This window comes from Dipteris shenzhenensis, chromosome 11 (genome assembly GCF_047967505.1).
Source record: "Dipteris shenzhenensis isolate YYH24624 ecotype China chromosome 11, Dip_SZ_1.0, whole genome shotgun sequence".
Classification (NCBI taxonomy): domain Eukaryota; kingdom Viridiplantae; phylum Streptophyta; class Polypodiopsida; order Gleicheniales; family Dipteridaceae; genus Dipteris; species Dipteris shenzhenensis.
This window is the reverse complement of record NC_141606.1, coordinates 36,601,444-36,673,532: the sequence shown is the minus strand read 5'-3', so window position 1 is coordinate 36,673,532 and position 72,089 is coordinate 36,601,444. Positions and strand designations below refer to the sequence as shown.

The 72,089-nt window shown below is 41.7% G+C and overlaps 1 protein-coding gene across 2 annotated transcripts; it reads right to left on the bottom strand.

The window, feature by feature from the left end:
- Positions 1–44,226: 44,226 nt before the first annotated feature.
- On the bottom strand, positions 44,227–47,944 carry LOC147896970 (pentatricopeptide repeat-containing protein At4g39530-like). Of its 2 annotated transcripts, none has more exons than XM_087381524.1 (3): positions 47,584–47,944; positions 47,410–47,471; positions 44,227–47,317 (listed from the first exon to the last, which is right to left on the bottom strand). In XM_087381524.1, the coding sequence occupies exons 1-3, from the start codon at positions 47,704–47,706 to the stop codon at positions 45,424–45,426; spliced, it is 2,079 nt and encodes a 692-aa protein (XP_087237650.1). In that variant the 5' UTR covers positions 47,707–47,944; the 3' UTR covers positions 44,227–45,423. The 2 variants fall into 2 exon arrangements, with proteins under 2 accessions (XP_087237650.1, XP_087237651.1); XM_087381525.1 differs by having other exon boundaries at positions 44,227–47,309; positions 47,584–47,643.
- Between the last annotated feature and the right edge of the window lie 24,145 nt (positions 47,945–72,089).

Genomic DNA, 72,089 nt, shown 5'->3' with positions numbered 1-72,089 from the left:
TGTCCAAAGAATGAGTTCTCCATGGATTACAATAAGACAAGATCATTCTAGAGCTACCACTGAGTTCTCCATGGATTACAATAAGACAAGATCATTCTAGAGCTACCACCCCCACAAATGCCAAGGAAGTGTAGTGGTTTATAGGCCATATTGGTTATTATCAATAAAGATTCATCCTATTTTACGTAGACATATCCTGGCCATTGTACAAGTTGCTAGTGGTATTTGAGTAGTCTTTGAAGCCCTCAAGCTAGCTCTAGCTACAGCACCAATATTATGGGCCCTAGACTAGAATCTCATATTCCACATCCACATAGATGCCTCAAACTTTGCCATTGGGTGCGTGCTAGCCCAACCAAGGGAGCACAACTTGGACTACCTGATGTACTTTGCCAGCCACCAGTAGTATTTAAATGATGGCATGATTAATTACACTACAATAGAGAGGGAAGGTTTAGCCATGGTTTATGTAGTTAAGAAGTTTAGCATTACTTGTTGGCCAACAAGCTCATCTATTTTGTTGATCACCAAGAAATACTATATCTGGTTAATAAGCCTTGCATGACCAGATGCATAACAAGGTGGATGTTAATCATCCTGGAGTTTGACTTCATAGTAGTGGTGCATAAAGGACAGACCCATGTCCTAACTGACCACCTCTCAAGGATTCCCAATTCAAAATCAACAACAGGAGTCGAGGATGACATCCCAGATGCTCCCTTAATTCTCATTAACATAATTTCAGAATGGGCGAATGAAATAGGCCACTACTTGGCAAACGAGTTACCTATGGATAAAGTCCTCAGGAAGGATAGAGCCCACAAACTCATTAAAGATGCAGTGCTATACGAGCTAATTGCAAGCCAACTCGACCACATGGGAAAAGATGACATTATCCATAGGTACGTGTGCAAACACGAATATGTGGATGTGCTCAAAGAAGCACATTTTGTGATACTAGGCGGTCACTTTGCTTAAGAAAATCCAAGAGGAGACGATGCCACCTAATGAATTTGCAAGTGAGCCAAATAGCATGCCTCTTCAAGAATCACAAGTCACCAACATTGATGACTCCACGACTCTAGAGTTTCAACCCCCAAATATCTCTAGTGGCAACATACAATAGACTGTTGTTCAAGGAATAGATCAAACTTCCACATGGGCACATGGGAGTCAGTTGTATGTCCAATACAAGCAAGGCCATAGCACATTCGAGATCATATAGCATCACAGTCAATAGTTACAACAATGGTCACAATTATTTGCTACCCTGGTGTCAGATGAGCAGGAAAGAGAAATGGAAGGCAAATGCTCCCATCACTCCAAACCAAGTTGCAAAGTGCTGAGACCTAAATTCATAAGCTCGAGGAAAGTATCTTAGAACAAATGCAGCAACATATCCTTGCACAAAATGCTCTAGCAGAAAGTAGGATGACATACAAGCCATGGTTTCTCTCCAAGAAAAACACCAATAGCTATCTGGATGCCTTACCCACAGAAAGGAAGAGGTCGAGTTATCCCTCTTCCAAATGCAAGTCACGTGTGAGGATCTCAACAAGGAAATGGTGCACCTAAATGAAAGATTACTACTTAAAGAGGATCAACTCCATGCCACAATAGACACAAACAATGAGTTGCAGAATAGCCTCAAAGAAGGTAAACATCAAATTCAAGCACTAGAGAAGGAATGCATGGCAATAAGGGAGACACCAAAGCAGAACTGGACACTCAAGAACAAGAGATCTCCAACTGCACATGCTTAATGATCGATTGCCAGGGCATCCAAAAGTAGCTCAACAATTCAATAGTCTAAATCTTGCATACACCTCAGCACTAGGTAAGTATAAAGAAAAGTGCATAGACTAGAAAAATCAAAAGGAAATAATTGCAAATCAAGATGTTACATGTAGTATCTGCTGGTCTTGATTGGACTAGTCCCATAAGCACAAAGACTCTTCGAGATCTATGCCATTAGATGGATGAAGATGAGAAGAATGTGTTCTATCTCTCAGTGCATGCAACTCTCATATGGTTAAAGGTTGATGCAATACTACTATATGAATGCTTGATGGGAAGCCCCCCTCTTTGGGTAGTAGCCAGCAGTCTCCTACCCTTACTGTAAAAATCACCAACAACTTCCATGGGATATAACTCCCAGAAAAATCCTACATTAAAGCTAACAATGCCTACTAGATGTGACAAAGATTTGCTAGAGGAATATGTGGTCTACATTCAATATAATATCCCCTATCTTGCCACAATTCTCTATTCTGATCTTCTCACACCCCTCCCTAACTCTCATACTATTCTCCATACCTTTCTAGAAATCCATGCTAGCCCATATTCCTTGCCATGCCTCTTTGCCCATGCCTCTCAACACTACCACCTAATCCAAGAATCTAACTCCTATCATCCAGTTACACCTAACTTTTTTCCATCCCTTGAGGCCTATCAAGTTGCTAAATCCATTTGCCATGCTCTCCCTCCACTTTCCACCAGGATCCCTACTTCTACCTTCTCAAATTCACTACTTGCTTTGACCTCAATATTTTACCCTATAACCTCTTCCTCTACCCTAAGACCACATATTCCACAGATCTCCCTTGATTATTTTTTTGGGCAAAAAAATGTTTGTATTATACTATATCATCATCATCAATATGCACAGTACATGTTCTTTAGCATAGAACAGCCAGCCCCCATGGGGAGAAGTTTCTTTAACAAAACATTTCTGACAGACACTCATGAGCTTGAGGGATTCTGAGTTTGTCATAGTAGCAGAACTAGGAGAGAGGTACATATGAATCATATGTATCATCCATGCCATCATTATTAAAGTAGTTAGAGTAGTTGAAGTCCTTTGAATCACCAGAACTATCAGAGTCATCTGTGGCAGTAGCCTAGGCTTCACTGGGTGACACTGGTTCCTTCTTTAGAGTTGGAGGAGGAACCTGTTTAAGAAAACCAATAAACTCAGGGGGGGATTTCAAAAGGAGTAGTGTTGTCCATCCCAAAGTAACTTTGAACATGGTCTTGAGGTCATCATTAAAGAGGGAAGCATCAGTTCTGAACTGGTTTATCATTTCTGTAATTTTCCTTTGGTCATATGCAACCAATTGAGAAAAGGTAAGTTAGCATGCAACTCAATTTGATTAAACTGAAAGTTGTTTTTGGTTATCCAAATAAACCACAGTGCATGTGCTCTGATAGGTGTCCATATCTCTTGTTCTATCCTTGAAGAGTCTCGTAGTAGTATAGCCTTCTAATTTTTTGGCTGCCCTATAACCAATTGTACTATTTTCCACACCTTTCTAGCAACAGGACAGGCAACAAAGAGGTGGAAAATATCTTTATTTATAGAGGGGCACCTCATGCATTTGCCATTTCCCTTTCCAATTTTCAATCCTCTATTGTTAGTCCACACAGTTTTATGCATTATTAGCCAAAGCAAGGCAGACAATTTATCAAGGATTGAGCCTGACCAAATGGAGTAGAATCTAAATTTCAATTTGCCCCTAGAGTCTTGCAGTTTCCACCTAGTATTAAGAACAATTCAGAGACCACCTATGTCCCTAGTTGGAGTGAAGATAGGGAAGAAAGAAGTGCTCTCAATTAAACTGAACTCTTTGTTGTAAACCAAGAATGATCCACCTTTCCATTGCTGTTTACCCTGCTAGAGGGTGAATTCTGTTCAAGACTAGTGTCTGCCTTTGGTTGTTTAAATTGAACTCCCTCCTAATCTCAATCTAGGTTTTCCATCTTAGCTCTTAGCTCTGTTCCGAAGCTGTCCCAAAATTGCAGTCCCTTTTTGATGAGTACAACAACCTTATCAAAATCTTCATCGAAGAGAACAACCTTCTTGAAGATAACAGAGTCCCAGATTGAGTCTAATGTCATAAAAGCTCCTTTGCCAAAGAAGACAATGTAGCTTTTCATTCCTTCAAAGGGTGTCTAGAGTGAGAGCCAAAGTTGACTTCCTTTAGCTTTGTAGGGTTCAAGGTTACAAATAGATGGGGACGAGCATTTTTCGAGCGAAATCTTCCCAGCAACTGAGTGAAGGAAAAAAGAAGCTTCCAATGTACAAATATGGCAAAAATAGTTTGGAACAAAACATAGTTTCACTTAGAAATATGCAAAGTATTATAGCAATGCCTATCTTATAGAAAAATTTTTACATGAATATTTGGGAATGGTGAGTAACATAATGGGATGGCTTTTGAAGAAACCCACATGTAGAGTAGACTTCTCTATGAAAATTCCCCTTATGATCCTTCTTATTACAACTTTTACTTAATAGGGGGTGACATTGAAAACCCTCTCTCAACCTAGCCTCATAAAAGGGTTTATCCAAAGAAAACTTAGTGAAGCAAGCCATCAAGGTAGTTTCGCTAGCGAAAACCCTTTGAAGTAGGCCTTCCAAGGTAGTTTTGCTAGTGAAACTACCATGGACAACACTTTTAAAAGTGGCATAATTTTCACATCCAATGTCCAAATATAGTCATTCACCCACTCAAATTGATTGGAAAACCCCATTTGAGCACATCTATGGAGTTATATTTTGGAAAATCTTTCATATATATTATTAAATATTACATGTATTTTATGAGAGTGATATATAAGCCCAAGTTAATACTTATTTATAGTAGTTTAAACTTCTTTAGAAACATATCTATAAATATCTTGTTATTTATGCTATTAAAACACTAGAAAGCTCTTGTCATATTGATGTAAATGTGTTTAATAAGTAATTATAAATGTATAATATTATTACATTCAAAGTGACTATGAAGGATGATTTTTAAACATTAGGGGAGAATTGGGATCTCAAAAGGGCCTCCAATTAGTATTTCCTAATTTCAAGGGATTAGAGAGTGATTTGAGGTGTACTAATGAGAGTGCTAGAAGGTGTGGGGCAATGGTATGTTGAGGTGGAGGGTGGGCAGGCCTGCAGAGAGCCCCTATTGGTTGCTCCCCTTACACTAGGGACCACCTAAACCATCCCCTCCCCTCTTAACCCATGTTTGACCCTCCTACCAGGTGCACCTTCCCCACATGAGCCCAAAACTGCCTTCAATGGGATGGTGGGCCCTTCTGGTAAATTTTTCTTCTCCCCTCCCTCTTTCTAGGGCCTCTGTCCCCCACTATTCTGGTCCATCCTGCCAAATCCCTCATATTTGAACAAAATGCCACACATTTTCCCTCTTCCCCCTCTTTCTCTGCTCCCTCCTGCTCTGGCCTTCTTGTTGCTATAGCTCCTCTGTCTCTCTCTCCCCTCTCCCTCTCCTGTGCCTCTGTTAGAGCTGCTCTATCCCTCTCCTTCTCCCTCTCCTGTGCCTCTATTGCTTTTGCTCTATCTCTCTCCTTCTCCCTCTCATATGCCTCTCTTGCTGCTGCTCTGTTTTCCCTCTCCTTCTCCCTCTTTTGTGCCTCTGTTGGAGCTGCTCTGCTGTTCCTCTCCTTCTCCCTCTCATGTGCCTCTATTACTGCTGCTCTGTCCCTCTCCTTCTCCCTCTTTTGTGCCTTTGTTGGAGCTACATTGCCTTGTGTAGGAGTCTCATTCTTGTTGTTGCAACCTCTGCAAGCATGGTGAGGAGAAAGGCTACAACACCACGCAATGATGTAACCTCTTATGTCTTCCACAACACCAGAAATGCATTGGATGAGTGGATCCCTTGCACCTATAACTTAAATGACTGGATAGTGATGAAAGGATCGGCCAAAGGTCCACATAAGCTTCCCAAGAGCAAGAGAGGTGACATCTTGCATGAGTGGAAGGGGCGCATCTTGAAGTTCAAGTTTGGGAAGAGAGGATGGCTCGCAAAACTGCAACATGTTTACATGGGAAAAGATATGCATCTTCCTCCATCATTCAATCAATCTAGGATACCATCACACTGTAAGCCTTTCTATCTATGTACCTTTTTCACCTATAAGTGTCATGAATCCATTTGGAAATTTTGTGTTTGGTTTCTAAGAGCTCTTATTCATGGTGGTAGATGTTTTCCCTTCGGACCTCGAGGAGTGGGAACTAGTTGAATCATTCATAAGCAAGCTCACTGCGATTCATGAGGATTTAGGTAAGAAAATGCATGCTGGGGAGAAGTTGGCCTCTTGCGAATGAAGAATTCATATTGGTATAATGCAACATACATCACTCCAACGACATCATCAAGTTATGGCCCTCTGCGAACCATTGCACCACCACAACTTCAAGACATGGATTGCAGCAATGTGGACTCGAGGACATTGCAATCGCACAAGGACAAGATTGCAAAGGATGTGGGAATGGCCATGAAGTTTACATTTGGATTCAAATGGGCAAGTTTATCTTGGTTTATGCCTCTACACATTTTTGCTTCTTTATTTCAGAATATACATATGCATAGAACAAAAACTATGTGGTCCTGCAAGTGTGTAGATGAAAATGCTCTTGAATATTTACTTGGGATGAATTGGGGAACCAGGTCAGGTGACCAAAAGGGTGATGTGTTTCAATGTCACGCATGTAAAGACAATGTGGTTATTAGATACCATTTGTCATGCCAAATGTTGTATTTAGCTTTTTAGTACAGGCACTGGAAGAAAACAAATGGCTGATGGCTTCCCCTAGACTCTAATTATGAAGACAATACGAGGGTAAGTTTGTCTATTGATGTTAAAGAAGGAGATGTCAAGAATGTGAATGTCACATCACAATGGACTCTAAGGGATGTGCGAGAACACCTATTGGTCATGGAGGATGGCATGCCAGAGTCCTTCTACTTTACCTTAAATGGTGGTAAGATCAGCTGCCGTGTGGAGAAGTGCATGCATAGTGCCAATTTCATTCCTCCTACAACTTTGAAGATTGCTAACAATGTGTTTGACTAGTGCAACATTTAATTTTTTGTCTGTCAAATCCTTCAAAAGATAATGGACGATTAAATTAAAATGTTATTTCTTTTAATAGTTTCTCCTTTCAGTTCATGGTAAATGTTTTTCAAAAAATTTGGGGATTTTATGATTAATTTTAATTTTTAGGGTTTTGATATATATTAAGGGGTAAGAGCCCTTTTTACATCACATTCTCACTTTCACATTTAGAGAGCCATAGAAACTCCCATCCTCAGAAGTTACTCCCTCCATCAGCTGCTATTTGCCATGGATTTAGCTAGAACTGCGTTCCATGACTTCATCTGACAAACTGCATTTGCAAATCATGAGGAAGAGCTATTTTTAGTGTTTGATAGGACTTTAGATGGCCTAGGCACATATATGCGAGCCAAGGATGACTTCTCAAATATCATCCTTTACATGCAAGATAATTTCTCAAATTTTGCCTATACACTTGACCACTCTTCAAAGACATGGGTTCCCATAGATTACATAGAGTATCTGTTCGTAGAGGAACCCAAGTTTGTAAAGTGCTTGGCCTGCTTTTGTGACAACCTTACAGACGAAGGGTTTAGGACAGTCGAAGTTTAAGACATCCTAGACACGGGGATCATAGAAAATACAAGCACCAAATTCCTTTTATGGGAGGACATTCATCTTCCTTCTCCAAGAAGGAAATTTAGAGGAAGAAGCCTCATCATCTAGCACTCCTTCTAGTAGAACTGCTGATCTGGTCGTCCCTAGACTAGACTTGGATATCTACATGGAAGAGAGTCTTGACGATCCAACAGAGAAGATGGAAGCAACTCAAGCATTGAGCCTACTTCAAGAGCCCCCAGTAGAGCAAGAATCTGCATCGGAGATCGCTGACCCAGACTTTGAATTATGGTCCTTGTCCCCCCTCATCATCGATGGAGAAGAGTACGTATTCCTCCATGACATAGAGATTCTTTTTGGACTATGAGAGGATGAGGCACTCAAAGTCCTATCGGGGTTCGATGTTGACACAAGTGTCAAAGATCCCGGGGTTTTAGGTACCGAAGACCAGACAATGGAAGACTTTCTCTTGATGATGCTGGTTTCAATGAGGGATGTAGAGATGTCCATATACGATGCACAACCCTCTCATGCAGAAGCTTCCACCTCCAACACAGGTCAGGAGAAAGCGTCCACCTCCCAAATGGAACATCACACAGCACCTGGTTGCATCAACATTGCAAATGAGGAAGGGATAGAACCCGACGACGTTGTAGTGGTAAGTTTGAACAATATTTTTTATTTTGATGTTCTTTCAGTATAATTTGTTTTGTTGGTCTTCTAATGTTTGTTGAATTGTTGCAGGATGCGTTTGAGCTTAATGAATTCTCATCTCGATGGGGTAATGTTCACAGCGCATTTGGGCAAGATCATTCTTTGGCCCATTATCTTGGCAAAGTCGCAGAGCATATCATGGTCTTTCACAGCAAATTTTCTCTTCGAGTTCCTTCAAAGCTGCTGAAGTGCAAGGCTTTGTCACGTGCTATCGAATAGTCCAACATTACTCGGAATGTCGACAATGTCATTTTGGTACACCACCTGGCTGCTGCTATCAATGCCTTTGGATCGAACAGTCATGGCAGGGCATTGACGGCAACAGCTATGTCTTTGGCAATAGGAGAGGAGGATGTTAGCGCTCTTGCGGCTAGATTTATATCTAGGAATCCACTAGGGGATTCAAAGACCCATATTCTCGATGTACTCAAACTAGCCAAGAAGAAAGATAGCCTATGAGGCCTTTTGTATATATAAACATATATTTAAATGGACATTTCAATGGATACATGACTACTTGTCTTTATTATTTGTTTCAAGTTATCATTGCTTGTCATGAATTCCATTGTATTTTGTTTAAGTCTTTGATGATATATTTTCTCCATCATTTTAATTGTGTTAATTTAATACATTTCTAGCTAATTTAGTATCATTTTCACGAATCAAAAGTTCATTTCTATCAAATCCTGAATGAATTTCACCATCGCGCAGAAGGGAAAAGTGTCCTGCACATTGCCAAGACCTCGGAAAGCCCAAAACTTGCCATGACACGAATTTGAGCATTTTGGAAAATTCACGTCGTGGCAGGTTTTGGGCTTTCTGGGGTCCTGGCGATGTGCCGGACACTTTTTCCTTCTACGCAACGGTGCAATTCCTTCAGGATTTGACAGAATTCAAAACTTACATTAAAATGATTAGTTAATGCAGTCATAAAAATGGAAAATACACAACAATGTGATAGTATAGAGAATGTCAATATATTTTATTAAAAACGATCGGCCCTTGGGCCTTAGATACAAGATAGTGCCTTCAAGGGCAGGGGGTGGTCTAAGTCCTAAGAGTGGGCTGCAAGAGAATCTAGGGCTTCAAACTTGGGTCACTATATAGCCGCTTTGCCAGATCCATGTCCCTATCCATGACGGTGACGTGCTTTGCATGGATGGCACACAAGTTGGCATCCTCAAACAGAGCGGTGGTCACTTGCTCCGTAGCCTCTTGGAGCACCCCCATAGCTCAGGTGCTAAATCGCACATCGTGTTTGTATCCCTATGCTATCTCCTATACCACACGTTGGAAGGGAGAATGCGAAATAGGTTGTCGGTGGTTTTCTGCATTTGCCTGATCTCCCTTAAGGCCCGTGCTCCTGGCTTTGCTCTATATGGCTTCCTGATTCTTGGTGGAGGCTGTACAGGTACCCGAACACGATCCAACGACCTCCTATCCTGCCTTGAATTTCTTTTGCTGCTCTTGTCTGTGTTGATCCTCCTGCCAACTCCTCCTCTCGCAAACGTCTTGAGCTTTGTCCTTATTTGGGATGACGCTTCCTCGATGTCTACTTTAAGCTCTTCATGGGCACAGGGATCATCTCTACGTTTGGTTGTATCACTGGGAGAGGGAAGATGGTGCTCTTACTAGCAGTCTGTTGGCCCTCAAGAAGCCTCTTTATGTTCGGGAGGTTATCTAACACATTTGTTCGATCAAGAGAGGCCTCTCATGGGGAGGGGAAGGTTGAGGGGAAGGCTGAGGGGAAGGCTAAGGGTCAGGCTGAGGCTAAGGCTGAGGGAAAGGTTGAGGGGAAGGTTGAGGGTCAGGCTGAGGCTAAGGGGAAGGTTGAGGGTCAGGCTAAGGCTGAGGCTAAGGGGAAGGCTGAGGCTAAGGGGAAGGCTGAGGGGAAGGCTGGGGGGAAGGCTAAGGGGAAGTCTCATGCACTTGGGCCTCATGCTGAGGGGAAGGCTGAGGGGAAGACTGGGGGGAAGGCTGAGCGGAAGGCTCATAATTAGGAGAGTTGGGGGAGGGCTCACAAGGGTCAGGGGAGGCACCACCAAACCCAAACGGGTTTGTGTGCGTAGATGCCATGGAGGTGGTGGAGCTAAAGGAGGAAGGGTGGAGGTGGTGTCCAGTGGATCTAGCAATGTTCTTCACTCTTGCCATTGAATAATGAGAGTTAGGGTTTTTTTTAACGTTTTATATGGGCCCATTATGTTTTGACATCCCTTTTGATTACGTTTAGGGTTTCATCATGCTCCCTGTCCCCGCTAACCCCTTTAAACCCCCACCCTCATCGCCCTCCCCCCCCATTGCCCTCCCCCTACTTGCCCCACCCACACCCGTCGCCCCCCCCCATACCCCCCATCCCCCCCTCCCCCCACGTCATGTGAGTACAAAAATTATGGTCAACATAAGCAAGATATTAAAGAGTGAGTACACAAATTGTGGTTAAAATAAGCAATATATTTATTTCATATTTGTATACAATTACACCATAGCTTCTATTGGTGGTTGGACCCATTTGCTCCCTTCTCTCACTCTAGCTTGCAACCAACATGCGACTCCTTGATTCCCTATGGATGCTTTCCAAGCACTATGCCTTCTATCCTTTGATACAATTTGACCTGCTTTTGCAAATTCTGATGCCTTTGCCTTTTCATACTTCAAAGTCCTTCCTAGTACACATCTAAAAAACTAGTCGAACATCTCATGCAATGCATTGCTGTGAGTGACACCACCACCATGCCTTGAGTTCTTGAAGTAGGATGCCTTGGCTCTATAGTGCGACTTCTTCATGCCTTGTGTATTCCAAATGGACAAAGGAACCCAATTTTGTATAAACCATGGTCCATGTGCATAGAGAATATGCTGGAAATATGATGAGAATCATTTCAGCAACAAAAACTGGTTATAAAGCAAGTGCTAAATATTACGATGGTGCTAAGATTACCATGTAATGCATAATGTGCGACTCTCCCCATGCTTTCACCATTAATTGCATAAACTCTCTCACAACCATCCTGAACCTTTCATAAAACATCTCATCAATTTGAACCTGGCGAAAAAATTTTACCAATGCATCTACCTTTGTCCATACTTAGCTCTCAAAGTTGCTACTTGAGGATGAGAAGCCTTATTGGTCATGCATTCACACAATGCTTTCCAATATTCCCAACCCAAACTACTTTGAGACAATATATGTTTGTCTTTGTCAAGATTGTGGTTCGACAGGAATCTCCTTGCCTTCCCTCCACCCATGGACACTTTTGCAGGAAGATTCTATGTTGCTCCAGACATTTTCTTATCCTCCTTAAGTTTGACATGTCCTCCATGGAATACCATCTCTGACAGCAACTTCTCAGCTTCTACAATGCACCATGCAGATACTTCTTGCGGAATTAAATTCCAAGCATAAACAAGATGCAAATACAACAACTTATCAAGTACGCACAGTTTTGCGTGTAAAGTACATACGTGTACTCTCTCAAGTGGGATGGGCAAGATGGGATCCCACTTTGGATCCTTCTTGTTGTGATTGGTGGGAGCTTGTGTTTGGCTGCAAGATAGAATGTCATTCTCCCATTGTAAGCCAGCCTTTTGCTTACATTGTGAACACATGCAATAAAGGCATGTGTTCATTGCATTTGCCCCTGTATCACAACCATGTAAGATGCCATTCAACTTGAAAGGTTCCATGGCCATCGACTGTCAATGTTTGCCCTTCCTCTTGTCTTTGGATCATTGATGGGATTCCTGTTCTATCTAGAACCCACTTCAATGTCTCATGGCACTCTTTCGGATCTCAAATGTTGCAAGCCACCATATATCTTTCTCTGATTGCACTGAGAAATCTTGCTCTACTTCTTCGTCCCCTTGAACAAAGGCTAAGGCTTTATTCATAATGCAAATGCTGACTCTCTCTCTAACTTGTGTTCTTTCACCAATTGAGCTTCATCCATTTTGATGTGACAAATATGAGCTTTCCATTGCAATTTGTACAAAAAAAGAGAAAAATCGTTAGGATAAACATGATATAGGAAATGAACTAAGTAAAGTGCAATGCTATAATGGATTTCCTCTTACCATCTTCTCTCATGCCATAGAATTTGACTGTTGCTTGTTGCAGTTTCTCAACATCTAAGTAGACATTGCTGAAAGCATTCATCTCAAAGGTTTGCAAGCTAGATTTCTTTTTACTCTTCCAAGTCATTGTGCCCCTTATGCAATGGTACCCTCCAAGCATTTCTCTTGCACATTGGTTTGTTTCTCGCCATGCACGTCTCAGAACAAGGTGTGGGTAGGGGCACTATAGACTTCTTATACTTTTCCAAAATAGCAGACGTGATTATTTTGAAAATAGATGTATAAGCTTCACGACTTACACCGGCAGTATCACAAGCTACAAGCATCTCCTTTGCATCCACAATATCCTTGAAGTCCTTCATCACCTCTTCAGCAACTTGCACACGTAGGCACTTGTGTCTTGGGTCCCATAGTATCCCAATGACATTGCTTGACTTCAATAAACTAGCTAGAGCATATGGGAAGTCAATATCATCCCCGTCTGTTCTTCCCATCACATCTTCCATGAAGTTCCTAAAGAAGAACACAATAAAAACTTAGTCAAAAACAGTGTAGCACAAAAGAGTGTAATCTCATTGGAACATTTGATAACCAACCTTGTTGCTCGGACTCTCCTCTTTCTAGCACCACCAGTGGGTGTCAATGCATCCATGTTATGTAAGTACCTTCTTTTTCTCTTCTTCAATCCCAAAGGTGTTTCTTTCATGTTTTGCACCTGTTCTTCTGCCTTCTCTCATTCCTTCTCTACAGCTTGTCAAACTTGATTGTATATAGATCTTTCCAAGCCTTTTTTGGACTCAGCTAGCTTACAGAGTGACTCTTCTAATTTATGTCACTCCAAGTCCAATGCTTTGGCTTTATCATGAAGATCCTGCATAGAGTTATGCATTGCAACAATGGTGCTATATCCTAAATGTGCTAGCATCTCTGCTTGGGCTCTACACATCTTGCTTGTTTACATAGCCATTGACAGAGCATTGCCCAATTGCAATAACCAAGCAACCCCGCATGTCCATTTCCAACAAACCAAACTAGCTCATGCATTGTATGGAAAGGAGGGCTCTTTTGGTTGGCAGGATCTAAAGGATACAAGGATCCTTCTACCCAAAGGTTGAGATGCTTCTTTCCTTGTGAATGAAGACTATGGATTTTGGAAGCTCCCCTCAATCCTAGACTACGTGTGCTTGCATATTCAGCCTCCAACTCTAAGTGAACCTGATACTTATTCGAGATGTCCTCGAATGGTGCCATGACTAAAGGAGTGTAGAGAAGGAGAAGGTGTGGAGATGCAAGCTTGAAGGAGCAGCACGCAAGAAGAGGGAGGGCGAGAAGGAGCAGGGATGGGGGAGGGAGGACCAATAGTTAAAGAGGAGGAAAGCAGAGCAGACCAACAGGTGGGGAGGGTGAGGAGAAGTAGGCATGGAGGAGTAGGGAGGGAGGAGGGAGGAGCAAGAGGGAGGGGGGAGGAGGAGCAGTGGTGGAGGAGGAGGGAGGGGGAGGGGGAGGGGGAGGGGAGGAGGAGCAGGCATGGAGGAGGGAGGGAGGGGGAGGGCAAGAGGAGCAGGCGTGGAGGAGGGAGGGAGGGAGGGGGAGGAGGAGGAAGGGGGAGGAGGGAGTGAGGAGGGGGAGGGGGAGGGGAGGAGAGGGGAGAGGGAGGAGGAGGGAGGGGGAGGAGGGAGTGAGGAGGGGGAGTGAGGGAGGGGGAGGGAGGGAGGGAGGAGAGAGGAGGGAGGGAATTCAAAATTCAAATTTTGAATTTTGAATTTTTTGGTTCCCACCTAGGAGTAAGAGTTGTGTAAGAGGTGTAAGAGGTGGGGTCACTTTTGGGCTTAACCCACCTAGATGAGGGGGGGTTAGGACTTTTTGGGACCTACCTTGGCCCTTTCATTAGGACTAATCCATTTCTTAATCCATTCCTTATGAGGCCCTTTTGAGACCCCAATTCTTCCCTAATGGGAATTATTTTTCAACACTTTTTTAAGGTAATAATAGGGGTACAAAGGATATCTATGAATAAGAAATTTTATGTTATGTAAAATTGAATGATTGACAATTCTGTATATTTTTATGATAAAGGGATCTAGTTCTAAGCAAAATAAAAGTGTCAAAACCATGTTTCCTAAAGAAATATAATTTTTTAAATCTCTTCAAAAACATGCTCGGATAAACATTCTCATAGGTTTCTACTCATAAAATTGATGCATCCCAAATAGATGATAGCATAGGGTACTTTCTCCACTTGGGAGCTCTCAAAGGTCTTAGGGAGTTGACATTCCTTAGAAGGATTTGGGCCCAATATTCAAGAGGATGGAGGATTGCTTTAATTATCCAAGTTGATAGTTTCAGAGAAGCCTGTTCTATATCTATCACACCTTATCCTACTTCTTGATGGGGTTTGATACAAAACTCCCACTTGACCTTGGCTATCTTGCCTGCCCAAAGAAAGGATCTGCAAATTCTAATGAACCTGTCAATTCCAGTTCTAGAAGGGGACCAAGAAGTGAGGTAGTGTGATGCCAAAAATTGATATTTTTTATTTGGCATTGGTATTGTTTTCTTCTATGTTTGATAAGAGTTTAAGTATCAAGTGATAGCCTAGCGGCTCTCATTTATTTCTATTTTCTAAGATATTGTATGGGATTGAGAGGATGAGTGGAATGGATAATTGTGAATACCATAGGTATGAATTATAAATACCTTGGTATGGGGTGAGAGTTAATTGTGTATAGGATATTATGGGGTTTTTAGAAAATAGGAAGAGTGAGTCATATAAAGAGGTGGGCTCATGTCCATGTGTTCCAATAATATAAGAGAGGACACATGCCAAGCATGTGGAAGGCATATGGAGGAGTGTGGAGTCAAGAGGAATCCTTCTAGAATTTCTATGTGGAATAAGGAGGATGTAGACATATGGAAAAGAGAGGGTCCCTAGGGGCTCCATGTGGGGAGACTCTTGACTTTGTTAATATTTTAAGCATCTTTTGATAGGACACATGGCAAGAGTAGCCAAAAAGGACATGGATGGTGACATACGGGCTTATGTGATTGATGGGGAAAGGAATCTACAGGCAGCAGTTGTAAATGGGTGAAGGAGGGTGACAAAATCTCTATAAAAGGAGCCCTTCTCTCCTTTGTTCATCATCTCTTCCACCATTAGGCCTCATGTTTCTATAGCTCTAGTCTCCCCAAGCCTCTGTCATAAGCCTTCTCTCCCTCTTGTAGATATTCTCTTATGTAGACTCTTGAGTCCATCTCTCTCTAGTTTATTCTTACTCTATGAGTAGTCTTGGAGCCTCCTTGGAGCTTCCGCTCCCTCTTATATGTATGAAACCTCTTCTTCTCCCTTGTGTTTGTAGTCTTTTGAGTTTATTTGAGTGGAGTCTTACTTTCATGGCAATGAAAGTCACTTCTTATCATTTTCCTTGAGTCTCCATTCCTATGTTCTTTTCTCTCTCTATTCAAGTCTCTAAAGTAGTTCTTGTTCGGCTGCTCACTGTGCACACATGGTCCACCCGTTTCCCGAGCCACCATGCAAGATTCTGTAAAGAGAGTGGGAGAGAAGGAAGGAGTCTCACTTGCAGCTTTCTCACATACACAATGGGGGAATATACACAAAGGTGGAGGCTAAAAACAGTTTTCCTCTTCTTAGTTGTGAAAGCCAAAAGAACTCTAAGTATAAAAGAATAGGTGAACCCTGTATGTGGGTCTCAAACCAAACTCAGCTAACTAAGGTGGCATACTAACTAAGCCACTAACTAGAGTACATAAAGATAGCTGTCATCCAGCTATTATTCATGGGCGGTGTACCAACCGCATCTGCAACTAACAAGTCGGTGACATAAATGCACAACAGTCACCTTGGCATATCACGAGTGGAGCTCAATATCTCAACACTCCCCCTCGACCTCAATCCCAATTCTTGCACACCAAGCAGGTCTTTGAACTTGCACAGCTTCTCTGCACCCAATGCCTTCGTGAATATGTCAGCTACCTGATCCTCTGTGCTAACATAAACTAGATCAATAAAACCTACTAGAACCTTCTCCTGCACATATTGATAATGCACCTCAATGTGCTTTGTTCTAGCATGATAGACTGGGTTATTTGCCAACTATAAACTGCTCATGTTGTCACAATAAATGACAACTGGCCCATTTGTAGACTGATGCATATAATAAAGTAGCTTATGTAACCAAGCTACCTCACATGCAGCCATTGCTGCACCCCTATACTCAACCTCTGTGCTTGACAAGGCAACTGTAGGCTATTTCTTGCTGCTCCAAGTGATTGCAGCACTCCCAAAAGAGAACATATATCCACTTGTAGATCGTCTATCATAAATACTATGAAGAGAGTGGGAGAGAAGTAAGGAGTCTCACTTGCAGCTTTCTCACATACACAATGGGGGAATACACACAAAGGTGGAGGCTAAAAATAGTTTTCCTCTTCTTAGTTGTAAAAGCCAAAAGAATCTCTCTTTTAGTACAAAAGGAATAGGTGAACCCTATATGTGGGTCTCAAACCAAACTCAGCTAACCTAGGTGGCATACTAATTGAGCCACTAATTATAGTACATAAAGATAGCTATCATCCAGCTATTATTCATGGGCGGTGTACCAACCACATCTGCAGCTAACAAGTCAATGACATAAAGCACAACGGTCACCCTAGCATATCACGAGTGGAGCTCGATATCTCAACACTCCCCCTCGATCTCAATCCCAATTCCTACACACCAAGCAGGTCTCTGAACTTGCGCAGCTTCTCTACACCCAATGCTTTCGTGAATATGTCAGCTACCTGATCCTTTGTGCTAACATAAACTAGATCAATAAAACCTACTAGAACCTTCTCCCACACATAGTGATAATGCACCTCAATGTGCTTTGTCCTAGCATGATAGACTGCGTTATTTGACAAGTGTATACTGCTCATGTTGTCACAATAAATGACAACTAGCCCATCTATAGACTGATGCATATCATAAAGTAGCTTATGCAACCAAGCTGCCTCAAATGCAACCATTGCCGCACCCCTGTATTCAACATCTGTGCTCGACAAGGCAACTGTAGGATGTTTCTTGCTGCTCCAAGTGACTGCAGCACTCCCAAAAGAAAACACATATCCACTGGTAGATCGTCTATCAAAAATACAACCAGCCCAATTAGCATAAGTATATCCATGCAAGGGAAGTAGCAAGCTAAGGGTGTCCACTTTTTGTTCACTCCCCAATCCTTAGGATCATGGATGATTTTTTCAAGTTAGTTTCGTTAAGAAGCTAAACTTTTATATTGCCATCAAAAGTTTGTATGCCCTAATAAAAATAAAAGTGTGAAACATTTGCCAAGATTTGAAACTTTTATGCAAAAAAAATTAAAGTTTCGCCAAGGTTTACATTTTTGCCTTTAAAATTCAAAAGAAAATATTAAAAAACATACTAATTCTACCAATATTGTGAAAGTAAAAAAATGAGCTTGAAAACTTTCGCCAATATTTTATATTAATATATAAGCATAGCTTCGATAAAAACATCCCTGCTTAGGAGGTGGAAAAACAAGCATTTTAGCACACAAAATTGCAAATCTCACCTACTTCCCTATGGATCTAGTCTTTGAAGTCTTCAGACACAACATCATACTTCCTATTATGCACACAATCATATAGTCTCATCGAAAATTCGATGTACACACAAAAAATTTCTTTGTGTCACATGGCATGGTTCCAAGGTGGTCACACCTTTGTCACGAACAGAGAGTGTCATATTAAATTCTAAATTTCTCACTCATTTTAGATTAAATGTTATTGAAACTTTGTAACTAGTCTCTTTACATTATGTAGAGCTTAATTTGATTTATTGGTAATTTTTTGAATGATTTATGTAATTATAAATAATTATTTATAATAAATAAAGTCATAAAATACATGCATTTTAGTAGCACACCACATTTTTTTAGTATTTTGAATAATTAAGCAAGTCCAATTCGGTGGAAGGTTAGTAGGCAGATAAGGGTGTGTGGTTGAATTATCAAATCCCAAATCCCAACGGTTAGATTTAGGAAGATTGAAGTTTAATTTTTACTTTTACTCCTTTGAGGATCAACAAAGAATATTAAAAATAAATCTAGTAATTCTCAAACATGACCAAACATTTCAAAAATGTCAATATTTTTATTCCTCCGCATGATGAATAAGGGGAAAAAATTTTGGTTGAATTCGAGTAAGGGAAACATACGATATGGCCTCCAAGAGTGTAATCTCCCTTTTGTGGGGGAAAAAGGGCCACACAAGCCTAATACCAAGACAAGGTAGGCTTGGTATTAGGCTTGGTGAGGTAGGCTAGGAGCATCACCGACCCTAGTGGCAATCCTTTGGAGTGTTCATGCTACCCATGTGGAAGGTTGAGTCATCTATTTTTGCCTTGCAACCATGCCATGTTGTTAGACTGCGTGGTGCCATGTCATCAAGGAGATGTGACATCACTCCTTGCCATGTCACCTTACATTTCCACACATGCTGCCACATCAGCCACATGTGCCATCTCATCATTCCACATCATAGGAACTCTTGGAGCCATGTCATCACACCTTGCCACCTTGGCATACCTCGTCAACCGTGCCACATCACCAATCCCTCCACCTCAATTTGCCATGTCAATCTACCACCTCATGAATGCCAACTCATCATGCCACATCACATTTCCACGTCATGAAAGAGACTCATATATTCCACACCATATTGCCACATCATGACCATGCATGGTGCCACATTAGCCACATGTATACACATCACGATGTGCGCAAGGCATAGAATACCTCGATCGAGGTTTATGACCGTGATGTGCAAGGCATAGCATACCTCGATCGAGGTTTATGACCTATGTGAGGCATAGAACACCTCGATCGAGGTATATGACCGTGAGGTATGTACCTCAATCGAGGTTTATACCTGCGTGATGCATTGACTACCTCGATCGAGGTATATGACCTAGGCAGAGCATACCTCGATCCAGGTATTTGTAGGTACAAAACTGGAATAAAATCAAACGATGCAAATATTCAAAATTAACGTTGGATTGTAGCCAATTAGTTCCAATCTTAGCACCTTCTCCACCAATAATAATGAAGAGCAATCTAAGAGCAATCTAGTGGATGAGTTGAGGCTCTCTATAAGACACCACATTTTGGTTCATTTCACCCATTCTTAGCCATTCTTTTCTTAGCCATTCTTTCCTCCTCATCACTTTGTCACACCTTCCATCCTACTTTCATTGAGAATGGGTTCTCAAAGCCATAGAGCTAGTAGACGTGAAAGATGTAGGAACCCCCCCCCAAATCTCATTGATGAGGGCCTCCGCCCTTCCCCTAGCCACCTACATTTTGGCCTCCACCTCTACCTCTTCCCCCTCCACCCTCCCCCCTCCCCCTCCCCCTCCCCCTCCCCCTGTTCCCCTTGGTGCCTCCCTTCCCCCCTCCACCCTACCATCTCCCTTTGATCCCCTTGCCCCACCTTGCAGCAGCAGTGTTGCTTCACGATGTGACTTGCCGAAGTCCACTATCCGTCGTCGTACAAGCAAGATTGTGCAGTCTTTTTTTTGTGACCTCACGCCAGCTTCGCAGTCTTCTCTTCTCTCATCCCTGATTGATCACCCTGACTTGGTAGAGTGTAGGAGGCTTGCTGGTCTTGGTGCACGCAGAGATAGGGTTGTATGTAGCAAGGTCCTTAGCGACGTTCCTATGCTTCTATTAAGCATAGGAACTCCAGTCATAACTTCGCAGCACATCGTGCTATTGTGGCTGCCATTAGTAGACCTCATATGATAGGCCATGTGCATACCGCTTCATGTCTTCTTCAGATTGCACCGCGCACATTGCGAGCAGGCATGATTAGGAGGCAGAGTCTAGAGGATAGTGAGACTGATGCTCTTTGGGCTTCGAGTGGTCGTGCACCTCTCAGCAATCGATTGTTGGATGATTCCACTAGGTCCTTCATACAACAGTTTTGGGAGGAGCATTGCAGAGCATCCCCGGTGTTCAAGAAGGCATTGCAGAAGAGGGTGTCACGCGGTGTGTACATTGAGCATGGTGCATGTTTTTTGGAGTGTACCTAGACTGAGTTGTACACTCAGTTTGTAGAGGCTTGTGATGTGCAGATGGTCCTTTGGTAGCAGTATGAGTACAATACCTTGACATTAGATGGTGGTGCACAATCGAGGAGGTTGCAGCTTGTGGGGAAGGAGACACCATGTGTTGTATTCATTGACAGTTTTCGAGGGCAGCTGTACTGCTACATACGCCACTCGCACACTGTGAAATGGGAGGATCGTCAGTTCCGTGCATGTTTGAGGACATTTCCTACAGGGGTGGTTGTCTCAGTGGTGGACTTTGTGGAGAATTACACCTTTGCACCACAGCATGAGATCCAATCGGAGTATTATTTCTCCGAATAGGTGACGTGTGATTGAGTATTGATTTTTTTATGGCCTCATTATATTGAATTATTTCAATAGTCATATTTTTTTTCAATGCCATATTGCAGGTTGCTATATTTGTGCACATTAGCTATCATCATGACCAGTGATCTCTGCCTCAGCCTGTGCCTGAAAGCTATCCACAATGTCCTCAACTGTGTCCAATCGGCCCAGAGCCCCAATGACTGAATCTAGACTTGCAACCAAGTGAGGGGGTGCCCTAGCATCCTACAGTGCCCTCATCTTAGCTCTCAGAATCTCTATCTGCATACGAATAGTGGTGCCAGAACCTGTGCGCTGGCTAGCGCATGCACAAAAAAAAAACATGGAAATTAATATTCTATTTGGGTAATGAAAATAATATTCTATTCAATATGGCTTATAATCTATTTACGTAATGAAAACTATTTGTACGTACTCCTTGATGAGGTAGGATGTCGTTGGGATCATCCTATGCACCTACCAGTAGATGGGCCAAATATGTGGCTATGCCTACAATAGTGCTATGTTGCAAATTCAATTTGTATTTACAATTATTTACAAGTTGTTTACTTTAGAAAGTCGGTTTCTTCAAGCTCATTCTCCTTGTCTATACTACCCACCCTTGCTGTAATTAATAGCAAATAGCTTTTGTTCTAGATGTTCCCTCCATTTTTCGAGGCTCTACACTACCATGGGCTCTACTAGCATGTCAACGTATGTAGTAGAGGTGTATTTTTGGAAGAGAGATGTAAAGATACTGAGTGATAGAAAGAAAATGTTATGTATAATACATTATAATAAACTACAAGGAATAGATGCTAACTTGAAAGATATAACCCAAGGCAAGACCTGCATACTAGAATATTCCACATGAAGGTGGACAAATGCATCTCTCAATAATTGCAAGTGGAAGTCAAATTGCACCTCTAAACATATGCCAAACTAATGTAGAATAGCATCTTGAAATGTATAGAATATATAGGAAATGACAATATTTATAGGATAGAGATAGGTTATGGTCATTGAGATAACCCTGGTTATACTGCTTGACTTGGAGCATCTGTTGAATGATTGGTTGGCATGACTTGGAGCATCTGTTGAATGATTGGTTGGCATGACTGGCCTGGTAATAGTCATATAAATGAAACTTCCTACTATGAATTTGTACATAGTAGGGTCTTTCAGAAGCTCACTTGCATCTGTGCTCAACTTCACATTCTGCTCCAACGGAACTGAAATAGGCTTACAGCCTGTCATCCCATATTTGGACAGCATGTCCAATCCATACTGCCTCTGCAAGAGCTATATCCCACTTCTAGATCTAATCACCTCAATGCTCAAGAAATAACACAGCTCTCCCAAATCCTTCATCTCAAACTTCTGCTTCAATAGCATTTTCACATGAAGGATATCTTCATCACTATCACCTGTGATGATCAAATCATCAACATAAATGACAAGCAACATAATGCCTTTCTCTGTTTTTCTCACATAAAGTAAGAAATCTGCCTTGGAAATCTGAAAGCCAATAGTGAAAGATACTGTCCTATCTTGTCAGACCATGAGCCTCTGGGTGCTTGCTTCAAGCCATACAAGGCTTTCTTCAACCTGCAAACAAACTCAAGATGAACATCATAGACATAACCTGGTTGCTGCTCCATATAGACCTCTTCTTGCAAATCACCATGCAAGAAGGCATTCTTTACATCCATCTGATGTAAAGACCATCCCTTTGATGCAGCCATAGCAATGGCTGCCCTTACTATTGCCATCCTTGCAATCGGACTGAATGTTTCTTCAAAATCAATGCCATATGTCTGTGCATACCTCTTGACAACTAATCTTGCCTGTATCTACTCACATAAACATCTGCATTGTGCTTTACCTTATAAATCCACTTGCAGCCAATTGCATTCTTGTCTTTAGGCAAAGGCACTAATTCCCATGTAGCATTTGCTTCCAAGGCATCCATTTCTTCATCCATGGCTTTCTCCCATTTTTCTTTTCCCATGGCTTACTCAAAAGAAGTGGGTTCTTGTTCATGTATCACTTTGACCATATAGGCATAGTGAATGGCTATATATCCATCATATTTCAGTCTATCCACAAGATACAAGTAACTCTAGTAAACCTGCGTAAAATAGGCTCACTATCAGGTGCTCTCAAAACATCCCTCGTCTTCCTTACTCCAGGTGTAACAATAGAAGGAATACCCAACTCATCATCAAGGCTCTGTTCTGAGCCACTGGATTCACCATCCACATAAGAGTGACCTCCATTCACATCAACCATGGGCTGATCTATTTTCTCTTTTCCCTTTCGTGATACTTGCATACCACTATCTGCATTGCTTTGAGGAGATTCTCCTAATCTCATCTGCCTGCCCATGGTGAAGTATGTGAACCACTACTAGAGGACACTATAGGTCCACTAATATTTTGTGATTGCTGCTGTGAATTCTGTGCAGCATTACCATTTTGTGCATCTACATCATCAATCACATTTACTGGTTTATACCAACTGCTCATCTCATAAAAAACATTATCTTTGCTCACTGTAAACTTAGGAGTAGAAGGGTTATAGCATCTATACCTTTCTACTATAGAGAATAACCAATAAGGATGCACTTCTCAGCTTTTGGATCCCGACTTGGGTCTCAACTCATCTGGCACATGAACATAGGCAATGCAACCAAAAACTTTCAAATGAGAAATATCTAGTTTCTTACCAGTATACCTCTCCTCTGCTGTCATGCCATGTATTGTTGCAGTGGGAGTCCTGTTCATTATGTAGACTGTTGTAGTAACTCAGCATTTGAGTAGAAGATAGTTTCTTTTGAAGTTCCTCCTAAAGAAGATGCATTACCATTTTTCTGCTCTTCAAAAATTAGAAGAGCAATCAACTCCTCAAAATCAGGAAATTTTTCACGGACGGCAATGGATGTCCAAAATTGTGCATAATCCTTTCCTAGACCATTCAAGGTCACAGAAACTAAATCATCATCTTCACTGGTGACCCAATGGAAGCAAGTGCATCTACAATCTTCTTCACCTTCATGTGGTAGTCATTGATGCTCATATTTTGTCTTTGCACATTATGCAACTCCTGCTTGAGCTGCATTTTCCTGGCTTGCGTATTTGTGCTGTACATTTTTATCAAAAAATCCCATGCCTCCTTCGGCGTGCTTGCATTCTGAATATGCACAATCATAGAATCTAAAATACTAATAGACAGCCAGTACATAACGTGTCTGGCTCTCTCATGCCATTCTTTAAATGCCTGCAACTCTTGTTGATTGGGAACATTAGGAATATTGGTTCTTGTTCAGCTCTAGTAATGAACTTTCGATAGCCTTTTTCCTTAAGGAAATTCGTCATTCTAAACTTCCATGCTTAGAAGTTGCTCTTGTCAAGATTTTCAGCGACTATCTGTAAAAGAGCATCAGATGTTATTATAGAACACTGCAAAAATATTCGGTCACTGCAAAAATCACAACTTCTGCCTCACAAGGGTAAATCTACAAAACTGACAAAAGTGGTATTTGACCACACAGTCACTTCCTACTGACGATTTTGCATCAACAAGCAATAAAAATGATTCTGGCACTCCTAATATCTCTATGCACAGGCATACGATGCAATTTTTGCGGTAACTTTTTACCGACCTGCGGAATAGTGGTCGCATAGCAAAAATAGGGCACTTTTTTGAGTGCCTGTAGAAAACTTCCGCCACCGAAACGGGCCCCGAAATGGCCTCGAATCAAAAAAATAATGTCGCCAAGCGATTTGGCCTTTCCCACATCATATACCATCCTCTCGCCACACTACGTAAGGCATCCCAATCTGAGACAGTGCACTCTTGCACTTTCCGGTTGTGCTACCTGTAGAGATTTTCTCCCAAACTTGAAACAGGAAAGCAACACTGATCCTCTTACCAAGACACTGCGAAATTGGTTTGCTTTCTTGAGCTCCTTACCACGAACCTGGTTCTGATACCATGTGAAGAGAGTGGGAGAGAAGTAAGGAGTCTCACTTGCAGCTTTCTCACATACACAATGGGGGAATACACACAAAGGTGGAGGCTGAAAACAGTTTTCCTCTTCTTAGTTGTAAAAGCCAAAAGAATCTCTCTTTTAGTACAAAAGGAATAGGTCAACCCTATATGTGGGTCTCAAACCAAACTCAGCTAACCTAGGTGGCATACTAACTGAGCCACTAACTAGAGTACATAAAGATAGCTATCATCCAGCTATTATTCATGGGCGGTGTACCAACTGCATCTGTAGCTAACAAGTCGGTGACATAAATGCACAACGGTCACCCTAGCATATCACAAGTGGATCTCAATATCTCAACAAATACTACCAAGCTAATCAGCATCAGTGTATCCATGCAACTGTATCTGAACCCTAGTCTCACAAAATAGTCCATACTGCAATGTGGACTTCACATACCTCAGTATGCACCTAGCTGCATCCAAATGCGGTTTCCTTGGAGCCTACATAAACTGACTTACCAACCCAATAGCATAGCTCAAATTTGGCCTGGTAATAGTCATATAAATCAAACTTCCTACTATGTGTTTGTACATAGTAGGGTCTTCCAGAAGCTCACCTGCATCTGCACTTAACTTCACATTCTGCTCCAAAGGAACTAAAATAGGCTTACAGCCTGTCATCCCATATTTGGACAGCATGTCCAATCCATACTGCCTCTGCAAGAGCCATATCCCACTTGTGGATCTAATCACCTCAATTCCCAAGAAGTAACGCAACTATCCCAAATCCTTCATCTCAAACTTTTGCTTCAATAACATTTTCACATGAAGGATATCTTCATCACTATCACCTGTGATGATCAAATCATCAACATAAATGACAAGCAGCATAATGCCTTTCTCTGTTTTTCTCAAATAAAGTGAGAAACTTGCCTTGGAAATCTAAATGCCAACAGTGACAAGATACTGTCCTATCTTGTCAGACCATGCTCTAGGTGCTTGCTTCAAGCTATACAAGGCTTTCTTCAACCTGCAAACAAACTCAAGATGAACAGTATGAACATAACCTGGTGGCTGCTCCATATAGACCTCTTCTTGCAAATCACCATGCAAAAAAGCATTCTTTACATCCATTTGATGTAAAGACCATCTCTTTGATGCAGCCATAGTAATGACTACTCTTACGGTTACCATCCTTGCAACTGGATTGAATGTTTCTTCATAATCAATGCCAGATGTCTGTGCATACCCCTTGACAACTAATCTTACGTTGTAACAGAACCATCTGCATTGTGCTTCACCTTATAAACCCACTTGTAGCCAATTGCATTCTTGTCTTTAGGCAAAGGCACCAATTCCCATGTAGTATTTGCTTCCAAGGCATCCATTTCTTCATCCATGGCTTTCTCCGATTTTTCTTTTTCCATGGCTTGCTCAAAAGAAGTGGGTTCTTGTTCATGTATCACTTTGACCATATAAGCATAGTGAATGGCTATAAATCCATCATATTTTAGCCTATCCACAGGATACCTAGCTCTGGTAGACCTGTGCAAAATAAGCTCACTACTAGGTGCTCTCAAAACATCCCTTGTCTTCCTTACTCCAGTGGTAACAGTAGAAGGAATACCCAACTCATCATCAAGGCTCTGTTTTGAGCCACTGGATTTACCATCCACATAAGAGTGACCTGCATTCACATCAACCATGGGCTGATCTACTTTCTCTTTTCCTTTTCGTGATACTTGCATACCACTATCTGCATTACTTTGAGAAGATCCTCCTGATCTCAATCTGCCTATCCATGGTGAAGTATGTGAACCACTGCTAGAGGACACTACATGTCCACTAATATTTTGTGATTGCTGCTGTGAATTCTATGCAGCATTACCATTTGATGTATCTACATCATCAATCACATTTATTGTTTATACTAGCTGCTCATCTCATAAAAAACAACATCTCTGCTCACTGTAAACTTATGAGTAGAAGGCTTATATCATCTATATCCTTTCTACTGCAGAGAATAACCAATAAAGATGCACTTCTCAGCTTTTGGATCCAGCTTGGATCTCAACTGATCTAGCACATGAACATAGGCAATGCAACCAAAAACTTTCAAATGAGAAATATCTGGTTTCCTACCAGTATACCTCTCCTCTGGCATCATGCCATGTATTGTTGCAGTGGGAGTCCTGTTCATTATGTAGACTGTTGTACCAACTACTTCAACCCAATAATAATCTGGCAGGTCTTTTTCGTTGAGCATGGCACGAGATACCTCTCCAATATGCCTGTTTTTTCTTTTTGCGAGTCCATTTTGCTGTGGGGTATGACTGCATGAATATTGTTGCTTTATACCATGCTCCTGCAGGAAACTTGCAAACTCATTTGAGAGGTACTCTTCCCCTTCATCTGACCTTAGGCATTTTATTTGCACGCCTGTTTCTTTTTCAACCATAGCTTAAAAAGCTTTGAAATGCCCGAACACTTCACTTTTCTTTTTCATAAAATACACCCAAACTTTTCCAAATGTAGTCATCAATAAAAGTAACAAAATAATGACAGCCTCCAATAGATGCAACTTTAGTAGTCCACACATTAGAATGGATTAATTCCAATGGCCTCTTACTCTCTTGAACATGTCTAGGAAATGGTTTCCTTGCCTATTTTCCAAATTGACAGGCTTCACATACCTTATGCATTTCTGCAACCTTGAACTTAGGCAATCCTGCAATAATATTTTGGGCCTGCATTGATTTAAGTCATTGTACAATAACGTGACCAATGCGTTTATGCCAGATATCAATATCTACAACTACATCGATCCCATGTGCAAACATTACTGCACTCAATTCAGGCATGTCCGCATCCAACGTAAACATCCTTTCCTTCTTCCCTTTTGCTATCAAGCGACCTTTATTTTCATATCCTCAACAAAGCATCCATGAGGATTAAATCTGACCTACACATCTATGAGGATTAAATCTGACCTGCAAGCCCTACTCAACCATTTGACCAACAAAAACTAGGTTCTTGGTGATATTTGGGACATGAAATGCATCAAACAGGTATTTCTTTTTTCCATCCTACATAGACAAAGAAATTTTACCAATCTGCACAATAGGATGTACAGTATCATCACCAGTCTCCACAAATCCTGGTCTTTCCATTTTCCTTGCACCCTGCATCCATTTTGCATGACCTATCATGTGGTTTGACGCACCTGAGTCAACATACCACACATCATTGCTTTCTTCTGCACTTGTCACAGAATTGGTCACGTGCTGCACCATAAACAGATGCTCATTTTTGTCATCACCGTGTCTACTAGAGGATGCATAATTGCCTCACTGCAATTTTCCAGTCATGATGTCATTTTGTTTTTTATAGCAGTCTTTAACCATATGACCCATTTTACCATAGTAGTAGCATTCAACATTATTGTTTGCATTTTGGCCTCTCTACTATCCACCACAACCTCTTTGGCTCCCCTTGCCTCTAAAGTTACCACGTCCTCCTCCATAGGACTGGTTTTGTTGAATTTGCTGCATATTTTGATTTTTGCCATGGCCTCCAAATCGGCCTGCTCTACCTCTGCCTCTACCTCTTCCAGCATTTAAGTAGAAGACAGCTTCTTTTGAAGTTCCTCCTAAAGAAGATGCTCCACCATTTCTTTGCTCTTTAGAAATTAAAAGAGCAATCAATTTCTCAACATCAGGAAAATTCTCATGGATGGCAATGGATGTCCGGAATTGTGCACATTCCTTTCCTAGACCATTCAAGTTCATAGAAACTAAATCATCATCTTCCACTGGCGACCCAATAGAAGCAAGTGCATCTGCAATCTTCTTCACCTTCATGTGGTAGTCATTGATGCTCATATTTTCTCTCTGCCTCTACCTCTTCCAACATTTGAGTAGAAGACACCTTCTTTTGAAGTTCCTCCTAAAGAAGATGCACCACCATTTCTCTGCTCTTCAGAAATTAGAAGAGCAATCAACTCCTCAAAATCACGAAAATTCTCACGGATGGCAATGGATGTCCAGAATTGTGCATAATCCTTTCCTGGACCATTCAAGGTCACAGAAACTAAATCATCATCTTCCACTGGTGACCTAATAGAAGCAAGTGCATCTGCAATCTTCTTCACCTTCATGTGGTAGTCATTGATGCTCATATTTTCTCTCTGCACATTATGCAACTCCTGCTTGAGTTGCATTTTCCTAGCTTGCGTATTCGGCGTGCTTGCATCCTGAATATGCACAATCATAGAATTTGAAATACTGATAGACAGCTAGTACATAACTTTTCTGGCTCTCCCATGCCAGCCTTTAAATGCTCTGCAACTCCTGTTGATTGGGAACATTAGGAATAACTAGTTCTTGTTCAGCTCCAGTAACGAACTCCCAATAGCCTTTTTCCTTAAGGAAATTCATCATTCTAAACTTCCATGCTTGGAAGTTGTTCTTGTCAAGCTTTTCAGTGACAATCTATAAAAGAGCATCAGATGCCATTACAGAACATTGCAAAATATTTTGTCACTGCAAAAAAACACAACTTCTGCCTCACAAGGGCAAATCTGCAAAATTGACGAGAGTGGTATTTGACCACACAGTCACTTCCTAGTGACGATTATGCATCAACAGGAAATAAGAATGATTCTGTCACTCCCAACATCTCTACGCATAGGCATACAATGTAAACTTTTCACCGACCTGCAGAACAGTGGTCGCACAGCAAAAATAGGGCACTTTTTTGAGTGCTTGCAGCAAACTTCCGCCACCAAAACGGGCCCCAAAATGGCCTCGAATCAAAAAAATAATTTCACCTGGGGCTTTTCCTTCTCCCATAGTATATACTATCCTCTCGTCACACCGCGAAGCACGTCCCAATCTGAGACAGTGCACTCTTGCACTTTTCGGCTGTGCTACCTACAGAGATTTGCTCCCAAACTCAAAAAAGGAAAGCAACACTGATCCTTTTACTAGGACACCGCAAACTTGGTTTGCTTTCTTGAGCTCCTTACCACAGACCGAGCTCTGATACCATGTGAAAAGAGTGGGAGAGAAGGAAGGAGTCTCACTTGCAGCTTTCTCACGTACACAATGGGGAAATATACACAAAGGTGGAGGCTGAAAATAGTTTTCCTCTTCTTAGTTGTGAAACCCAAAAGAACTCTAAGTACAAAATAATAGGTAAACCCTATATGTGGGTCTCAAACCCAACTCAGCTAACTAAGGTGGCATACTAACTGAGCCACTAACTAGAGTATATAAAGATAGCTGTCATCCAGCTCTTATTCATGGGCGGTGTACCAACCGCATTTGCAGCTAACAAGTCAGTGATATAAATGCACAATGGTCACTCTGGCATATCACGAGCGGAGCTCGATATCTCAACAGCTTCTTCCTCTCTTTTAGGTGAATTCTAGGGGTATTGGATCATTGATAAATGTGGAGCCTTGAGGCAGTAGTTTGCTTAGGCGAAATCTACATGGGCAGATGGCAGTTAATATAGCAGTTAGATCTTCTAGCAGTATTTGGCCTATAACTTTCTCCTCGATGGTCCGATTTTAATGAACTCTCTTTAAGGGTCACCCTCCCATATAATTAGTTTCTTTCATTGGGTCTAGGACAAGAAGTTATGAGTCTCTGTGTATGACTGTTTATTTTTATGATAGTTTTTACCCCCTTTCAGTAAACTATCCATATCTCTTCAACCGGTTATCTATTTTCAATGAAGCTTATATCAATACAAAGCTCTCTTTAAGAACCTCCCTCCCATGTATTAGTTTCTTGCATTGGATCTAGGGCAAGAAGTTATGAGTCTCTGTGTATGACTGTTTATTTCTATGGCAGTTTTTACCCCCTTTTAGTAAACTATCCATATCTCTTCAACCAATTATCTGTTTTCAACGACATTTATATCAATACGAATCTCACTTCAAGGCCCATCCTTGTATGTACTTTAATTTATAATATCTTTTTTTGGTGGAAGTTATAGACCTCTGTGTTTTCTAGCAGTTCGTAGAATGATTTTGAGCCATTTCTAGAGGCTTCTGTGAAGGAGGTGCCATGTTTCACCGGAATTACCCATCCAGCCAAATCAACCCCTTCAAGCCCCTAGATATATATCAGTTCATGTCATGTTGAGCCGAAAGATCTTCTTCCAACAACGCATCACTCTTCTCTATGGCACCGACCGGCTTGGTGAGATAATGGCCTCTGCGGATCCTTTTCTTCTCCCGATGCTGAACTACATCACTTAGGATGTTACCATATTCATTCTCCTCTAAGGGAAGTAAGGAGAAAGATATGTTGTGGTTTTCTTTGCATGAAAATATTTTCTTCATCTCTCTTTGCAAGTGATAAGGGTCTCTATTATTAAGATTGTGAAGAGCAAGAAGCTAAGAGGTGCATGAAGTTCCATTACCCCCAACTTCATGTCACATCTTTTTGGTGGAGATGCCGGGTACGTTTGGTATTGGATTCATCCCACCTTACTAAACGTCTCGGGTATACTTGATTGCATGAATCACTAAGAAGCTCTTCATTGCATTGGCATCGTTTAGTATCCTCCACATCCTCCACATGAAGTGTCTCTACAAGATCTTCTTGTACCACCACCTTGTTCCCTCCTGACTCATCCCGATCAGCACCAAGACAAAGACCAAAGGCAACTCCTTCCACCTCACCCTTTGAGCTGGACTCCTCGGAGCTACACCCTATCTCTTCTTCTCTCAGGGGGGTCACTATGTATAAACCCTCTATACCACGTGCGTTCAAGGCCTATTTCTAAAATCCCTTATCTGTAAATTTTTCATTAATAAAATGTACCCCTTTTCTATACAAATCTGTAAATTTTTCCCAAAACTATTTTAAATAGTCCCTTATGTATATTTATTTCTGTAAATTTTAGAAATAAAAAATATCCTTCTGTTGAACTCACGTGATAGGGTTACATATGATGAGTGACCCCCCCGAGCTTCTTCTTCATCGTTAAGTCAGAGCTCGAACTCTCTGATGTTGAAGATTCCTCCTTGACTACTTCCTTTTTACGACTTCTGATGTTGTAGCGCATCTTCTTATCATTTTCCTGCAAAATCAATTCTCAGTATCCCACTTTTGAACAGCCTTCACCTTGCATAGCCAAGGCCTTCCCAAAATCAATGGATAGGCACGTGCATTTGGCTTGATAGGGATCACCTGAAAAGTAGTCGGCACAGAAATTTCACATAGATCCACTTCTAGATTCTTCACAACTCCCAAGGTCTTTGCCCTAGTGTTGTCAGCCAATTTGATGCAATAAGGAGAGATAGTACTAGAGTATTTTAAATCAACATCTATCATGGTCTTCTCACTCATGACATTAATCGATGCACCTCCATCAATGTGCACATTAGAAATCACTTGACCATCAATGATCACATCAACCATAGATACATCATCATCAACATCTATATCTACCTTTTTGATAATAGGAATGGCACTTTTCTTCTTTGACACTCTTGTGCTTGCTAGCTTTCCCCATTCCTTTCGTAGTTTTGGAGACAAAGCAAGTAATTGACCAAAGGTGATATGAGCTTCCTTTTCTTTAAGGTCGGACAACAAGTCACGCCTCCAATGCCTTGTCCTAAAGGAAAGTCTAACTGGCTAATTCTCCTTCTAGATTCCTTTTTTTTCTTACTACAGTGTTCCTCTTCTTGATGTTTCTCATCTACTTCTTCCTTGCTTTCTTCTTCTTCTTTTGCTTTATGATGCCCCCGTTTAGCTATCAGTACCTCTCTTTCCTCATCCCCTGAAGAAGCTTCTCATAAGAAGGATACTTGTTTTTCTTCTTTCTTTCTCAATCTAGGACACTCGGGGTGATATTGACATTTTTCATTACATTCATAGCAAGTGGCCCCACTCTTATCTCGTGGCCTATCTTCACTCTTTGATGCTCTAGGTTGTTGTGCATTAACCAAATGCAATTTCAAATCAGCAAACTCTGCCATCAATTGGGAGATATTATGATCTAACTTAGAGGACTTTGGTACCTGAGGAGTGCCCATTACCTCCACCTTAGAAGTTGAAGCTGTTGCAGACACAAAAGAGGATTCGATCTTTAGAGAAGCTTCTTTCTTAGTCACAATGCGAAGTGCCTCCTATATGTTGTTGGATCTTTGCTCATTACTTTTGAGCAAAGACAAGGCTCTAAAGCCATAACAAATTTGTTCATCTTTAAGTGCTCCATCCCTAAGAGACTTTGAGGGGCCGATGATGCAGATGCCACAACTCGCAAAGCTGCCCTTTCATACTTTGTCCATAAAGTTTCATATCGGATTGCCAACACAGAGACCATGTCACCCTCTCCTTTATAGGAATGGTCCAACTGCAACATCAAAGCATTTGGCGACTCCACTGCCCCAAATCTCTGCTTCATTGCAGCCACCACTTGGTCCCAGTCCTCCTTGGTAGAGTCTGACGAGGTGTCATGCTAACTCAAGGCTACACCTTCAAGAAAATCAGGCAAAATCTTCACCTGATCCTTCATGGACTATCCAGAAGCTAAAGATTACCTTAGCTAGGATTGATGAAGCAAAAGGGTGTCTAAATCCTAGCAAGTGTCATTTGGCTCAAACAAAAGTAGTCTTGTTGGGACATATTATGTCTGAATAAGGCCTACAAATGGATCCTGACAAGGTTCAAGCAATCATGGCATTGCCAAGTCCTGAGAGTGTCACTGGTGTTCGCATAATTCTATGAAAGAGCAAGTATTATCAATGCTTTTGTAATGATTTCATAGAAATAGTGCATCCCATGAACTTGTTGACAAGAAAAGGAGTTTCTTTCCAATGGGGTATGGAGCAACAAGAGTCTTTTTAGCAACATAAGGAGGCCATGAGTAAGGGCCCAATATTGAAGCCCCCTGACTGGTCTCAAGACTTTTATATAAATCCAATTGTATCTTTGCATTCAGTTGGTGCTATATTGCTACAAAAAGAAGAGGCAGGTAGAATGCAACCCATCTATTGTGCCAGCCAATAGCTTACAGAGGTGGAAACAAGGTATGAAGAAATGGATCAGCAAGCCCTCTCTTTGGTGTTTTCAGTCAGAAATTTTCGCTCCTATTTATTACCTCAGCCATTTTTCTTCCTTACCTCTCAATCTATATTAGCATATCTAGTTCACAAGCCTAATCCTGGGGGGAGATTTGCAAAATGGTTGTTAGAGCTTCAAGCGTCCTCTTTCTCTTTTGTTACTGAAAATACCACTAGGTCCACTATGCCAAATTTGCTCATAGGACAGGAGGATCTAAGAGAAGAAAAGAAATATAAGGAGGACATTAATGATGAAAGGGAGAAACCACCAACAGCTTTTGTCTTATATTTTGATGGGGCTTTTAGTCCTTCATGCCAACAAGGAGCCGGGGGGATAGTCTTGATGAATTCTGAAGGTCAAGAGGTGTGGCCAAGAGGACAAGAGCTTCCAGGTATCACAACTAACAATGAAGCTGAGTATAATGCTTTGATTCTTGGTTTGGAGGGTTGTCTTCAAAGTCAAGATAAAGAATTGGAAGTAAGAGGAGTTTCTCAGCTTATTATAAAGCAAATGCAAGGGCATTACAAGACAAGAAGTCCTCATTTGAAGGAGCTTAATCAAAAGGTTATGGCACTAAGTAGTCAAATTGATTTTTGCAAGTTTGTTCCTATAAACAGAAAAGAAAATCAAAGGGCAAATGAGTTAGCTACTCAAGCCATTGTAGTACAAGATCGGGGGTTGGTTTCTTTGTGGATGGCTAGAACTGCAATATGTTCAGTAATATGTGGAAGAAGGCATGTTTCCTCGAGGGTTAAGTCCACAACAGAAGCATAGGTTGGTAAGGAAGGCTTGTCCCTATACTATTGTTGATGACATTCTTTATAAATTGGAAAAAGACAAGGTGCTCCGTTGGGTGGTCCATCCCATGGAGACTAGGAGAATACTAGAAATGTGTCATGAATGCTCTGATCATTTTTCTTCAGCGAGCACAACTAGGAGAATTCTTAATGTAGGGCACTTTTGGCCATGCCTCCATAAGGATGTATATGAATGGTATCGAAGTTGTAAACTATGCCAAAAGTTTGAAGGCAATAGTTGATTCCTGGGCCCGTGAAGCCTATTCCAGCATATGGACCATTTGAGAGGTGGGGGTTGGACTTTGTGGGACCACTCTCTCACTCATCTCAGGGCAAGCATTATTTATTGGTGGCCACAGATTATGCAACTCGGTGGGCAGAGGCCACAAGGCCACAGTCAATATCAAGGCAAGCACAGTTGCAAAATTTCTCTTTGATCAAATTTGTTCACGCTTTGGTTGTCCTTTGGAAATCCTCACTCATGGAGGAATCTCTTTTAGAAATGAACTAATTGAAGATGTGGTGCATAAGCTAAAGATAAATCATAGCATGTCCATGCCATACTATCCCTAATGTAATGGCTTGGCTGAGAAAACAAATGGATTGTTGTGCAATTCAATGGGACAGCTTGTAGACACCAAGAAAAGGCACTCGGGTAGGCACTTGGCTGAAGTTTTATGGGCTTACAGAACCATACACAAGCTAGCTATTGGGTTTACACCATTCCAACTAGTGTATGAAATAGAAGCCATTTTGCCCATTGAATTAGAGATACATAGTCTTCGCACTGTTGTTTCAAGAAAAGAAGGACAGGAGGATGCCTATGCTCAACGCTTGGTACAGCTAGAAGCCTTGGATGAATGCAGATTATAGGCCTTACAAAACTTGGAAGCTTCTCAAAAAAGATGCAAGGCCCGTTTTGACACCAAATTACGGAAGAAGAAAGATATTGTAGAAGGAGATTTGGTAATGAGATTTGATAGCCGTCTGGACAAGCGGCTAGACAAAAAATTTATCGACAGATGGGAGGAACCATATCGAGTCAAAAAGAAGTTCATGAATGGAACCTATCAGCTTGAGGATGTTGATGGCATGGTGATACCCGGACGCACCAATGAGTATCGCCTTAAATTCTTCTATGCTCGACAACCTTGAGGGCCATTAGCCCTCTCTGTCACTAGAGAGGATCTCCTGGGAGGGAATAGATGTGATGCCAAAAATTGATATTTTTTATTTGACATTGGTATTGTTTTATTCTATGTTTGATAAGAGTTTGAGTATCAAGTGATAGCCTAGCGGCTCTCACTATTTCTATTTTCTAAGATATTGTATGGGACTGAGAGGATGAGTGGAATGGATCATTGTAAATACCATAGGTATGAATTATAAATACCTTGGTATGGGGTGAGAGTTACTTGTGTATGGGATATTATGGGGTTTTTAGAAAATAAGAAGAGTGAGTAAATGAAAGAGGTGGGCTCATGTCCATGTGTTCCAATAATATAAGAGAGGCCACATGCCAAGCCTGTGGAAGGCATGTGGAGGAGTGTGGAGTCAAGAGGAATCCTTCTAGAATTCCTATGTGGAATAAGGAGGATGTGGACATATGGAAAAGAGAGGGTCCATATGGGCTCCATATGGAGAGACTCTTGACATTCTCAATATTTTAAGAGTTTTGAGCATCTTTTAATGGGACACATGGCAAGAGTATCAAAAAAGGACATGGATGGTGACATACGGGCTTATGTGATTGATGGGGAAAGGAATCTACAGGCAGCAATTATAAATGGGTGAAGGAGGGTGACAAAATCTCTATAAAAGGAGCCCTCCTCTCCCTTGTTCATCATCTCTTCTACCATTAGGCCTCATGTTGCTATAGCTCTAGTCCCCTCAAGCCTCTTCCATAAACCTTCTCTCCCTCTTATGTAGACTCTTGAGTCCATCTCTCTCTAGTTTATTCTCTCTCTATGAGTAGTCTTGGAGCTTCCGCTCCCTCTTGTATGTATGAAACCTCTTCTTCTCCCTTGTGTTTGTAGTATTTTGTGTATTTGAGTGGAGTCTTACTCTCATGGCAATGAAAGTCACTTCTTATCATTTTCCTTGAGTCTCCATTCCTTTTCTTTATTCCTATGTTCTTTTCTTTCTCTATTCAAGTCTCTAAAGTAGTTCTTGTTCGGCCGCTCACTGTGCACACATGGTCCATCCGTTTCCCGAGCCACCATGCAAGCTTCTTCCTCTCTTTTAAATGAATTCTAAGGGTATCGTTAATAATTATGGAGCCTTGAGAGAGTACTTTGCTTAGGCAAAATCTGCATGGGCAGATGGCAGTTAATATAGCAGTTAGACCCCCTGTCAGTACATGGCCTATAACTTTCTGCTAGATGGTCCAATTTTAATGAAACTTATATCAGTGCAAAGCTCTCTTTAATGGTCTCCCTCCCATGTAATTATTTTCTTGCATTGGGTCTAGGACAAGAAGTTATGAGTTTTTGTGTATGATTGTTTATTTCTATAGTAGTTTTTACCCCCTTTTAGTAAACTGTCCATATCACTTCAATCGGTTATCTGTTTTCAATGAAACTTATATCAATGTGAAGCTCTCTTTAAGGGTCTCCCTTGCATGTAATTAATTTCTTTCATTGCATCTAAGACAAGAAGTTATGAGTCTCTATGTATGACTATTTATTTCTATGGCAGTTTTTATCCCCTTTCAATAAACTATTCATATCTCTTCAACCGGTTATCTGTTTTCAACGAAACTTATATCAGTACGAAGCTCACTTCAAGGCGCATCCTTATATGTACTTTAATTTTTGAAATCAATTTTTTGGTAAAAGTTATAGACCTCTGTGTTTTCTAGCAATTTATAGATTGATTTTGAGCCATTTCTAGAGGCTTCTGTGAAGGAGGTGCCATGTTTTCCGAGAATTTACCCATCCAACCAAATCAGCCACTTCAAGGCCTAGATATATATCAGTTCATGTCATGTTGAGCCGAAAGATCTTCTTCCAACAACACATCGCTCTTCTCTTTGGTGCCGACCGGCTTGGTGAGATAATGGCCTCTGCGGATCCTTTTCTTCTCCCAATGTTGGACTACAACGTCACTTGGGATGTTACCATATTCATTCTCCTCTAAGGGAAGCAAGGAGAAATATATGTTGTGGTTTTCTTTGCATGAAAATATTTTTTTCATCTGTCTCTGCAAGTGATAAGGGTCTCTATTATTAAGATTATGAAGAGTAGGAAGCTAAGAGGTGCATGAAGTTTCAATACCCCCAACTTCATGTTACATTAGAAAATGACAATTGGGTATATGCAGTGGTTGAGAACCATTCTCCTTCCAACTAGACTGACCTAGAACCCTCTCCATTTCTCAATCTTGCTTTGAAGCCTCTGTTCAAGAACTAGTCCCATCTTTATTTGATGAAAATGTCAACCCCATGGGAATACCCAATAATGTAAATATTGTACCATGTTTGATTCTTTGGGAGCCCATCTCTTCCAAGAAAGCGTGCTCATCCCCTTTGAGAGTTGCATATCTAGTTTTGGAGTGGTTGATTTTGGATGCAAAAGCTTTACAAAAGATCTCTAAGGACTCCATAGCCTTTTTTATAACCTGAGTCTCATTCTTGAGGGTTAAATTTGTGTCATTAGCAAATTGTTGGCAGATAAGGTGCTTGCCAGAGGGTAGCTCAATGCCTTTAACATTTCCTTCTTGACTTTGATGTTGAAGTAGCCACCCTAGCGAGTCTGCAGCAATTGCAAAAAGTAAAGGAGCAATAGGACAACCATGTCTTATAGATCTTTTAAGGACAAAGGGTTGCCATTGACACAAATCTTGGCTGAAGCATTGGTGAGAAGCAGTTTGATATATGAGATGAACAGTGGGCCAAGGCCCATATCAGCCAAAGTCTGGATGTGAAGTCCCAGTCAAGTCTATCATATGCTTTATCAAATTCAACCTTTAAAAAACATATATCTTGTTTTGTTTCCTTGATATACTCACATCCCTCCTAGATATTGATGATGGCTTCAGGAAAATGTCTAGCCTTTATGAAGTCTTTCTATTCTGAAAGTATCATTCTATTCTTTACTCTCAGAGTAAGGGCTTTAGCAAATATCTTATAGCTACATCCAAGCATAGTGAGTGGCCTCCAGTGTCTTAGCTCTTCCTTATCCCCCTCCTCAAGAATTAATTTGATAACTCCCCCATTAACATAAGTAGGCAAATTCCCATTATTGACACTCTCTTGCCATAACAGTACGAGATAAGGACCAACAATGGACCAAATTTTTTTGTAGAATTCAATTGGGAATCCATCTTCTCCTAGTGTTTTGCCATCCGCCATTACCTTGACAGCCTCAAAGAGTTCATCAATAAATAGAGGTTTTTCAAGGTATTTGTTATGAAAACTGAGTAGAGTGTTCTTTCTAGCATCCTTGCATAGTTCCTTAGCCTTGGTCACTTCAATATCTACTTGTATAGTGGAGGATAGCAAGTTTTAAAAGTGGAGATGAATGAGATCAATATTCTCCTCAATAGTAAGCAAGGGAGTTGTCATCTTTTCTAAGAAGGGGAATCTCTTCATTAGATCTTTTTCTTCTAATAAGCTTGAAGTATTCTTTGGTAGGTCTCTCAGCTTTACCAACCCACCAATCCCTGAAGTATATTTTGGAATCATTAAGCAGAATTTGTTCTTGAATTCTGAGTTCATTTCTTTTCACAACCAAGTTAGCCTGGGCATGTGGATCCCCCTGTATGGCTAAGTTCTCCAAGGAAACAATCATGTCCTGAATGTTTTCCATTCTCTTAGCCCTTATTTTGGCTCTGTCTTTTCTTACTTTTCTGAGCAGTCTTTGGGTCTATTCAATAGCTTAGTCACTGACTGAGATAGAATCAATGAAGGCCCTTGGCCAAATTGCTTTAACGCCTTCTTGGATACTTTTTAGGTCAAAGAATTTAGGATCAGCCTTAAACCAAGAGGTGGTTTCCTGGGCCAAAGTTACATTTGAGAAGGATTGGCTTGTGATCAAAGAGAAAAAGAGAAGAGAAGACCTGAGTATGAAGAGAGATAGTCTGCCTTACTAGTTCTTAAGAAACATAGATTCTATTCAATCTAGCCGCTCTTCTGTTAGCTTCAACTTGGCTATTGGACCAAGTGAAACAAGGCTTAGGTCTTCTTTCAGATTCTCCCAAAGAGTTAGTTCAGTGCCTCTGATTACTGTTCCTTTACCCAACCATCTGTCAGTGGAGTTTTCCACCATGTTAAAATCCCCCACCACAAAACATTTATTGCATGCAAGCAGTAGTGATTCCTAGCTGATCTTTGTGCCATGTATACTGTTAGGGGCATACAATGAAACCACAGTGAAGGACTGACCCTGTAGAGAGCATTTGAGCATAATCCATCTGTTCAGTGTATCCAATTCAACCCCTAGGATTCCATGGGAATAATCAGAGAGTATCCCAATTGCCACTCCACCCTTTCCCTCCTCATGCTGGGTGAAGAACCATTTTCTTCTATTATCAATAACTATAAGTATGTTCTCTAGAGAGGGTCCAAAGACTTTAACTTCTTGTAGTGTAAGAAAAGTAGGGGAAAGATTATTGGTTCTCAGCCAATAAGCTAGCTCTTCTCCTCTGCCTAGGTCAGTGAGTCCTCTGACATTGAGGGAGAGGATGGCTATTGATTTACTTGACATTCTTTTTGGTTCCCTTTCTGCCCCTGGGATTGGGGTTGTTAACCTGGAGGGAAGCACTTTTTCCTTGAGAGAGCTTTCTCTTACTTTGCACTTGAGTAAAAGTCTTCCCTTGAACCACAGTTTCCTTTCCCATGGTTGTGACCATGTCGTCTTGATCATCTTCTAAGTCTTTCTCATCTCACTGATCTTGGAAGAGGTCATCTCATCCTCTCTATTGATGTCCTCTTCAAAATCCTTTGACCAGCCTGACTCTCTCTGAAAATCCAAATCCTATTCTAATTTTTTTTAATCCATTCTTCAGTCTCACTCTCTGCCAGGAAATCAAATGTATTTTTCAGTGCTAGAGAGCCATCTAGCTTTCTTTTCCTTTGTCGAGAGAGTATGGTTTTGGCAGCGCGGTCCTTCTGAAGAAGGGTTTTTTCAAAAGTAGCTAGGACCTTGGGGATCCATCTTTCAGTCTATTTGTTGTTGTTAGGTGCAAAAGGAACCTTGGGTTTGGTTTGGCTCTCCTCTATGGACAGTTTTTGACTACATGACTTGCTAGTCCACAGAGGAAGTAGGAATTCGAGAGATTTTTATAGAGAAGGGGCTGCTCTCTATACACACTGCCATTCCTATTCACCATTACCAAAGTGTTGGGCAAATCCTCAGCAATGTCCATTTTGATACAAACCTGAGGATTAGCTCATCTGTTTGTTGTTGTTAGGTGTAGAAGAATCCTTGGGTTTGGCTTTGGCTCTCCTCTGTGGGCAGTTTTTGACTGCATGACTTGCTAGTCCACAGAGGAAGTAAGAATTTGGGAGATTTTTATAGAGAAGGGGCTGCTCTCTATACACACTACCATTCCTATTCACCATTACCAAAGTGCTGGGCAAATCCTCAATAATGTCCATTTTGATAGAGGATTAGCTCTAGGATTAATAAAATTTTATTTCTCAACACCCGCAAAGGAATAATCCAAGAGGTGTCCCTCACCATTGATGACCATTTGCCCAATCTCAGCTTCCAAATCAATAGATAGATGCTCAAACTACAAGTCGCCTCTTTCAAACTGAGGACAAGTAATCAAATTGGTCCAAAGGAGTTATTAATGCTGCAGCAACAAGGGCCAAAAGCACAGTCTAGGACAACAATGATGAGAGCATTGTGTGTGTAGAGTATCAGTAAAGCTCTACTTGTAATATCTTGAGCCTAAAATATGGTACGATGAATCTTAAAGGATGAGGATATCCAAAATATTCTCTAGAAAAGATCCAATCATACTTGCAAAATCAAGATCTAGAGAGAGAAATACTAAATCTAGAGAGAGAAATACTAAAAGCTTACACTTTTTGAGATCCCTCCACTTTGTGTAGAGACCCAAAAGGGGCCCCCGAAAAATAGAGGAACTCTTGTTCAAAGGTCTCCTTTAAACGAGGTTCCATCACGGAGGTACCTACGGATTGCGTAGAGACCAACATGTATAAATCTCTCTCAATGGAATGAAGCTCCTACTCTTTAGGGTTCAATGTTCAAGCTCAATATTGTGTTTATGTGATTGATCTCCATTGTGTCCATGCTCTCTTACACTATCATGTTCTAGCATGCCCTTACCCTTGCACTCTCTACCCTTGTACTCCATCCTCCTCCCTCCTCTATCTCCTCCTCCTTCCTACTCTCTCCACCTACTCCCTCCTACTCTCTCCATCTCCTCCTCCCTCCTACTTTCTCCTCCTCCCTCCTCCTCCTCCCTCCACCCTCCTCCCTCCTCCCTCTTCCTCCACCCTCCTCCCTCCTCTTCCTCCCTCCCTCCTCCTCCTAATCCCTCATCCTCCTCCCTCCTCCTCCACTCTTGTCCCTCTTCCTCCTCCTTCTTTGTCCCTTCTCCTCAACCCTTACGCCTCGAATCCGTAAATGAGACTAGCTCTCTACTCCTCAACCTTAAACTCCTCCTAAACCCTGCAATCCCCTATGAACCCTAGAACTCTTAGATAGTGCTCTCAACCTTGTCCCATTTACATGCATGAAATTTGCTTTTCACACTTTAGCCTACACCTCACTGAAATATGACCCGAGGATCTATGCTACACTTGTGAACACCTATGCTACAATCAACGACGACACAACTGTAGGTGGCCAATACCCTCGAAACCTACACTTGAGAGATTTAGGATCAACACTCTCTTCTGAAATTTGCTTGCTCTTCTTATTTGCCTTTGGTATTTGCCACGATGCCCCTTCACCTTCTGCTCCTTCTTTATCCCCTTCTCTTCTTCCCTCCCCCTCCCCTCTCTCTTTCTCACCCCGTTCTCGGTTAAAATCCCATTGTGACGATCCAATAGGCACTCCAGTGTTACAAAATAGAAAATCAAACATGCTCACAAATTCATGATTTACCAAAACCATTGAAAACAAGAACAAGGAAACAAGTGGAAGAGAGAATAGAAAGAGAGAGTGACACTACATGGGATCCAATCTCCCTCCTAGATGATGGCTCTTGCTTCCCATCTAGAGTATTTATAATTGTAATTCCAAAAAGCAAAGAGCCAATAATAGTACATCCAAAACCATCCCTTATCCATAATTAGAGGAATTGATCAACAAAGCTCCACGAGCTTAAAATATCACAAGGCTTAATATACTCTCATCCACAATTAATTAAAATAAAATAGCCCACCACGACTTAAAATTCATTACTTTACAATATGGCCCATGGCCTTTGACATCCAATAGATACTTCGATCAATCCAAATCACCTTCACCATCTTCATTCCTCGTGATCCAACTCATCATCTATACTCAAGCCATCAATTGTGTTAGTTGTTACAATCAATTGATGAATCATCACACCAACTAATCCCAACACAATTATACGCTTGATATACAGACATCAAAATACACACCTTGCGACCAATTGCAATAACACCAGTAACACTAGCGACATTAGTATTAACATGGAATCACCCATAATACTAATCATCTAGCCTGGTAAAACAGAGATAGTTAGTCGTCCCCAACTAAACCCCACAAAGCATCCACTAGAGCCCCCGCCACGTACGATGCGCTCCTATGGAATACTTTGCCATAGTCACACTTGACTAAAATAAAATAATTTCCATAGCAAGAAATATCCGAAATACAATTCTATAACATCGAGTGACACAAGTGAAGGATTTACTATGCAATGCTCCCACAAGGAGTAGCACAGGAGTGACGAGCTCTATCAGCAGACTTCCAACATCCCCACAACACGTGTCTCCGTCGGACAACACACAAATGCACTAAAAATGCACCCACAAGTGCAAAATATGGTCTCTCCTTGCACAATACCACTTGAAACAAGTTCAAAATAGCAAGGAGAATAATATAAAAGCCTAAAAACAGTTGCAACAGTAATGGAAAAGCTAAAGGAGTCCTAAAAAACACCTCAAAATGTATGCCTAGTCCTAGCCCTCCAAAACAAGTGCCAAGTTACAAAACAGTTGTGCTGTGACTAATGTTTTTTGTAGAAACCCACAATAAACATGTCACCCTGCTTATAAACAGCTCAAGGGGTCTAAAAGGTAGGCCACCTTGCTGGAAAAGTACTCCAAAATAGATGCGATTGACTTTGCAGTCAGAAACCAAAAAAAAACATGTCAACCACCTTTGAAACAAGTCAAAATCAATTTAAAAATGATACCCCTTTCCTCCACGAGTTGTTTACTTCCAAATCAAGCTGCTACCATACCAAGCTCACGTAGTTTCAGTATCTTTAGTGCACAGTATTGAAGTGGGCATTTGAATCTGTGGATATACTTCATCTCTGGGTGCAGATTCAGGACTCACCCCTAGCTAAAACGCACACCATGATTTCACTCAATTGCATCCTCTCTCAATATGTTTCACCTTTCTTTCCTTGTTCTAACAGAAAAATCCAGATAAGAGGGACAGTAGGGACTGTAGATACAGAAGCATCCCCACAAGCAGACTTTTCCTTCATTTAAGACATGAAAGCAGTTTGCAATCCTGACAAGAACAACTTAATTGCTCCTTCATATTCGTGTTGTGACAGCATGACAGTCATTACACCCAGAAATTCTTGAGAACTCTATGGGTATCCCCTTGCATAGATTGATAGGGGCACAATAGCCAGCTCTCAATGTTTTGCATCAACTGATGTCTCGTGACATCAATGCAAATCTGGGATATACCCTTGCCATTTTAAGGGAAAGATCTAGCTTGCATATACATTTTGTTCTTTGGGAAATTCTCATATTCCCCACCAACAATGAATTCACAATCTCACTATTGTCAGTCCACCGCTCTGTCCCTGTCGGAGAAATTGGGTCAATGCCCCACCTGTGAGCCCCCAGATGAGGAGAGCTCAGGGGGTTGACACCTCACCATGTATATAGGTAGAATGACTTGTAGGAGGAATGGGTGAGGCTGCCATGTGGGCAGCCACATCTGCCACACGGGCAGCACCTAGATCTATAGGCCAAAGAGGCTGAGGGTACCTGACCTAGGTACACAAGAGCTCGAACAGTGTGCAGCAGGTCGTCGGTGCAGGAGCTGGTGCCAAGGTCCAAGAGCAGTCTGTGCAGGTGCTGGAGGCCCTAGAGACATCTTCAGGATTGCGCAAGTACAACAGCAGGGCTGGAGCAGGAAATACTACAGACTGGTGGGGCCTCCAGCCCATATAAAAGGCCCTGCAAAGGAGGCATTTCAGGCATGGGATGCATCCAAAGCAGCCAGGAGGAGCTTAGAGAGTCTACTCAGCCTGCAGATAAGCTCACATGTGTGTAGAGCAGAGGGAGCGCAGGAGTGCTCAGCCTTGAGCAGCTACTGAAGCCTACACAGAGGTGCGTGGCAGAGAGAAAGAACTCCCTATGGAGGGTGCAGCAAAACCGAACCTGTTTTGGTACCTTACCTTAGAGGTGGTTTCAGAAGGTGTAGGTACATACCAGGTTAGGTTTTTGTAATTAAGATTCTAGATATACCTTTCTTTTTTTGGCTACACATCTGAGTACTCTTTCAGATCTGGATTGTCCTCTTACTTCCAAGTAAAGCATGTGTGTTTGAGTGTTGTTCCACACATTAGTATCTTGTGATCTCGGAGTTCATCTTCCATTGCGGAGTAGTGTTGGCCCTAGGCAAGCAACCTTGCTCTACGTTTTCTAACGCTTCCATGCTTGTTTTCTGACATGCATCGCCTCGACCTTCTTCTCTTCCACCTGCATGTGAGCATGTACATAGATGTTAGACATCAAGACATAAGATGCAGCATCCTTTACATCCAATTGCAATGCGTGTTCAAAGGCCCGTCTTCCAAGCTCCACATTACCCCACTTTCGGCAAGCACCCAACAACGTATGCCACAGCACAAGATCAGGATGGAAAGGCATCTTCTTCACCATTGCTACCGCCTTGTCTAATTGGCCCGCACGGCCAAGGAGATCAACCATGCCAATGTGGTGCTCAATAGTTGGAGTAATGCCATAGTCTCTGCTCATAGCCTCAAAGAATTTCTGTCCCTTATCCACTAGACCCATGTGACTGCATACAGTAAGAACAACAGAAAATGTGACCCAATTTGGCTTTATCCCTTCTCCTCTCATTCTCTCAAGCATATGGAAAACGGTTTCACTTTCTCCTTGCTGGGCATATCCTGAGATCAGTGCAGTCCACGAGACCTCGCTTCGAACTGGCAGATTGTCAAACACTTCCCGCGCTTCTGCAACATACCCACATTTGGCATACATATCCACCAAGGAATTACCAACAACAAGATCTCTTTCTAGCCCCTTTCTGGCTATCTCAGTATGCATTTCTCGGCCCTTGCACATCGCTCCTATGCTGCCACAGGCTTTCAAGCTGCAAAGAAACGTGACAGCATCTGGAGAGAGACCCTCCATTTGCATCTTTTCAAGACAGTTCAGTGCTTCCTCACCAAGCCCTTGCTCAGCATATCCTGCGGTCAGTGCATTCCATGAGACTACATCTCTAACTTTCAGCTTGTCAAACGCTTCCTGTGCTTCAGCGAGCAAGCCACACTTGGCATACATATCTACCAAGGTGTTTCCAACAACTAGATCTATTTCCAGCCCCTTTCTGGCTATTTCAGCGTGCATTTCTCGGCCCTTATCCAAGGCTCCTATGCTGCCACAAGCTTTCAAGCTGCTGAGAAACGTAACAGAATCTGGAGAGAGACCCTCCAGTTGCATCTGTTCAACACAGTTCAGCGCTTCCTCCCCAAGCCCATGCTTGGCATATCCTGCAATTAGTGCATTCCACATGACCTCGTCCCGAACTGGCAGCCTGTCAAACGCTTCCCGTGCTTCCAAAATGGAATCACATTTGGCATACAAATCCACCAAGGTGCTGCCAACAAAAGGATCCCTTTCCAGCCCCTTTCTTGCTATCTCGGTATGGATTTCTCGGCCTCTTTCTGCATCTTTCAGCCTCACACAAGCCTTCAGTACAGCCACGAAGGTGTACTTGCTAGGGTGTACAGAATCCTCTTGCATTTTCTGGTAGAGATTGAGGGCATGCTTTGAATCCCCAAATTCAACATAACCCCAGATGAGGAAATTCCAAGAATACTCATTCCGATTAGCCAACTTGTTAAAAACCTGCTGAGCATCGCACAAACTTCCAACTTGGACCAACATTGGGACGAGGTAGTTCCCAAGAGAACTATGATCTTCCAGCCCATTTTTGCATACATAGGCATACAAGCGCTTGGTATAAGCTAGATTTTTCTTTGTTCTGCACTTTTGCAAGATGCATGTAAGGTTCTGAACTGAAGGCAGCTGGGGCATCCGTTCCATTGACATGAGTGCCTCCTTTAAGCTAAGCGTCTCCCAACCACTCTTCTCGCTCCGTTCTTGTTCTTTAGATGCATTGGCCTTTGCTCCAGCCTTGACACACTCCTCTGCAAAACTACGGTTTTGGGCCTGACCAGTGGATCCTTTGGGGTTTTTCTCAAGCACGTACATAACCCAGCCTGGTTTGTATCGGCCGTCTGTCCATAGCGACTCCTTGGTAATCTTATGCTCGAAATCTACAGATCTAGAGTTTTTTGTGTGTTAAGTTTCATAAAAGCCTCGGCTAATCTATAGATTTAGTTGTGCAGATCATTCAGAGACTCGCCGCACACTTACTCTGCTCTCTGGGTTGTCCCGCCACTGGAAGGGATCGGTGAAGTACTTGGTCCCGGACCTCCCTGCGAAAGATGAAGACAACGAAAACCAATTGACAGAAGACACCCTTAACAAGATGTAATTAGATCACTCACGTAAAGAAGGAGAAAAATATTAACCATTTCGACCCACTACCAGAAGATTGCACAACCAGCGGTCCAATGTCCTCAGGGGGAGCCATCGAAGAGCGAGGGCTTGATTGCCTGAGCGGATGAGCTGCCAAACAGTCGGACTGCGGATCTCCACTACAAAGGCCATGCAACTGAGCGAGAAAGAGCTGCATAACTTGGTTTCGACTGATATTCTTCAAGAGAACATATGCTTACAGCTTGGCGATTTTGGAAAAACCAAGCTGCCAGCTCTTGTTTGAATCGAGCACCCACCCTTTATGGAGTTTTAGCACGGTGAGCTCAAGGCCAAGGCAAGCCCCGCATGCCTGGGTCCCGTCACGGTCTTGGTATCTTCTCCGCTCTCGTTAGTTACCAAGAGCGGGCTTGCCTGGTATCTTCTCCGCTCTTGTTCGTTACCAGGAGCAGCCCGAATAGGAGTTGTCACGTGGGGGAAAGAGTCCTCCATGAGTTGTCTCCTACATGTTTGTGCCTCATAGAAACAAGGTGACTAAGGCCCTGCCTTTTGGAATGTCATTATAAAGTCTAAGTGTAAAGTGGCTTGGGGGTATTGAGAAATGTGGTGTGATTGCTAGAGTGGATTGTGTCAATGGATCGATAACATGTGTACTGGAAAAATATGATGTTGATCTTGTACTCTAGGTAGATGACATGTGTACTAGAAAAAGATGATGTTGATCTTGTACTCTAGGTAGATGAGTGAAAGAGACTAGAGAAAAGAGGTGAAAGAGCTGTGTGTGTGTGGTGGTGATCATTAATAAATAAAAGTGGGACGGAGCATTAATAAAAGTGGGGATGTGGCCATTTTGGCAAGAGTGGTGTATGACCCTTGCAAGGCCAAAAATTGGCACTCAAAACAAAAACTATGTCCCCGTATTAAGTATATGGACGCTCTTGTTGGTAATGTACCAATGTAATAACAATAATTATTTTTATTTTTTAAAAAAGTCCCTATATCATGTTAACACAAATTAAGAGTTCACAAGTGAGCTTAGGCACTCCCTCCTCCTAGTATAGTGTTAAAGCAATCTCTTTTGGATATAAAAGAGATATCAACCGATTGTTAAACGGCATTGGGTTACTAAAAGGCGGATGATTTCTATAAATGGCAATTTGAATTTTGAAACACACATACACGTGGAAATTCACAAAAGAGTTTCAATTCTTCACTATAGCATTGGGAATGCCAACACTGCATCTAAAGAGGCAGTGCTTGCAATGGAATAAAATTTTCCACTAACGTCCAAAAGAAAAGACCACATGATTGAATCGGGAGAGAAAAAAGCAAGTGAAAGTAAAATACATATGGGGGGGGTATTGAGGGAGTGGATGCCTTGTACGGGGTGAGGCAAGGTGGTGCATTGAGTTCTGGTGCTTGCATGCACTCAGTACGAGGTCCCAAATATGAGGTTTAAGCGGAGCCACAGTGAGGAGTCAGTTATTGGGAAAATCAGGAGGATCAGTCTCACTTGGTTAGGGGGGTATAACAGGTGTTGAGTCGGAAGATTGGGATGAGCTCTGTCTAGACAAAGGGTTAATTGATCATGTGGAGATTGATTCCAAAGGCTTGAGTGTCTTAACGTGGTCAAATAGGAGGAGGGGGGTGGGTTTTAGGGCCAATCAAATTGTCACGCACCATTCTTTCACAATCACGATCAAAATTGTAGCAAGATAATAATCACGAATGAACAAGAAGAGAGATTGCGGTATGAATCAAACTAATGAGTCTTTACAATAATTTTGGAGAAGAATCACTCCGTGAAGGAGCTCGATACCACCCGTCCACCCCCGAGCTATCTCACTCTCACTCTCACTCGCATGAAGATGTTCAAATGAGATGATCAAAAGATCAAATCTCAATCATACTCACACTCTCACTCTCACTCTCGAAATATCTTGATCTTATCTTCTTCTTTGCGCTGCCTCGATTCGTGTGCGTTGGATTGTCACTTTTGTAGTGCCTCGATATGCGTGCCTTCTCTTCACTCGCGCCACCTCGAGATGCGTGCCTTCTCTTCTCTTTCGTATAGTCTCAATATGCGTGCCTTCTCTTCACTCGCGCCACCTTGAGATGCGTGCCTTCTCTTCTCTTTCATATAGCCTCGATATGTGTGCGTTGGATTGTGTGTTCTCTTTCTCACGATCTCCTCTTCTTTTATAGCCTTTCACAACTCCCAAAAAGGCGGCCAAAAGCCCCCAAAATTGGCCAAAAATAGCTTTTCTCGAAAAGTGTGCGTGTGCTTTTCACGTTCTTTTAGCGTGTGTTTATGATAGCAAACGCGTACGGAATCTCAATAGCTCATCTCGAAGATCAGACCCTCTTCTTTCCCTTTGCATTTAACTTTTCATGGCTAATTCTTCCATCTCGACCTCCGTCTAATGCCCGCAACTCTTGACACGGAAATCTAGATGCACTTTTAGCTCAAAACCACTTTGTTAGCAACTTCTGACCTTCATACAAGCATGCAAACGAGTGAACCACAAATTTTTCACTAGGACAAAGTTTTTCTACTCAATAAGATCTAAAACTCCCTCACACAGAGTTTCTTCAAATTATTTCTCTAACCAACTCAAAATCAAGCCGCAAAATCCAGCCAACACCATAATGGACAAAAACCAAAATTTTTCGACCAATACCAAACTTTCCCAAAACCTTCAAAACATCAAAACCATCCTTTTTGAACATTATCTGTGATATATATTCCAAAATATTTCATATACAAAATTGGAGCGTCACACAAATCAATAGAATTTACTTATCTAGGGAGTGATGGTGGTTGAATCCTCCAATGGGAGGTACTATTGAATTCTAGTTGTCTGATCATCTTTCAATTGAATGGTATTTTTGCAATCCCAAGGGACTTTGGAAGATCTTTTGATATTCTGTTCAAATTTAACAACAAGGTGTTGGAAAAGGATGGGTTCTATGAAGAGATTCAGAAAGCTTGGGTGCAGGAAGCCAGGTGAATGGAAGATCCATGTGGAAGATGGGACAAGTTGATTAGAGCCATGATGTCGTTGGCCTAGGCCTGTGGCCTAGGCCTGAGATAGAAAATCATGTAAGAAGAAGAATTGAATATAATGAGGTGTTGGTTGAATGTAGGTTTAAAGTCAAGAAAATTTTGGGAGGTAATCCGAAACCAATATTCACCTATAAAATGATTTTGCCACCAAACCTCGTGGCAGCAGTACAGCCACAGTTCTAGTGGGGATTAAGTTTGATAGTTGGTCAGTGTTATGCTGGCGCATGCTATGGTGATTGTTTAAATAGTCGCCACAGTATGCCCCATGTGTATGCTCTCCCATAATGACTTTGGGGGAAGCCTAGAAGGCTTCACTGGGTCCACAAATTGCATCTACTACCAAACCCTCTAGCACTAGGAGCTAGAGATCAAAATGGAACTAGAGTCCCAATTGGACTAATCATCCACTTGCACACTACCACCAAACCTCACAGCAGTATTAGCCAAAGGTTAAGTGGGAGCCAAAGGTCCAGCAAAGCAAAAGCAAAGTCCCTATGCAGATCTCACCCCTTCTAGGAGGTCGGAGGCAATTTTCTAAAGAGACATGCCTGGCTTGGCTTACAACCCTTCAACTCATCCATCCCATGACTCGGATAGCATCATAGACCCAATTGGCTTCTCCATCGATGTATGGAGCAGGAGCGGTTGGGGTCTCAGAAGAAGATTCATCACAAAGGGTTCACAGAGGCATTTCGAGTGCAAATTTTCTACTCCCCCTCTGAGGCCTTTATATAGAGTCAAGGTTTACACCACCCATGCGATTTTGGGTCTACCTTGGGTGTGTAGTCTCGAAGGTGACTCATGTGTCATGGGATATTTAAGGAATGCCGATGGAGCCTCCACTCCTAGCTACTCCTTATGAGAGCAATGCAAAGCACGAGCCATCTGCAAGTGTCACTCAAGCGGCTCCCGGATTTTTACAATGTGCTTCCACAAGAGAAAGAGATAAAGGGGAAATGGGACAAGAGAGGGAGAGGAGGAGGAGAAGAGGAAAATGAATGGGGATGGAGTGGCAAACACAAAGGTAGTACAAAGAAAACAAGAGAACACCCCAAAACACTCTTGGAAGAGAAGAGGGAGCTTATATCCAAAACCTGTGCATCCAACAATGAAGACCAAAGTCAACAACTTGGTCTTTTATACATGTCACCTTTTGAAGGGAGAGTAAACCCTTATCTCTTCTACTAGTGTCTCTCCTCATTCTTTTACCATTTTCTTGGGCCCATCTAGCTCCAAGACACAATCTTGGCTCCACGGACTTGCCACCATCCATCAAGTGATGTTGTTAACCTATTTGGTTAACATGCCCCCTTCCTGTTCTCGATCTAGTCCCTTGGATTGTGCAAAGGTCCTGGTGGTTGTTGCAATGTTGTCAATGACAATCATGTGAAACAGACTTCCTTTTGTGCTCTTGTGTGAATCTTCACTTCATAGTGTTGTAGTGGATTGTTTGTTGTGGAAGTATTATTGGAAGAATTGATAAGTGAATCTGTTGCATTGGTATCTCAAGATAGATCAATTACAGTGGCTAGACTTTTGATGGAGTGATCTGAGCTGAGTACTTGTGACCATTCAAAGAAAGAAGAGGAAGAAAAAGAGTAGGAAAAAGAAAAATCTAAGTGTGAAGTTATTAAGAAGTAGTTAGTAGGGGTAGAGGTAAAATCCTAGGGGTGTTTGCATTAGCAAAATAAGTATCAATGCATTACCATGTTCTTGTCCATTAGAACAAGGCAAACCTGATATGTGAGACCAAAGGTTTGATTTTAAATCTTTGAGTACTCCTATGGGATTAGTTGTGCCTCCATCATCCAACTTAACTACCAAGGAAGTATTGATTCAGTTAGGCCTTCCCCACTTTTCCCAACATTGTTTTGTGATAATGCTAACACCTACTCCTCCATCTAATATTGATGTAGCTTTGTGATCATGGAAAGAGATGCATAACATTGTGTTCATGTCATCACTTCAAAGTATTAACCCAGTTTATTGACTGTTGGCAGCCTCAGAAGATCTTGTGCTTGATTGGGAGCTTGGGGCACCAACTCCCTTTAGTAAGAAAACTTATCAAAATATTGATTATGAGATCAATTTAACAATATGCCATGAGTAGAGATTATTCAAATTAACATGATTGTGCTCTACACTAAAAGAGCTTCAAATATGTCTTTACACCTTGAAATTTGGGTAACACATGAAAAAGTTACATTAATTTGAAAGGAGAGGTTTTCATATTTTAGCGTATTTTTTGTTTTACCCCCCCCCCTTGGACCTCAGATATTATGAAAAAATATTTACAAATCTAAAAATCTTGCATATTTTCTAAGGTATATAACTTATATTTTGTGGAAGGGAGCACATGAAATTTTCATATTTTTCCCTTGCATATTTGAAAATATTTAAACAAGTCCATGCATATTATATATTGACCTTGTCCCCCCATACCCTGGATTTCGAACGAGGGTAGTAACATATTACATATTGAGTTGGCAGGGAAATTCAACATTCTCAGGATCAGTGGGCTGGGATGTCACTATTTTTTTGTTTCATCCAATCAGAGATTTCTCTCCATAGAGTAGGATTTTTCCGTGATAGTGTCACGATGGGCATCTTGACCTTAGTGGATAGAAATGAGGGTAATCTTGTGATGTCTCGAGGACCAGTAATAGGTTCCCTACCTATCGATTTTGACTCTTCTAAGCCATATAAGGACATGTTGTCATCCTCCTTTAGTTGTTGAAGGCAGGGTCTTCTTTAAACATACGTTGCATTAGGGTGGATCCCTCTATTGAAGGGCATAACACACATTCTTCATCTACTCTTTTAGGTATTTGCAAGGCTTTTGAGGCTCCAGTGGTTATCTCATGACTTGGATGAATTGTATCAACTCCCTTGCTTGCCTTGAGCTGTTGAGATATGGTGCCATGAGCACATAATTAGAGGCTAAGGTATGGTATAGGAAAGAATCAAAGTAGCCACCCTAGAATGTGGACTACATGATGTGGAGTTGTGGATCAAGGATATCCACAAGGAGAGATGTGGATTAGAGGATCCCACAAGTGTTGACTATTCTAAGGGCACTCTCTATATAAGAGGCCTATCATCTATTGTTGATATATAGATTTGAAATAGATTGATTCATAGTTGTGTTGAGATATCGAGCTCCACTCGTGATATGCCAGGGTGACCGTTGTGCATTTATGTCACCGACTTGTTAGCTGCAGATGCGGTTGGTACACTGCCCATGAATAATAGCTGGATGACAACTATCCTTATGTACTCTAGTTCGTGGCTCAGTTAGTATGCCACCTTCGTTAGCTGAGTTTGGTTTGAGACCCACATATAGGGTTCTTCTATTTCTTTGTACTAGAGTTCTTTTGGCTTTCACAACTAAGAAAAGGAAAACTATTTTTAGCCTCCACCTTTGTGTGTATTCCCCCATTGTGTATGTTACAGTGAGCAGAGATGTTGTTTTTGATGAGATGAGCAGTTGGTATAAACCAGTAAATGTGACTGATGATGTAGATGCACAAAATGGTAATGTTGCACAAAATTCACAACAGCAATCACAAAATATTAGTGGACCTGCAGTGTCCTCTAGCAGTGGTTCACATACTTCGCCATGCACAAGCAGATTGAAATCAGGAGAATCTCCTCAAAGCAATGCAGATAGTGGTATGCAGGTATCACAAAAAGGAAAAGAGAAGGTAGATCAGCCCATGTTTGATGTGAATGCAGGTCACTCTTATGTGGATGGTGAATCCAGTGGCTCAGAATAGAGCATTGATGATGAGTTGGGTATTCCTTCTGTTGTTACACTTGGAGTAAGGAAGACCAGGGATGTTTTGAGAGCACCTAGAAGTGAGCCTATTTTGTGCAGGTCTACCAGAGCTAGGTATCCTGTGGATAGGCTGAAATATGATGGATTTACAGCCATTCACTATGCCTATATGGTCAAAGTGATACAGGAACCAGAACCCACTTCTTTTGAGCAAGCCATGGGAAAAGAAAAATGGGAGAAAGCCATGGATGAAGAAATGGATGCCTTAGAAGCAAATGCTACATGGGAGTTTGTGCCTTTGCCTAAAGACAAGAATGCAATTGGCTGTAAGTGGGTTTATAAGGTGAAGCACAATGCAGACGGTTCTGTGAACAGATACAACGCAAGATTAGTTGTCAAGGGGTATGCACATACATATGGCATTGATTATGAAGAAACATTCAGTCCGGTTGCAAGGATGGCAACCGTAAGAGCAGTCATTGCTATGGCTGCATCAAAGGGATGGTCTTTACATCAGATGGATGTAAAGAATGCCTTCTTGCATGGTGATTTGCAAGAAGAGGTCTTTATGGAGCAGCCACCAAGTTGTGTTCATGCTGTTCATCCTGAGTTTGTTTGCAGGTTAAAGAAAGCCTTGTATGGCTTGAAGCAAGCACCTAGAGCATGGTCTAACAAGATAGGACAGTATCTTGTCACTATTGGCTTTCAGATTTCCAAGGCATATTTCTCACTTTATGTGAGAAAAACAGAGAAAGGTATTATGCTGCTTGTCATTTATGTTGATGATTTGATCATCACAAGTGATAGTGATGAAGATATCCTTCATGTGAAAATGCTATTGAAGCAAAAATTTGAGATGAAGGATTTGGGAGAGCTGCGTTATTTCTTGGGCATTGAGGTGATTAGATCACCAAGTAGGATACAGCTCTTGCAGAGGCAGTATGGATTGGACATGCTGTCCAAATATGGGATGACAGGCTGTAAGTCTATTTGAGTTCCTTTGGAGCAGAATGTGAAGCTGAGCGCAGATGCAGGTGAGCTTCTAGAAGACCCTACTATGTACAGATGCATAGTAGAAAGTTTGATTTATATGACTATTACCAGGCCAGATTTGAGCTATGTTGTTGGATTGGTAAGTCAGTTTATGCAGGCTCCAAGGAAACCGCATTTGGATGCGGCTAGACGCATATTCAGGTATGTGAAGTCCACATTGCAGTATGGACTATTTTATGAGGCTGGGGTTCAGATACAATTGCATGGATACACTAATGCTGATTGGGCTAGTAGTATTTCTGATAGACGATCTACCAGTGGATATGTGTTCTCTTTTGGGAGTGATGCAGTCACTTGGAGCAGCAAGAAATAGCCTACAGTTGCCTTATCGAGCATAGAGGCTGAGTATAGGGGTGCAGCAATGGCTGCATGTGAGGTAGCTTGGTTGCATAAGCTACTTTATGATATGCATCAGTCTATAGATGGGCGAGTTGTCATTTATTGTGACAACATGAGCAGTATACACTTGGCAAATAACCCAGTCTATCATGCTAGACATTGAGGTGCATTATCACTATGTGTGGGAGAAGGTTTTACTAGGTCTTATTAATCTAGTTTATGTTAGCACAGAGGATCAGGTAGCTGACATATTCATGAAGGCATTGGGCGTAGAGAAGCTGCGCAAGTTCAGAGACCTGCTTGGTGTGCAGGAATTGGGATTGAGCTCGAGGGGGAGTGTTGAGATATCGAGCTCCACTCGTGATATGCTAGGGTGACCGTTGTGCATTTATGTCACCGACTTGTTAGCTGTAGATGCGGTTGGTACACTGCCCATGAATAATAGCAGGATGACAACTATCCTTAGGTACTCTAGTTCGTGGCTCAGTTAGTATGCCACCTTAGTTAGCTGAGTTTGGTTTGAGACCTACATATAGGGTTCTTCTATTTCTTTGTACTAGAGTTCTTTTGGCTTTCACAACTAAGAAGAGGAAAACTGTTTTCAGCCTCCACCGTTGTGTGTATTCCCCCATTGTGTATGTGAGAAAGCCGCAAGTGAGACTCCTTCCTTCTCTCCCACTATCTTCACAAGCTCATCATCTCTTTCATGGATTTTCTTCTATGCTTTGAGCCTTCGTAGTTCTTATGCTCATCTAGTTCCACTAGGCTCAGCACGATCTTACATTCTTTGACATGGTATCAGAGCATAGGTTTAGCTCATTAGTAGTTCACTAGGATTGCTCCCATTCCTAGATTAGTTTCAGAATGTAAGATTAAATTAGATCTCGAGAGTTCGATTAGTTTTGGATCTCGAGAGTTCTTCATTGAGAGAGATCCATTCTTGAGGTGTGAGAAATATATCTTATCCTACTACTCTGAGTGCATTCCTTCATTCTTCATGACTTGAAGTAGTCATACAACTTGTACCAATCCGTTGGTTTTCAGCCAATCATGTGTTCCAACTACTTCTACCTTCATGGCAAGGCACTTAAACTTTGTATAGTCCTTGCTCATTAGAGCTCCACGTGCACTCCTAAAGATACATAGGTACACACGCTCTAAGTGCAAGACTAGTTGCCATGGTTTTGGTTCTAGCCACTAGGCTTAATCAGGTTGGAGGGATTGTGGGAACAGCTTACGATTAAAAGATGCTTAATCAGTGCGCTTGAAGACTGTCTTAGAATTGCGAGACAAGACGATTGGGTTTCTTTCACGCCATCCATCATGGGGTTCCTGACAATGTTTTGCAGTAGCTCAAGGTGCAGGTCGAAGAGTTTTTCGCCCTTCCATTTGATGAGCGAATGCCTCGGGTCATTAGCAATCTTGGAGAGGGCTACGAGAGTGGATTTGTAAGGCCTATTAAAAGAAAATTACAGATTGGAGCATCTTTTAACTTATCCTGATTGTAAAAGTGGCCTTAAAGACCATAGTTTAGGTATACGGTCTCCATTGCTCCTCGCCCCATCAGCCCTCATTTGGAGCATCCAAACAGTGCCTTCATTGGGGAGCCCAAGCGATAGCTGTGAACAGTGGCTGCTCCAAATAGTGGTGACTGCTCCAGCAAGCGGAGACTCCACAAGCAAGGCAAGAGCAAGACTATGCTCTACAATACCGTCACGGGACCAACAATGAGCTTCTCTCCAATGGGTAGCTCCAACAATGACACAACAAAACAATAATAAAGGTAACACACAGCTTCTATAGTAGATGCACCACCAATGCAGTAGTCGCCTATCTTGAATGGCCACTCCTAACTCGCAGTCTAGGATGACTTATAGAGCAAAAGTACTCCTACTCGGCGACACCTTTTGCAAAAGCCTTTGAAAGATCAGGCAATAAAGGGCCTTACTGCAACCAAGGACACTATTGCCAATGCGGCAGCGGGGACTGCTAGAGCTCTTAGCTACGGTGTAAGATAGAGCAGGAGACACAAGAGCCAAGAGGGGAGAAGAAAAGTGTGTCAAAGCAAGCACGGGAGAATATCTTTGGCTCGAAGAAATCTGTCTCTGAAGGGTCACAGGCACAATCTCCTACAATAGGAGGAGAGCAATAGCAAGAGAAGAAGTCAACAACAAAATTGATGCTTTCCCATCTTCTCCTTCTCCAAGGTACACAGGAAAATGACACGTGGAAGATGAGCTTGACAGGTTTAATTAACCAGGGTTTAGGAAGTCTAGTGAATATTGAGCCACATGGCAACCTTCTAGGTGCCATGTCAAGTGCCACATAAGCATAATGTCCAGTCAACTGTAGTCCAATCAATGCACAGTCACTAGCTACCACCAAGGCACAGTGCCAACAAGGCATACTTGCCTCTCCATAGGCACAGTCCTTCTACATGTGACCTCACAGTGCCACCTCACCACAAGCCACATCATCAAGGCACCCTCTTCTTCACAGAAACTTTGACAAGCCATAACTCACAATCCAGGAGGAATTTGGACACGCTCCAGAAAGAAAAAATGATTGTCTTTTTGAACTCTACGCATTGTCAAATCAAAATCATTGTTAGCAATTAAACACTACCAATATTGAAAGAAATAAATTGGTAAGACCTTTGCAACAAATGCTAAAGCACAGCATGAATGCAAAAAGCATGCTGGAAGCAGAAGTGCATGAGTTGACCATAGCATAGCACAAAGCATTAAGGCACATGGAAGAACAAAACATCATGCATCAAGCTATATTAGGAAAATAAGTGAACGCCATCGACACATCAAGCATTGAGAAGCAAAAGCCTTCCCACCTTCAACCCATACATTTGTAATTAATCCTGACCACCTGAGAGTAGCTATGAAAGCACCGAGGGAAGGTATTGACATGTAAAAGCCACACTTGACCACCTTAAGTAGCAGTGCAAGCACTAAGGGGAGGTGATGGATTTGTAACTCACATCTAACCACCTTGTAGTAGAGCCAATGGATCGTGGCACCAAGGGGAGGTGTTGAGATATGGTGCCATGAGCACATAATTAGAGGCTAAGGTATGGTATAGGAAAGAATCAAAGTAGCCACCCTAGGATGTGGACTACATGATGTGGAGATGTGGATCAAGGATATCCACAAGGAGAGATGTGGATCAGAGGACCCCACAAGTGTTGACTATTCTAAGGGCACTCTCTATATAAGAGGCCTATCATGTATTGTTGATATATAGATTTGAAATAGATTGATTCATAGTTGCTCATCATCTCTTTTATGGATTTTCTTCTATGCTTTGAGCCTCTGTAGTTTTTATGCTCATCTAGTTCCACTAGGCTCAGCACGATCTTACATTCTTTGGCATGAGCCTCTACTCAAATTTCTCTTGGCACTTGTGTACCAATTTTTGTGCATCGGCGAGCCATTATCTCTCCACCACTGAGTTGGGATATTCACCATGACCCTTAGGTGTTGTGGCTTGTTGTCCTTGGGTATTGTTCCCTCATTTTCCCCATGCATGTATTTGTTGCTACTTCCATTTGAGGAAATGTCACTAAAGAAAGATGATGTTGCTAGGGAGGTCGTGTCTTTGTCTGACCCATCTTGGATAATGACCTTTCTATGTCCTTTCCCAATCTTCATTGCACCCTTAGCACTTACTTGTGTGGATTTAGCTACCTCCTTAGGCTGTGATGTGCTAGCTTTAACCCTTTTGGCTTGTTTGCAAAGCTCTTTATTAAAGTTAGCTTGCAACCTCATGATTACATTCAAGGATATTGATGACACTTGGCCTCTGTGAACTCTTAACAAGTTAAGGCTTGTGGACTTAGATGGCCTTCTCATCGGGAAATCCTTGAAAAGATGGTCCACACCACACCCAATACACAACGGCGGCAATGTATTAGATGCTTGTGCACATGTGATTGGCTGAATAGATTGCTCCTTATATGAACACTCATTGGCTGGGTGTGGACCTTGACACATACGACATTGAATGGGTTGTGTCTTGTTAGGTTGTTCCTATCTCCCATTGTTTGAGAAATTGGTGCCATTTGGTAGACCAAAATGTATTGGTCATCTTGTATAATTTGGTGACTTATAATGCTAGACCTATTTGCATTGTCACCATAATGGGGGTACTCATTTCTAGTAAAGGTAGGTTCAGGGCCACCCCAATCACTAGGCTCTCCCACCAATACTTGATTTAGGGGAGTAATTTGTGGTGGTGGTGGTGGTGGTGGTGGTGGTTGAGGTCCATGTACTTGTCGTGAGGGTAATGGAATATTTTGAGCCCTAAATTGCCCTTGATTGGTTGATATGGCTCCTTGTATTGCCAATTGTGTCTAATTGGATGGATTGGGCAATGCAGGCAATGTTAGTTGTGGCCTTTATTGATACATGGATTGAGGAATCACCCTAGGATAATGACATTGGGATATGCCGTGATTTTCCCAATGAACACAATGGGTTCAATAGAATGTTGGCATGGCTCTAAGACAAGGGCACTCATTAGTGGGATGGTTCCATTGCATACCCCACAGCATATGTTATCTCTTGGTGGGGAAATAGATGGGGGTTGCTAGGAGTCTCTTTTAATGCTTCTACCTTCCATTGTTGGCTCAACTTGTTTGATAAATCAGTGGCCAACTCTTCCATGTTTAGCACCTTGGGTATCATGCTTGCATCCCTAGCTACTTCTAAGGTTGAAGCCTTTGATGTTTAGGACATATGATAGGAACCTAAGGATTTATCCCTTTGGATCTTCTCCCTCATGTTATCCCCTAAGCGTATCATCATCTTGCTGTATGGATCAAGCAATGTGGGATTCATAGCAAACAGATGATCATGCATCTTAGCATCCGTTAGCCCTATGAGAAAGTGTGGCAAGAGCTGAGCATCGTTTATCCTCTCGTGGGGCTCACATCATGAGTTCAGATGTTAATTATGGAAATATAGTCTCTTAAGGACTTTGTCTCCTTCTGATTAACCTCATAAAGCTGGTTAATCGGGCTCCACTTTGGGCCATTAGGGGCAAACTCCACAATGAAATATTTACACAACATTAGAAAAAATTAGAGCTCATTTTGGGGCCTTTTAGCCCAGAAGTAAAATACCCCTCCACTAATCAAAGAAGGGCCAAAGTAACATTGGAAAAAGTCACAAAAAAAAAAAGAAAATGAAATATCACTAAGTCTGCATTCAATGAGAATATTTGAGTTACTTTATTATACCTAACGTACAGTGCAAATTTGGGTATTTTTGACATCACCATGTTTGGAGTGGGTCCAAAACCCCGAAATGACTTTTGAAATGTTGAAAATGGACCCCGAGAGGCCCGAAAAAGGCCAAAAAGGCTTGCAAAACCCATTGTAAAAGTGAAAGCGGTTTGACATGTTGGCCAGGCTATTAAATTTCTTTCATTTGTACAACTAGTTTTGTGGGCCTTTTTTGCGTTTTTCGAGCCTCCGGGGGTGGCCAACTTATCAAATCGCTTTCATTTGTACATCTGGTTTTGCAAGCCTTTTTGGCCTTTTTCGGGCCTTCGAGAGTCCATTTTTAGCATTTCAAAATGCATTCCAGGGTTTTTGGACCGCTTTGGACTCACCGCTTGTGATTTCAAAAATATCAAATTCTGCACCATACGTTAGTGGGATTATGTCACATTTTTTTGCTTTAGAGGAAAGAAAAATAAAGAAATTGTGAATTTCTCTCAAGGCCTCAAAATGATCTCCCTTTTTTCCTAATGTGTGTCCCAATTTATCTTCTCCTCAGGTTTTAAGGCTCTGAACCATTGTCCATCCTTTCCATCAAGACTAGCCAACATAATTGGTCTTGTCTAGATCTCCAATATCACCAAATGTCTCATAGATTTATTCAAATCTCTCAACAAGGGAGACTGGGTCTCCTTTGCCTACAAAATTGGTGATTAGCTTGGAGATTGTGACAGCAGGCTTGCTCCTTGAGGGGTTGGTATCCCTTCCTCTTGTGACCCCCCTTCCTAGTGCTTGCACTAGGATTCTCATAGCTTCGTCTGTAAGACCACTTGTGATATAGGAGGAGGTTGTGGAATGGTGGGACCTATTCCGTACATTGGTGATCCTGATGAAGGGTTCCATGGATTTGATGACATAAGGTTGGTGGGATGGGAGGATCCAGGCCCACTAGGCATTTGTGATGTGACTTGGGTCGGGGGTTGGGCCTAATGGGTTAGACTAGAGGTCCTCTAGGGAGTGGTATGTTCCCTACAGGCATAGGCCTATAAGGGGTGGTTGTTGGGTAGGGAATGTCTCCCATGTTTTGTTGCCAAGGAGGAATCATAGGGGCTTCTAAGGTGAAGGGTCTTAAGGGGTTGATTGCCACCAGTAGGTATCATGGGACTTGGTTTCCTGAGTATTGTTTGTGATACTAGTGGTTGGGCTGGCATTTGAGGCTCTATTATTGCCCTAGTCTGCCCAGCAAATGGGTTTAGCAATTTTGTTGGGTCTGTCAATCGAAATCTTTCCTGATATTGGAAATCTAGTTGCTACTGTTGAAATGTGTTTCCATGAGAGAAAGATAGAAAGGGTACAAAGGAAACAAGAGAACACCCAAAAACACTCTTTGAAGAGAAGAGGGAGCTTGTATTCCAAATTTGTGCATCCAACAATGAAGACCAAAGTCAACAACTTAGCCTTTTATACATATCATTTTTTGAAGGGAGGCCAACCCTAATCTCTCTCTACCACTCTCTCTCCTCATTCTTTTACCATCCTCTTGGGACCATCTAGCTCCAAGACACACTCCTGGGTCCACAGACTTGCCACCATCCATCAAGTGATGTTGTTAGCCTATTTGGTCAACATTGGGATTCTGCCATCTTAGGAACAGTGCACCCCCTACCTTGTCGGCATGACTAGACTTCATTTGGCAAAAGAGGAAACATAACATAATGTAAATGGTCGACAGATAGCAAGCTATGGCAACGAGTCAACAGGGTAGGAACTCACAGTTTCACCGACTGTTTTTCATGATTTTTTATGATTTTCAAGTTTCTGTTCAAAATTTTTTGTGATAGGGAGATGCTAGACTACCTAGTCTACCTACTCAATGCAAAAAACAACAACATTTGAATAGCAAATGGGGTGCAAAATTTGATAGTTTATCCTTCCAAAACCACTTTGAAAATCACTTCAAGCATAACTTTTGGGTCTTTTGGTTGGAGTTTGCTATTGCATACATCTTAGCAATCCTCTAAACTATCTTGATGTCAATTCAAAACTCTAAAAATCATCAACAACAAGCTCTAAATGATCCAAAATTCTTTCCAATAGAAAATGACAGCTTCTTCTTTTTCCTTCCGAAACTCCCACAACTCCACTCTCAATGCTCCTAGTTAAGTTTAAAGCAATGAATGGGTAGATGACGAGAGAAAGCAAATGCAATGAAAAAGCATACCTTGAACTCTCCGATAGCGGCACCAAAGATGTGTAGTCTCAACGGCGACTCACGTGTGATGTGTCATGGGGATCTTGAAAGAATGTCAATGAAGCCTCCACTCCTAGCTACTCCTTGTGAGAGCAATGCAAAGCATGAGCCATCCGCAAGTGTCACTCAAGCAGCTCCCAAATTATTGCAATGTGTTTCCATGAGAGAAAGAGGGAAAGGGTACAAAGAAAACAAGAGAACACCCAAAAATACTATTGGAAGAGAAGAGAGAGCTTGTATTCCAAACTTGTGCATCCAACAATGAAGACCAAAGTCAACAACTTGGCCTTTTATACATGTCACATTTTGAAGTGAGACCAGCCCTAATCTCTCTCTATGACTCTCTCTCCTCATTCTTTTACCATCCTCTTGGGCCCATCCAGCTCCAAGACACAATTCTGGCTCAACAGACTTGCCACCATCCATCAAGTGACATTGTTAAACTATTCGGTTAACATTGGGATTTTGCCATCTTAGGAACAGTGCACCCCCTACCTTGTCAGCATGACTAAACTTCACTTGTCAAGAGAGGAAACATAACATAATGTAAATGGTCGATGGGATACTGAGCTATGGCAACGGGTTAGTGGGATAGGAACTCACAGTTTCACTACTTAGTTTTTGGTGATTTTTTATGATTTCAAAGTTTCTGTTCAGGTTTTTTGGTGATAGGGAGATGTTAAACTACCTAGTCTACCTACTCAATGCAAAAAACAACAACATTTGAATGACAAATGGGGTGTTTTGCAAAATGTGATAGTTTCTCCCTCCAAAACCACTTTAAAAATCACTTCAAGCATCAGTGTTTTGGTTGGAGTTTGCTATCACACACAACTTAGCAATCCTCTAAACTATCTTCCTGTCAATTCAAAACACTAAAAAAACATCAACAAGAATCTCTAAATGATCCAAAATGCTTTCCAACACAAAATGATAGCTGCTTCTTTTTCCTTCCAAAACTCCCACAACTCCACTATCAATGTTCCTAGCTAAGCTTGAAGCAATGAGCAATGGGTAGATGACAAAAGAAAGCAAGTGCAATGCAAAAACATACCTTGAACTCCTTGGCAGCGGCACCAAAGATGTGTAGTCTTGACGGTGACTCACGCATCATGGGGATCTTGAAAGAATGTCAATGAGCCTCCACTCCTAGCTACTCCTTGTGAGAGTATGGTTGTAGCAGTGTTTGATTACAAGCCTCGCATAACTGTTTGACAACCATGTTTAGCATTTGGCAAGCCATCATCGAGATTTCATCAATAATGATGATGTCTGCAGATTTTAGATCTTGATAGCGTTCGTCTATCGGAAGCGATGCACGAAACATGTCATGCTTTTTTGGAAGACCAAACTGATGATGGATTGTAGTTGCTAAGCGGCTAAGTCTTAGTGCTGCTGCACCTGTTGTAGCTATAAGAACAACCGATTTTCCTTGTTCTATGTACTTGTGAGTGATGTATTTGATCGTGAAGGTCTTTCTTGATCCTAGTGTACCACAAATCACATGAAGGTCTCTTGGTAATATAGTAATTTTATCATAAACTTCTTGTTGCTCAGATGATAGAGTCGCTTTCTCAAATTCCTTGAACTCATCTATCATTCGAAGGATTGAGATTTGAGATCTGTTGTTGATGTTGTCTCCTTCGTCAAGATCTATTGATGTTATACAATTTCCATCCAATGCACGTAATGGACTCTTTTGGAGAATCATATTTGTTAGTTGGTGGCGATTCTCATGAATAAGCATGTGTAGTGGGAATTTGCAAGCATGATATTGCTGTCTCTGTTGGTGATGTTGGCTTTGATAAAATACATGCAGCTATCATTTTCAATTTTAAAGGATCTAGATTCTCAAGTCCAAGGAGCTTTGCATCCTCGATGTTCAAGTTCATATGTCCCATTGGCTCTGTTTTATAGCATACTTTAAGAGGTAGTATGATAGGCATGTATTTGTTCTTCTTTGAATGTTCATATTTCCTTGCGACAACAATAGTATGCTAGCATGATATGGGACAACGTCTCGATGCTCAACGGATGGGCGATAATAGAGCCATCTATGTGTAAGAGGATCCAACATTGGTCTAGTTTCTGAATGGATACCAAATGAAAATCCATATTTGCATCTATGGTTGTTATCAGAATCCATCGAATTGCATGCTGCTCAGCATGTATGAATTTGCTTTCTTTTCACCAAATCATGAAGCTTCTTTTCCAAGGAATTCTCAAGTAGTCTATTCAAGTCATTCAGGTACGGTATATGTGCATCAATTTGATTTGATATAATTTTGATATCATCCTCCTCAATCCACAACATTATATGAGCATGCATTGATCCATGATTCTGGATCTCATATCTCACTATGTGATGCTTGACTCTTCCTAGTAGTCCTTTGTTAGGTGTAACATATCTGGACAAGAACCGTTGTAGTCGAACGTGAAATAGTACTACTGCGCACTCAACTGGACAATCTCTCCATGTGTATTTTTGATTGATTTGTCTTGCAATTGCTTCTATCTCATCGATCTCACACCATCTTGTTTTGATACCATATCTACTATGAGTGTAAGAAATATGTTAGGAAGTCCCCATGTTTCAACCATCGCCATTAGATCTTTTAAGTTTCAAGGATGCCATGAAGGCGATCCGGGTATCGACCCTGGTACTTGAAACTTGATCACTTATTTCATTATCTCATGTTCAAATATACTTGGATTTTGTCGCCTTTGTTGATCAATATTTCTTTGTAAAATTGTCGTCTATGTTGAGTTTGCGATAATGATTACTTGTTGAATTTGGTACATTAGTAGCAAGTACGGCTTGTAGAGTATGAATACTGAGAATAGTGATCATATTCTCATTTTTAAATACACATTCAAGAACAGCTTGCCATCATGGCAACCATGCCCAAAAGGATATAGAAATGGAAATAATGTTGTCTCAATTATTATTCCATGAGAATCAGATAATCCATCTGCGGATGTAAAGATTTCTCGTTCCACAATTCTTGATGAATTATGGAGTACTACTGTGCCAACTTCATGTGAATCTTGTGTTTGAATTGATGGGTTGCAGGCACTACATCTATATGCTTCAATAATGATAGATAATTGTCCTCATGTGAAACTCGCATAAGATCGAAAGGAAAATCTGTAGAGTGTCTCTCTAGAATGTCAACAATAGCTTCTAAGGAAATGAAACTAATTCCAAGTTTTGAATGGGGCCTTTCATACATTGACAAGTATTTTTTGAGGATAGGATTTGTTCTTGAGTTGAAAGCTAGTATTTATTCAGTTGTTGACAATAGTGTTGTTGGATTTTTGCAAATTCGTTGTTGTCGATCCCAACATATCAAAGGATTGTCTAGTAAATTTGATCTTCTTTGCAACGTTCCTGTTGCCAATGATTTAATTGCTTTAGAAATATTAAAAGATACATCAATGACTAACACAACAAGACAAAGCATCCACAGACGTGCACATAGATGCGTTTACTGAACTAAAAAAAAAATTTACGGGCACGTCTATTTGCACGTCTAGAGACCCGCATCTAACGACGCATCTATATAGTAGACATATGCGTGTATAGACACGGATATAGACGCATAAATAGATGCTCTGCTAAAAAATTTAAAAAACAGACAGACGGATCATTAAACACTTGTATACATGCATTTATAAACGGTCTTATAGATGCTTTTATAGATGCGCAAATAGACACTACCCGAACAGATAGACGCGTATATAAACGCGTTTATAGACGCACTGATAGATGCACTACATAATATTTTTTAAATTTACAGAATGCTGTGTATGTTATGTATGCTATGTAGTTATAGGAATCCCATTTTCACATTGTATAATTCAATTCTTACAACCAACCGCATTTTAATTAGCACTCTTGTAAGCATGTCTATAGCCGACAATTACAATTCCAAATAAAACATTACAACTCCAAAACGTTTAGTTCACAAGGCATTAAGTGATAGAACGTTACACAAGAAAATTGAAAGCTCAAAAAGTGCTTGTATATATATATAGCACGAAGCTAAACCACGTCATATGGCTTCAAGTACAAAAAATAAGAGGAGTGTATATACAAGAAGTACAAAGCCAAGCCAGTGGCTTTAAGTACAAAAAAGAGTAGCTAGCACTACTTCCACGACTAATCTAATTTCTCCACGTCCGCTCTTCCTTCCACGTTCCCTTCTGCGCTCCCTTCTGCACTTCCTTCTCCGCCTCCTTCCTCGTCTTCTTGTGCAGGGGCCTGTAAACACGGGACAACATATATTAATGTATGAAAAATCAAATCTTTACTTATAATATTGACATTATTTAATTACTTTCAAAAATCTCGGGGGCTGCTCTAGTAGCCCAGATATACTGCTCCTCAGTAATCAACCCGTAATGATAGAAGTGCTTCCATGTATCTCCTCTGTGATGGTGGCGGTGGTAGGCTATCTCGATAGGAGTAGGGTAACTACCCATGATATCAAGCTGCAAGACGACACAATTTACGTAGGGGTTAGTACAAAGAAACAACCTCCTAATAAACTACATAAGCAATATAATTTGAGATCGATACTTACAAATTGGGCCTCCCATGATTCAACACCCCCTGCTCTAAAATGCACGCTTCCATATTGCTCCATATGGATCCTTCATGCCTCCATGTGCTGCAGATTGGGGTCCTCCCTTCAAGGAAGAATCCAAGAACTTGAGACTTGGATTGGGTATGGATGGTGTGAATCCATTTTGTCCCAAAAGTACCCATTTATCTGTGAACTGACGATTGGGGGGGTTAGGATACCTAGAGCGAACAACAGTGAGGGTCTCATCAGCCAACCTCTTTGGCTGGTCTTTGTAGTAGATAAAGCAATCTCTGTAATTGTTAGCAATTACAAAGCGCATGAAGGCCATGATATCCTTCCCCCATGCATCCATCAAGATGCCTCCTATCTGAGTGATGTCATAGAAGATTGTACCATCACTCGGAGGCACGTCTAAATCATATGAATCATCGTCCCAACCACCACCCCTCCCAAAGCACTGTGCCATGCATCCCCCACCGCTCTCCCTACTACTACGCCTGCTACCGTGTTGTGTCAAGCTCGTAGCTGGAGAACCGAGTCTCAACTACACAAGAGTACGCCGATGGCTCTGCGAGACAGAAGGACCTCCTGATGGCATGGGGGAAGGGGCATAAGATGGCATGGGGGAAGGGGCATAAGATGGCATGGGGAAAGGGCCTCGACTATGTAGCCGGCTAGGCTGTGCTAACTCTGTTGAGGTAATCTCAGCTGGTGTGGGATTGGGGTGGTTTGGAGTCTATAGTGTCGACTCCTGGGGGGTGTTTAAAGTACCCGTCATGTAGCCGTATAACTACGCAGGACTGGAAGGGTGTCCTAAAAGGTTATATAACTCCCTAAAAATAGACTCTCGGAGATCAGGTGAGCCTGAAGAGCTTCCTGGCCACATGATGAACTGGAAAAAAGAAAAAAAAGAAGATTACTGATGAGCTGAGAAGAGAAAAAGAAGAGAAAAAGAGAGAGAAAAGGGAAGGGAAGAGAAGAGAAGGAAAGGGAAGGGAAGAGAAGAGAAGGGAAAGGAAGGGAAGTGAAGCATCTAAAACTGTCGGAGCTGAGAAGCACGTCTATTTTCACGTATAACAGCACGTCTATAGACGCGGCTATTTGTGTCTATAAACAGGCTAGACGCATCGATAGATGCGCCTGTAGATGAGATTTTAGACACGCTCTGAGACGCGTCTATAGACGCGCTCCGACAGACGGACTATTCTAAAAAGTGGAAAAGGAAATGTGTCCGACACAAAAGTGTAACACTGATACCAAAATCATTTGTTTCTTGGATACGATAAAGGACAAATCCAAAGAGAGCAACTTCCAAAGAAGATCAACCGTAAAGAGACTTACCTTAGATAGAGGTATGGAAGCTTCTTGTCCTTCTTCAAAGTTGCTTCTCTTCCTTGTTCACCCTCTTCTCCTATAAGCCTAGAAGTAAGTGTGGGTGCCTTCCTCTTAAGTGTAAGCCTGGAAGTAAGTGTGGGTATCTTCCTCTTAAGTGTCGGACTGTGGATCTGTTAATAACAAAGCAAGCAAGCCGCGCGAAGTTTATGTGAAGAAAAGCAAAGCAAGCGCGCTAAAAGTAGATTTGAAAACCATGTCTATAGTCACATCTAAAACCGTGTCTATAAGCGCGTCTATATGCGCTTGTAATTCTGCATCTAAATACATAGAGCAGATGTAGTTTTAGACGCGCACCACAGAACAGACAGACGCGGTTTTAGACATGCCTTTAGATGCGCCACAGAGTTTTAAAATTAAATATTTGAAGAAAAGCAAATATTTTTTGGTTGTTTGTTTGTAGGATGTCTTCATCTTCAACAAGTACCTCCAGTGAGGATGGATCCCTCTGTATCCACCATCGCGAAATGTGGTAACACTGATACCAAAATCATTTGTTTCTTGGATATGACAAAGGACAAATCCAAAGAGAGCAACTTCCAAAGAAGATCAACCGTAAAGAGACTTACCTTGGATAAAGGTATGGAAGCTTCTTGTCCTTCTTCAAAGTTGCTTCTCTTTCTTGTTCACCCTCTTCTCCTATAAGCCTGGAAGTAAGTGTGGGTGCCTTCCTCTTAAGTATAAGCCTGGAAGTAAGTGTGGGTATCTTCCTCTTAAGTGTCGGACTGTGAATCTGTTAATAAAAAGCAAGCAAGCCGCGCGAAGCTTATGTGAAGAAAAGCAAAGCAAGCGCGCTAAAAGTAGATTTGAAAACCATGTCTATAGTCACGTCTAAAACCGTGTCTATAAGCGCGTCTATATGCGCTTGTAATTCTACATCTAAATACATAGAGTAGATGTAGTTTTAGATGCGCACCACAGAACAGACAGACGCGGTTTTAGACGTGCCTTTAGATGCGCCACAGAGTTTTAAAATTAAATATTTGAAGAAAAGCAAATATTTTTTGGTTGTTTGTTTGTAGGATGTCTTCATCTTCAACAAGTACCTCCAGTGAGGATGGATCCCTCTGTATCCACCATCGCGAAATGTGGTTGGAGCAAAAAATCAAATGTATGTGTGATCGATGTCGAGGAAACATGTATCGTGCACGCAGGATTACACTCAATCACATCTCAAAGTATGGAGAATGGGATGCAACCATAAACATGGTAAATGTTAAAGAGTTAAGGTTGATTGAGATACCTATGGTTCATATGTTTGAGTTATGATCCTGTTTTAATTTGATACAGGATGTAATGCCACACCCGCATATGTTGCCCTATGCTCGTCGTGAGGAGGCGAAGCGTCGGCAATATGAGGTGGGATCTTCAGGAGGGACCGTTACGGATGCATGGAGTGATGGTGATAGTAGCCCTCCGCCATTACCTCATGAAGCCGTTGAGGAGGTGTTTGATGATATGGTGCGAGATTTATATGTCCACCCCATCAATCCGAAGGGAGGGATGATAGCATGGAGCAGGACGATCTTTTTACCACATCATCGACTCCACTGTTTGAGGGGTGCACATTCTCTGTTCTATATGCCTCCCTTGAGTTACTAAACTTGCAAACCATCTATGGATCAAGCAATGCAATTTTGAATGCATTACTCAAGTAAGCTTTAAAGTCTATTTTGCAAACATGGTGAATTATGCTAGTGGGTCAATTACTCGAATGCTTTTTCTCATTTATGGTCTTCACGTGTAGCTATTGTGTAAAATGCTTCCAAGGGAGAATAAATTACCGACCGAGTTACCGACCTCAAGAGATATGGCAAGGCAACATGTGACCTCTCTTGGAGGATTGGATTACAAGCGCATCCATGCATGCGTCAATGATTGCGTTTTGTTTCGTGGACTACATAAGGATGCAAGAGAGTATCCTACTTGTAGAGAGGCAAGATATAGAGTAGATCTCAAAACTTTGGACGTGCCTCGTAAGGTTCTACGACATTTTCCGATAATCCCTTGCATCCAACATATGTTCAAGTGCAAATCCATTGGAGAGCTCATGTCATGGCATTTCTCCCATCGATCAACCGATGGCAAGTGGAGAACTCCCGCAGACTCTCCTGCGTGGAAGCATATTGAAGACACATGGCCAAGCTTCAAGGAAGAACCTAGGAGCTTAACTAGACTTGGATTGGGTATGGACGGTGTGAACCCATTTGGTCTCAAAAGCACCTTTTACAGTGTATGGCCAGTGATATTGGTGAATTATAATCTTTCACCCTCTATGGCTATTAAGAAAGGACATGTTCTGATGTCCCTTCTAATTCCAGGGAAACATAAAGTCAAAAATCCAGGTTATGTTTATTTGGAGCCTTTGATTGACGAGCTAGAGATAGTTTGGAGAGGTATCGAGGTGCATCATGTGAGCAGGCCTCCCTCGTCACGAGACTTCAACTGCAAAGCAGTCTTGATGTGGACGATGCATGACTTCCCAGGCTATGGTGAGTGTTTAGGTAAGCATTGCACTTCTAATTATGAATAGGCAAAGGATGTGGCACCCTAAACCCATCTTCAACTCTTAATCGCATCTATTGTTCAGGTCTCACTACATCGGGTTACCATGCATGTCCTGTTTGTGGTCCTTCACTAGTTGCCTCAAGGGCAGATGCATTGAATAAGGTCATCTATGAGAATCACCATCGATTTCTCCCACCTGGTCATCCTAGATATGTCTCTTATTCGGAGACATGGCACAACTATCGCCTGTGTGCAAGTACAAAATTCAAGACAACCACTATTGTCAAAAATGCCACATATGTAACTCGGGCTTTTGGACAATTGCTAAATACTCATTTCTACAAACA

Coding starts and splice junctions, on each gene's coding strand:
- LOC147896970 (XM_087381524.1), bottom strand. CDS start 47,706: ATGGCCTTTGTAGTGGAGATCCGCAGTCCGACTGTTTGGCAGCTCATC. Junction 47,472..47,583: donor GCTGGTTGTGCAATCTTCTG/GTAGTGGGTCGA, acceptor CATCTTTCGCAG/GGAGGTCCGGGACCAAGTAC. Junction 47,318..47,409: donor GGGACAACCCAGAGAGCAGA/GTAAGTGTGCGG, acceptor AAAAAACTCTAG/ATCTGTAGATTTCGAGCATA.